Genomic DNA, 72,089 nt, shown 5'->3' with positions numbered 1-72,089 from the left:
GCCTCTAGCTCAGCCCTAACTTATCCGAAGATGAGTCAAAAGGATGAGGACAGAAGGAAATAAAAGCTGAGTTACCTCCTTTGGGCTTGGCATAATCAGAAATCAGAAAAAGAGGAGTCACAATCCTGTATTTGGATCAACATTTCCAAGGACTGCCATGCCCGCAAGGAGGTGATATGGTAAGATGAGGCGCAGAGGAAACAGAACGTGCACTGAGAGGTGAGGAAAGCATGAACGTGAATGGGGAAAGAGGGTAAGTGTAAGGATGGGACAGAACTGTGCAACGGGGAAGGTATTATGCCCCTAGAGGAAAATGCCAGAAGCTGGCAATGCCCAGGGGTTGGGGAGGGCTGTGGGATAGAAGGAAGACTATCAGAGCCATCCCATACATTCCATTAGGAACAATGAGAAGAAATAAATCCAAAGATGTAATGATTTAATTTTTGGAGAACTGAAATTCCTTTGTTCAAAACAAGGATACCTTAGGAACAATCCACTTTGGGAACAATCCACTTCACAGAAATGATATATATATTTAGAATCATAGAGATCTCAGGAAAATTTGAGAGAAAGATGTGAAGACTTTTGTAGGTTTTTAAAAATTAACTTTAGGGGAGAAAATCTCTAAAGAAAATGTTTTTACTCTTGAATTTTTCTGAGATATTGCATCTCAGTTCCAAAGGAGTCTACAGCAGTTGACTAAACCCATGGGAGTGTCCAAAGTGGAATATGTTTTTAGTTTTATGTTGAATTACACTATCGTGGCTGGTAAAATAAAAGTTGGCCTGGAAAATTCACTTGAACATGAAAAACCTGGGGAGGCAACCAAACTACCCAGTGGAGTTTTGCTGCAAGAGGTGGCCATAAAGCCTAGCTAAGTAGGGTTTCTAAGATAGGTTTATGGTCCCTGGCTTCTAGCCCTGATTTGTCAGTGATATGTCCCTGCCTCTTTTCTATGTCTCTGTATCCCTTTCATAAAATTAGGGTAAATTAACCTTGCTCTCTATACAAATATTGACCCCTTCTTGCTTTTCAACAGGAAGTTTGTGAACCCAACTTCTAAAGTACTCAGAGTAACTCCAAAGAAAGACTACATATAAACATTTACTAAGGCCCTTCTTACCTCATCATTATCAATCCTTGTTCCTTTCTCAAGTTTAACTGAGCTGGTTCTTGGAGCCATTGATATACCATGGTGAAACCTGAAAAAGAAGTAGAATATCTGATTATATTTTCTTACTCAGACACCTGGTCCTTGGCATATTTACAAACTCCCTCAACAAAGTTTGTGAGCCTGACTTAGAAGAGCCCAATTTGGGTGGTCACTAATTAAATACACACGTATAGTAAAGAAATAGGATTTGTTATTATCCAACCTGCATGCTGGGGGGAAAAAGCAAAACTTCAGTTCAAAGAGCTCAGCAACGGGGACCTCTTGGAGATATGATACCTGATAAGTTGAATTCTTCAAAAATAGGGGTTTTAGATAGCTTAAGGGAGTGCTCTTGTAGATTGCTTCAGGACATTCTTTTGGGCACCTGGACATTTATAATATCCGTAAAGATGCCCTACTGTTTTGAATACCTACCTGCCTACTCTTCTCCACAGGGAAATGGCTCTACCTTTGCCAATAATTAACTAATGATTCCATGGAAAGGGACATTATTAGTGGAACTTCACAACTAAATTTCTAATTCTTAATGACTATACTTGGATTACTGCTCCCTCTTATACCTAACCATATCCAAGTTTCTCTATCTAGAACTAAGGTGGTAAAAATCATGAGTGGCAAATATTCTCATACTCGTTCTTTCTCTTACTTTCTGATCCCCTACCCAGATACCAGTTCCTTTTGGAGAAAATAGGGAGGGAGGCAGAAGTTGCAATATTTAATAATAAAGTGTTTCAGATTCCATGACTAATTCTACTAAACCCATTTACTGCCTGAACACAGGGAAAGGTGCTCATCAATAAGATTGGCTTAATGCTTAAAATAAATGGCCTGCTTCCTCCTTGAAGAGTGTTCCTATTTGGATATAAACTAGCTTTCATTAAGTAGTAGCCTGGCACTGCCTGAAGTAGACCTCTCTCCTCTAAAAATGAGGGTGGCCATGTAAGGACCAAGCTAAGAAAAATAGAAATAGCCAAGCTATGTAGTTGGCAGGTCAACTCCTATAGGATGGTACAAATCATCCCAAATCCAGGATCAAGTCCCATCCAAGCATAGCTCACTTCCACCTGTTGCTGGCTACCAACTTCCTTAACTCAGGCCAGAGGTCTTAAAAATAGTTTCAAGGGGAGCAGATGACACATTGTGGACAGACCAAAATAAATTCATCTCCACTTGACATCTTAAAGGTGGTACCATTTTTATGTGCCCTACTACCTTAAGTCATCTAATAATAATATACAGTAATCTTTATTTTCACACTTTTAAAAATGATTCTTTATTATCTCAAAGGCAGCACAGGATCCCAGATACTATTCTTTAAGGCCAATTTAAGGCATAGAGCTGTGGGGGAAATTCTCCTTCAGCCCAGCACTGTCCACCAAGGACAGTCTGGTGCTTTACTTTTAACAACTCTATTCTAATTGCTGCATGAAACACAGACTAAGATCTGGTTTTTGATCTGAGGACACCCAATTAAAATATTTTAATGCTTATTTATTTATTTTGAGAGAGAGAGAGAGAGAGGGAGAGAGCAGGGGAGGGACAGAGAGAGATGTAGACAGAAATTCCCAAGCAGACTCTGCACTTTCAGTGCAGAGCCTGACGTAGGGCTTGATCTCACAAACCATGAGGTCATGACCTGAGCCTAAACCAAGAGTTGGATGCTGAACCAACTGACCCACCCAGGTACACCTAAAACATTTTTTAGTGAGTCTACTCTGGGACTGTTCAAAGCGATAAGGACTACGACCAATGTTTGCATAAAATGGTATGTGTTTATCAATTAGTTGGACAAACAAAAGTACACACTTGGTTTGTTTCTTTTGGCCCATTGCTGTTCACTGCTAAGTGGGTCAATCCAAGGCAAGTATTCACTCAGAGGCCAAATTCAGGCCTTCAAAGAGTCCAGGTTCTGCGGGGGCTCAATTCAATCCATTCTTTCCTTAGCACACACCATGTGCCCAGCCCCGTTCTTGGTCCTGTTCAGAAACAAGAAAAGACCAGTAGGTGCTGTTGTGAATGCAGAAAATGCACAAGACATGATGACATTTGTCCTCACGAACTTAGGTGGTAGATGGTGGAGTGGAAGGGGCAGGGGAAGACAAAGTGACTGGTACATGTGAAATAGTAAGGACAAATACCTGCTAGTATATTAGGTAAGTGATTTCATTTCTCAGGGCCTTGATTTCCTCATTTGTAAAAAATGGAGAGAGTTAACCAAATGATTTAAAGGTGATATTCTAATTCCTTTGGACAGCGCTAAGATTTTCCTACGTAAAGACCTGAAATAAAATTCATTCATGGGTCAGTCGTGGGAGAAAGTCGGAGAGCAGCCATGCTTTAATTTACATCCCCTTTCAATACAACCACACTCCCATAAGTTAGGTCTATAAAACTGGGCAAAGTGTGTGTATATGTTGGTGTGGGGAGGGGGGTGGCAGGAAGTCTAAAAGCTGATGGTGTGCAAGCCACCATTTAGAGAAGGGAGGTCAGCAAGGCCCATGGGGATGCTTCCTAAAGGATGTAGAGCTTGAGCTGGGCCTTGTAAGATGGTGCATGAAGTTGCATAACTGGAAGATATTTGTTGTTTAAGTAGCAAGACCTAAAAGTGGATAGGTGGGAGGGATCAAATCATGGGGGTCTTGGCAATGAAGGAGGAACTTTGATAAGGCCTTTCAGCCCAAGCTCCTATAGAGCCTGTGGGTTTGGAGGAAAGTGTTAGTGTCTGTGTTAGTGTTGATAGTGTCAATAAGTGATTGTTTAAGGTTTATATCTAGTTTGATTGTCTAGACATAAACCCTAAAGACAATTGTCTAGAGTTTATGACTAGACTGAGCTAAACTCTGAAATTTTCCTCAAGGGTAATAGACTAATGAGCTTTTCACCCTTTTCTCACCCTTTAATTTACCGGAATCATGAGTCCAATTCATGTGGATACTGAAACTAAAATAAATAGAAGCCACCAAACTGGGAGGTACAAATCTTTGACTGTCTTTCTGTAACCCAGGGTGGAAAAAAACAAAATCACACAAACACAAAAACAACACCCGGACTAAGAATGGAAAGATCTGAAGTACAATACCTTGAAGGACATCAGGAAACCTTAGTTCAGTGAGGAAGGAGAGAGTCCTTGGCAATGAAAACTTCCATTTTGAAAGCATCTTATTCTTTTCTTGATTCTGGAGGAGACACAGGAATTTGTGATGAACAGGCAATCTAGAATGCTTGGGTGTTCTATGTTGGAGTGAGCACAGAGACATCGACAAAATCTACTCCAATCTGCTCCAATTTGTTTTTCCCACATATGACTTCCCTTATACACACAGTGACCTTGTCACCATATCCTAACTTCTACTTTATTTTTTTAATGCTTATTTTGAGAGAGAGAGAAAGAAAGGGAGAACATGGGAGGGGCAGAGAGAGAGAGGGAGAGAGAGAATCCCAAGCAAGCTCTGTGCTTTCAACACAGAGCCCAATGGAGGACTCAATCTCACAAACTGTGAGATCATGACCTGAGATAAAATCTAGAGTCTGACACTTAACTGACTGAGCCACCCAGGTGCCCCAATCAACCTCTACTTTTGCAAATGTTTTCACCCTATTTCTCAAATAGTGACCCTTTTCTCTTATTCCCCATACTTAAAACTCTCTCCCCACATCTTCAAACCATTTGGATCTTCTTCTTTCTTTATGTTACTACTGAGGTCTTTCCTCTTCAGAGAAGACTTCCCAGATCAATCCAATCCCAAACTCTAGCCTGCAGGCGCTGCTTTTTGTGCATGCAATTATATAGTGTCTTGTAGTTTTATCTTTACTTTTCTTCTGTGCAGGTACTGTTTGCCTCCTAGGCAGTAAGCTCCCTGAACGTATGTGAATTTTATATATATTTGTTCCCCCCACACCCCCCGCTACCACCGTGTTTTATATACTGGGCATTCAAAATCAGTATTTATTTCCATATGTTTACTGACAATTTATGACATGTTAAGCACCATCCTAGGCAATGAGAACAAACATAAATCCTAGTCCCTGACCTCAAGGAGCTCACAGTTTAGCCAGGAGGAGAGACAAAGAAAGAGCTCAATTTAACAGATTGCAATGTGTATATCAGAGATCTGTTCAGGATGCTGTTGAATCAAAGAGGAAGAACACTAAACCCTGGGAGACATTTGGAACTAACACTTAAACTGATCCTGGAAAGGTGAGTACAAATAGCTTATGCCTGGAACCTAAGATTTAACAGAAAAGCAGCACAAGATGAGACGAGAAAGGAAGCCAGGGTTCAAATCCTAGAGAGTAGTCCCCGGTAGAAGCTTGTAGGTTACTCTATGAGTAACAAAGAGCTATCGAGGGATTATAAGTTGGGAGATACATTAAATAATACATATTTTAGAAATATGAAAATGGTGGCAGTGTGACCTATGTATTGGAAGGGGACAGAGGCCTTTGAGAAGGCTATGGTACTAAGGAAGCAGTGAGAAATTAAAAGGGTCACAAATTTGTGCTACTCTCCTCTGTCTCCCAGCCCTGGATGACCTATTCAAAGATGGCCAATCATATTCTCTTGACCAGAGATTTTAGAGTTTGATAAAGACACAGAGAGATGAGAGATGATTGTAGCTGAATTGTCGTGTGCAGTGTCCCAGGCAGAAGGGCTAAGCCCCACCTACTGAGGACCCCAGAGCCGCTGCAGATCTAGCCCTCCTTGAAGCATGGTTATTCAGTTTTCCCTTCAACCTGGGAGCCTTCCCAATAGCTTTTCATATACCACCTTCCGCTCCCCCCCCCACCTTCTTTTTTCCCCTGAAACTAGCCAGAGTTCATTTCTGTTGTTTGCAATCAAAACAAAACAAAAACAACCACCTAAACTGATGGAGGCTCTAAAACTGGTGAGCAGCAGTGAAGAGGGATAAATGAAGGATCTTTGAAAGATGTTAGGAAGGTAGAATCAATAGGGCTTGTTAACCAATTGGATCCACAGGCTGATGGATATAGTCACATGTTTAGCTTGGTTACTTGAGTGGATAGAGGTGCAAGGTACTAAGAAAATAAGGAAGATAGAGTGAATTTGGAGGATAAAATGATGATTTTTGGTTTTGGTTGGTTAAATAGGAGGTGCAGGCAGGGACTTTGTCTCATAAATGGTTTAAAATAGGCTCTGGAGCAAGAGAGAGAGAGAGAGAGAGAGGTTTGGGATAGAGTTACCCATTTGGGAGCCAGCCTCAAGTATATGTGCCAGTGAAAGCCACTGGAGTAGATGCGATCAAGCAGGAGAAATGACGAAGTGAAGACCCGAAGGCACAAGACAGAGCCCCGGGCGATACAAACACCAAACGAAGAGCGTCCTCAGCAGATGTATAGAGAACACTGAAAAGGAGGGGCCAGAGGTTGGAGGATAACCAGGAACAGAAATCTTGGAAAGAGAGGACACCATGAAAAAAGGAGAGCCTGTACCTTACCCCGGCATTGAAATTGCAACTTTTGAAGGTGATGCAGAAAGCGATTTTTAAAGCTTACAAAAGTTGTCAAAGCTTAATAAACGATCCAGTGCTACTGACTGTAAGGGGGATACATCTAGACTGAAAGTACCTACTAAGCTTGAGTTCGTGGCAGAGCCAGGATTTGCTTGAGCAAAGGGAGACGAAAGAAGACAATGTGAGTGTGTCACATGTTCTCCACTCATGACCTTCTGTTTCAGACGCAGGGGCTCTATCAACCAAAACTTAGGTCAATCGTCCCTTTTTACTGCATCTTGGGTGTCAACCTATGATGGGACCTGAGAGTGGGTCCCTCATCCCTTCATCTCCATAGCTTTTCACATCCAGATGGAGGCCTCACAGACCAGGGAACATCTGGGTATTGAGGATGGCGTACTGGGGTGGCACAGGGCATCCTGGGAGATGGGACCTGAGGAGCAATGAGCAATGAGTGATGGCACAAGGCTGGAAGAACTCTTTGTGGAACCTTTTTCTTGCTCTCCTCCTATTTCGAACTGCTTATAAAATAGAAACATCTACCCCCATGAAAGTAAAAGTAGCGGCAGATAGTGCTGAGTAAGGGGAACTTATCTCATTCTTGGCTCTTCCTTTCATAAACAGCCTGCCGGCAACATGTGGTAAATGATCTGGGGAGGCTTTTCCTTGTCAGGAGGCACTTACAGTTTATCAGTGACTAGATATGTCTTTTTAGTTCAGAGGGAGGTGTTAGGAAGCCAAATTTCTATGTAGACTAGCTTCTAGCAAACAGACCAACAAACAAAAAGCATGAAAGTTTGAACTCATCAGATTCCTGCCTGTTTTCATTAACTGCTTCAGGATGTGTAGGAAGAGATATTTGGTACCTCAACTGTTTCAACACCCTGTGGCTGCAATAAACGCCATAGCTGTAGTCTTAGTGTCCTACATTGGTACAGATACCCGAGAACCAAGAACTAGGGGGTTCAGAAAGTTATCTCCTTAGCAAAGCAAAAATGAAAGCCTGTGAGAAACTGGAGACTGGGCAGGGAGTTTTGCCTGGCAACCTGTCTCCCATCCGTGGGCAGAGCGGGACTGGGATTTATAAATTCATTCATCCCTGCTTTGGCCAACACCAAATCTGAACAGAACTAGCATTATTCAGAGATGAATGAATGGAAAATGATTTTCAGAGCTAACGAATTTTATGAGGAGGAGAATGTAGCAGCAGTAATAGCCACATTGGCTCAAATAGGGAGCTAAGAAAGACTGCCAAAAATGGAGAAATGTAAAGAAGAGGAGGAAATTGGGAATCTGGGAAATACAAGGCCATGAAATTTGTTTGTAGATCTATTAAAAACATGGGAATGTCTATACTACCCAAAGCAAGCTACAGATTTAATGCAATCCCTATCAAAATACCAACAGCATTTTTTTTTTAACAGAACTGGAAAAAATTAAAAAATTTGCATGGAACCACAAAAGACCCCAAATAGCCAAAACAGTGTTGAAAAAGAAAAACAAAGGGGTGTCTGGGTGGCTCAGTTGGCTGAGTGTCTGACTCTTGATTTTAGCTCAGTCATGATCCCAGGGTAGTGGGATCTAGGCCTGTGTTGGGCTCCACACTCAGCATGTAGCCTGCTTAAGGTTGTCTCTCTCTTTCTCTCTCCCTCTGCCCCTCTCCCCCACTTATGTGCACCCTCTCTCTCTCTATAAAAGAAAAAGAAAAAGAAAACTGGAGGGATCACAATTCCAGATTTCCAGATACTACAAAGCTGTAGCAATCTAAATAGTGTGGTACTGGCACAAAAATAGACACATAGACTGATAGAACACGATAGACAGCGAGAAACAAACCCACGATCATATGGTCGATTACTCTTCTACAAAGCAGGTAAGAATTGTCTTTTTAATAACTGGTGCTGGAAAAACCAGACAGCTACATGCAAAAGGATGAACCTGGACCACTTTCTTACACCACACACAAAAATAAACTCAACATGGACTAAAAACCTAAATCTGAGACCTAAAAGCTTTAAAATCCTAGGAAAGAGCACAAGCAGTAATTTCTCTGACATCAGTCACAACAACATTTTTCTAGATATGTCTCCTGAGGCAAGGGAAATAAAAGCAAAAATAAACTATTGGGACTACATCAAAATAAAAGGCTTCTGCACAGCAAAGGAAACAATCAAGAAAACTAAAAGACAACCTCCTAAATGGGAGAAAATATTTGCAAATGACATACCCAATAAAGAGTTACTATCCAAAATATATGAAGAACTTCTAAAACTCAACACTCAAAAAACAAATAATCTAATTTAAAAATGGGCAGAAGACATTTCTCCAAAGAAGACATCCAGATGGCCAACAGACACATGAAAAGATGCTCAAAACCACTCATCACCAGGGAAATGCAAGTCAAAACTACAATAAGATATCACTTCACACCTGTCAGAATGGCTAAAATCAAAAACATAAGAAACAGTGTTGGCGAGGATACGGAGAAAAAGGAACCCTTGTGCACTGTTGATGGGAATGCAAACTGCTCCAGGTACTGCGGAAACCAGTATGGAATTTCCTCAAAAAATTAAAAACAAAAACCAATGTTACGCTATATATTAACTAACTATAAAAGAAAACATTCCTCAACCTGTTTATTTATTTTTGAAGTTTATTTATTTATTTTGAGAGGGACAGAAACAGCTTGAAGTAGGGGAGGGGCAGAGAGAGAGGGGGAGAGAGAGAATCCCAAGCAGGCTCTGCACTGTCAGTGCAGAGCTCAATGCAGGGCTCAAACCCACAAAGCCATGAGATCATGATCTGAGCCAAAACCAAGAGCTGGACATTTAACAGATTGAGCCACCGAGGTACCCCTCCTCAATCTGTTTCATTATAATTACAAAAATCTGTCTTTTATGCTATCACTTTCCTATTTTTAATAAATTGCACTTTAGATCTTAACTATTACATGAAATGCTAAAGTTTACTTTTTTTAAATGTTTTATTTATTTCTGAGAGAGAGACAGCATGAGCAGGGGAGGATCAGAGAGAGAGGGAGACACAGAATCTGAAACAGGCTCCAGGCTCTGAGCTGGCTGTCAGCACAGAGGCCGACGTGGGGCTCGAACCCACTAACCGTGAGATCACAACCGAGCCGAAGTCAGACGCTTAACCAACTGAGCCACCCAGGCATCCCTTGAAGTTTAAACAACATATATTGTACTTAAAATAAAATAAGAAATTAAAAATACAACTACCCTATGACTCAGCAATTACACTACTGGGTATTTACCCAAAGAGTACCAAACTCATTCAAAGGATGTATGCAGCTCTATGTTTATTGCAGCATTATTGACAATAGCCAAATTATGGGAGCAACCCAAGTGCCCATCAGCTGATGAAGGGATAAAGATGAGGTGGTATATACACAAAGAGGTGGAATATTACTCAGCCATTAAAAAATGAAATCTTGCCATTTGCAACAACATGGATGAAGCTACAGAAGTAATGCTAAGTGAAATACGTCAGTCAGAGAAAGACAAATGCTATATGATTTCACTCATATTTGGAATTAAAGAAATGAAAGAAATGAACAAAGGGGGGGGGGAAGACAGACAAACCAAGAAACAGACTCTTAACTATAAAGAACAAACTGATGGTTACCAGAGGGGAGGTAGGTGGGGGGAATGGGTGGAAAAGGTGAGCGGGATTAAGAGTACATTTATATGATGAGCACGGAATAATGTATAGAATTGGTGAATCACTATAGTGTATACCTGAAACTCATATAACACTCTATGTTAACTATACTGGAATTTATAACTCCAAAAAATATATAAGGGATATCTACTCACAAGAGAGAGTGGAAACTGTCTCCCTGTGCAAAACTTTAATACAGATTAGCTCTAGAGCGTCAGGGATACGAGGAACAAAGAAGAAACAAAAAGGGGGGAAATTGAGAGTTTGAAATAGACAAGATGCACAGTAAAGGATAGAAAGTCGTTTCAGGAAAAACCTTGTGACCAGAGATGCCCACCATGGCAAATCTCTAAGTGTTTCAAGGATGGGTGGAATGATCTATGAAGGAGCAGAGGATGTGCTGTCCCATTGAGGACACCTCCTCAACCTCACTGACACATTTTATTCTCTTTTTTCCCTAGAGCCTTTCTCTTGATCTAGCTTAANCTTCTTGATCCATTCATCTGTTGATGGACACTTAGGCTCTTTCCATGTTTTAGCTATTGTGGAGAGTGCTGCTATGACAAGGTTGCAGATTCTTAGCTTTTACGTCTCAGCATCAAAGACTCAGCTGAAAGACAAAATGATTTAGGAAGCAGATGTGATCAATTTGGGTGCCTCTCTTCAAGAAAGAATATTTGTTAATGTTACAGAATCCTACCCCAATATAGGAGACATATTGTCACAACTGAGACACAGAGGAGCATTATAAGTGAGTCCACCCACAAAGGTAGACTCTAGGCAACTAGCACTAAGGTATAGGCATCTCTGTGAGACTGACACAGAGAGGAGGCTGACTCTTATTCTCTTACTTTTAAATTTTACATGTTTCAGGACACCTGGGTGTCTCAGTCAGTTAAGCGTCCGACTTCGGCTCAGGTCATGATCTCACGGTTCGTGGGTTCGAGCCATGTGTCAGGCTCTGTGCTAACAGCTAGCTCAGAGACTGGAGGCTGTCTTCGGATTCTGTATCTCCCTCTCTCTCTGACCCTCCCCTGCTCACGCTGTCTCTCTCTGACTCTCAAAAATAAATAAAAAACATTTAAAAAATTAAAAAAATTTTTTTACTTGGTTCAGGGAGCCTGGGTGGCTCAGTCAGTTAAGCATTTGACTTCGGCTCAGGTCATGATCTCATGGTTTGAAACACCCAGGCACCCCCTCTCAGAAAGAATTCTAAGTGATCTTTGTCAGGCTGTTAGGAAGCATCCATAACTTATGGCCTCACTATGCCATTTCTCTGGGTTTGCAAGCTAGGCCTGCTTTCACTATGTCATCACAAACCCGTGGTTAATCCCAGAGAGAGTGTAACAGATACACAGGAGAAGAAGACAGAAAGAAGCAAATGTATTTCTGTAGATAGACCTTTTTTAGTGTAAAAAAAAAATCACAGAATTTTCCTGCTCAATAACTTCCTATTACACTTAGAATATAATCCAAACTTCTGGCCATATTCTACAAGACTCTGTGATTTTACCTGCCCTTCCCAAGCTTCATCTCCTGCTAGTCTCCCCATCGTGTTAGCAAGTCTTGCCATCTGGACTTATTGCTGTTCTTTGAACATGTTAAGTCATTCCTTTTCAGGGCTCTTGCTAATTCTATTCTCTGGAACACTTTTCACCAAGAACTTGCTATGGCTTCCTTCCTCACTTTGTTCATTTTTCTAATCAAATGTTACTTTATAAGAGAGACCTTCTGTAGCCACCCTGAATAGATACTCGCTCCCAGTCATATGCTATCTCTCTATTATTCTTCAAAATCCTTATGTTTACCTGAATACATACATTTGTTCGTTTATGATCTATCTCTCTCATGAGAATGTATGCTCCAATGTGGCAAGGATTTTGCATGCTTGGTTCACTACTGTGTCTCTGGTGCCCGGAACAACAGTACTTGGTACACAGTAGACCCCAGCAAATATTTGTTGACTGTGAAAGTAATGGACTCAACGGAAAAATTCCACATAGACTATGTGAAATTTGGGGGGGTTGATTTACAGGCATTGCTGATGGTACAGCCATCTCAAAATTTCTTCCTCTTTATCTTGTTTTGAAGAAGAAATGCTAGGTGCAAGGAAATATCAGGGTAGAACCTGAACCAAGGGATTTGGTTCAGGCAAAGGCATAGGCATAGCCACAGCCTTTTTGAGAGATTTCCTTACCTACTGATACTCTGCTCTGTGTGCTCAGTTTGGCCCTGATATATCCATTAGTTATGACCCAGTCGCACTATGAGTACCACGGTGGTATAGCAATGACTAGATAAGAGGAAGTGGCTTCTGCTTACAAGGAGAAACAATACCATCTCAAAGGCTGAACATTCACTACAGGAGCTTGCCTCTGGTTATGTTTCCACTTTGGAGTCAGGCTGGCCCAGAAACAATGGGAGAGTCCTGATCAACAGGTAGGGCCAAACTACTGGGTGTTTCGAATGAAGAGAGAATTATGACTTGACAATGTGAACTTTAGAAATGACAGAAGGCAACCTAGGGACACATCGGCAGATGAATGAAGAAAGATTGACACTCAGAGGAGGAGAGATCTGAAATGTCAAAACTAACCTTCTATTAAAGAGAAGACAAATGCTTCTTTGATTTTACAGCTAGACCCAACTGCTTTTTACATTTGGGGACTAGGCTAGGAAAGGGTTGGGAGATATATTGATGATTGTAGATCTGGGAAAATGACTGCGTCCCAGAGAGAGTCAACGTGAAAGGAAAGAAATGATATTAGAGAACAATTTGGAATTACACCCCAAGAGGGAGCATAGATACAGGAAATTATTGAAAGTCGCCCTCTGATGGTAACAGCCAGAAAGACCTTAATAAGAACATTTTGGGGTGGGGTGATAGTGAGGGAGGGACTTTTCTTTGATGATTCCTGGGAATAAACCTTTGGGTTTATTGAGAATAGTTCAGGGATCAATCAACAGATACAGAGGAATTTTGAGTTTTAGGGCCACTTTAAAGACAAGCCAAGATAATTGACTTGGAGTTGAGGGAACCAATACAGCTAAATAGGTATTGGAAAGCTGACCAAATTAATAGTTGTTGCATTGTTACATGTAGTTCGGGTGTTCAAATTCCTAACTTGGGATTTGAAAAAATAGCCTCTAACTAGTGACTACAATGTTTGAGCTTTATATAATCAGATCTTCAAAGAGTCCAGTCTATTTCCCCAGTGCCTGCCTTCTTTAGCCCCTATGTGTCCAGACATCTTTGAGCGGTTCCTAATATGCTGGAGGTTGGGGTAAGGAATAATCCTCCTTCTCTCTTACTGCATAGACTTAGGCAGCTACTTTGCCTGAGACTTTGTCCTGGGATGGTCCATTTGACAAGTTGCTAGAGTTAGCCCACAGACACCCTCCGGAAATCCAGGAGATTGTATGTTGGTCCACAAGCACTTTGGGAAATCTCCTGGGAAGTTTCATAACTCAATTTATTAAAGGGAAGAAAAACTATACACATACACTATATCAATTTAAAACCTTAATCAAAATCTCAAATTAATATAGGGGGAAATATCTGCACACAGAAGAGAAATGGATTGTTTCATCAAAACCCATGTGGTCAGGTACTTTAATTCACACAATTAATATATCTAGGGGTACCTGGCTGGCTCAGTCAGTGAAGCATGTGACTCTTGATCTCAGGGTTGTGAGTTCCAGCCCCACGTTGGGTGTAGAGATTAGTAATAAATAAAATTTAAAACAAAACACACAAAAATCTAATGACACTACTCATTTAATATTTGGAAAACTTTGTATGCCTTTTTATGACCTAATTTAGTGAGTCTAGCAAGTTTCATAGGAAAAACTACAGTATCTAATTTCACTGAAGGGCTTAATAGCAGACTGATACCAATGAAGAAAATATTAGTAAATCTGACAACATAATAAAAGAAACTATCCAAACAGAAGCATATAAAGAAAAATAGCTGAGAAAAGTGAATAAAGCCTCAGTGATCTGTTGGAGACTATCAAATAGTCTAACCAGTATGCAATTAGAAGTCCTGGTGAGGAAAGGGTATATGTATAGGAAAGGTATATGAAGAGATAAAGATAATGACCAAAAAGTTTTCAAATTTAGAGAAAAATAACAACAGCAGATTCAAGAGGCTATAAATGCAAAGCAGGATAAACAAAAACAAAACACCCCTGAGGCATATTATGCCCAAATTTCTGAAAACAGTGGTCTCAGGCTGAGTCGGGAGAGCATGCAACTCTTAATCTTGGGGTAATGTGCTTGAGCCCCACCATTGAGGGTGGAAATTACTGAAAAATGAAATCTTAAAAAAAAAAAAAAGATTAAACAATTTTCCGAAAACCAGTGATAAAGGAAATGGGGTTAAATGTACACAATTGTTTAGTCTGAGTTAAGGGCAGATACTGTTCTTGCAACTTTTCTCTAAGTTTTAAATTCTGTCAAAATGAATAGTTACCAAGAAAACAAGATGAACCCAAAATACTGGTCAATGGTAGGGAGAATGGGAGGGGAAGTTCAGAGGTCAATAGTCTTCCTTCTTAACTCCATCTGGTCAGGAGGATGACATATTTTTTCACTTTGCATGTAAATGTACAAATACAAAATGTAAAAATTACATGTCAAAGTTTTAAGATTACTAAAAGAATACAAAACTATAGCCTACAATAGATCTTGCTTGTTAATGCAGTGAATGCTTCCTTGCTTTTTTTCTAAAAAAATGTATATTTTATTTATTTTGGGGGGTAAGAGCAGAGAGAGAGGGAGAGAGAGAATCCCAAGCAGGCTCCCTGCTGTCAGTGCAGAGCCCTATGCGGGGCTCACTCCTATGAACCCTGAGATCATGACCTTGGCTGAAATCAAGAGTCAGACACTTAACCAACTGAGCCACTCAGGTGTCCCTGCTTCCTTGCTTTTAAATAGAATTTTTATAAAAGTATCTCTCTCAAGGGGAACTCTCTGCTCTATTGGTGGGAATGCAAACTCATGCAGTCACTCTGGAAAACAGTGTGGAGGTTCCTCAAAAGATTAAAAATCGAATTACCCTACAACCCAGATATAGCACTACTAGGAATTTACCCAAAGGATATTAGAGTGCTGATTCATAGGGGCACATGCACCCGAATGTTTATAGCATGCTATCAACAGTAGTTAAATTATGGAAAGAGTCCAAATGTCCATCAACTGATGAATGGACAAAGAAGATGTGGTACACACACACACACACACACACACACACACACACACACAATGGAATACTACTCAGCAATGAAAAAGAATAATATCTTGCCACTTGCAACAACGTGGATGGAACTGTAGAGCATTATGCTAAATGAAATAAGTCAGAAGAAGACAGATATCATATGTTTTCAATTATATGTGGAATTTGAGAAACTTAACAGAAGACCATAGGGGAAGGGAAGGAAAAATAAGTTACAGAGAGGGAGGCACACCTTAAGAGATACTTAAATACAGAGAAAAAATTGAGGATTGATGGGGGTGGGGTTTGGGGGGGCAGGGAAAATGGGACATGGGCATTGAGGAGGGCACTTTTTGGGATGAGTACTGGGTGTTGTATGTGAGTGATGAATCATGGGAATCTATTCCCAAAACCAAGACTACACTATACACAGTATGTTAGCTAATATGAAAATAAATTATGTAAAAAAAGATATCTCACAATACAAATGTCTTCCATTGTTTATCTAAGAAAAATTCATACTCATGTCCACAAAACTCAATACTACTTTGAAAATACGTATTTTAAAGATGTGCAAATGGGATATCTGGGTGGCGCAGTTGGCTAGGCATCTGACTCTTGATTTCAGCTCAGGTCATGATCTCAGGTTTGTGAATTCAAGCCCCACATTGGCTTTGCACTGATGGTATGGAACCTGCTTGGGATTCTGAGTTTCCTTCTCTCTGCCCCTCCCCAACTTGTGTGCATGCTTGCATGCGTACGGGCTCTCTCTCAAAATAAATACATACTTTTAAAAATTTAAATAAAAAAATAAAGATGTGCAAGCAACAATTTGATTTACATTCCAAATACAATTAGCAGTATGTTGAAATCATATGTAGTCATTTTAGAAAGCACAAGCATTGAGAAAGAAATATGTAACTCAGATGTTTCTGGTGCAGAGATACGAAATTATTGCATCAAATGAACTGTCTAGCAATTATATTGTTTCTGATCAGAAAAGGGTTGTAAAGCATTTTTCTTCCTAACATGATGATTTTTCTTCCTAAGTGATAGATAGGTGTTTTAGTCATGTTTAAGAACTTGATCAGTATATATTTGTTGACATAAAACTCATTATAATATTTTCATTTGAAATTATAGAAAATACACTCCTGCTTAGCATTTTTAATATATAACATCTGGTTTGCAGGAAATTGACTTAAGTAGGAGATGCCAGAAAAGAAACTTATAATGTTTAAAAAAATTTTTTTAATGTTTATTTATTTTTGAGAGAGACAGAGCACGAGCGGGAGAAGGCAGATAGAGAGGTAGACACAGACTCTGAAGCAGGCTCCAGGCTCTGAGCTGTCAGCACAGAGTCTGACACGGGGTTCAAACTCACCAACTGTGATATCATGACCTGAGCCAAAGTTGGATGCTTAGCTGACTAAGCCACCCGTGGGCCCCAAAACTTATGTTTAAATAAATAGAAGGGAATAAAGAAAAACTGATACAATATAAGCCAAGAAAGGAAAAAATAAAAAGCAGAGGCAAAAACATGGTAAATTAAAAACATAAAATTAGATAATAGAAATAAGTCCAATAAATTAACGTTCACAATAAAAATAAATGGATTAAGCTCACCTATAAAAGAGACATTTTCAGTTTGGATTTTAAAAATTCAGCCATGGAGCACCTGAAGTGTGTGACTTCAGCTCAGGTCATGATCTTACGGTTTGTGGGCTCGAGCCCCGCATTGGACCCTATGACCCTATGCTGACAGCTCAGAGCCTGGAGCCTGCGTTGGATTCTGTGTCTCCCTCTCTCTCTGCTCCTCCCCAGCTCTCTCTCTCTCTCTTCCTCCCTTCCTCTCCCTCTCTCAAAAACAAATAAGCATTAAAATTTTTTTAAATAAAATATGAAAACACAGAATGGCTGCAAACAAAGCAAGCAGTGCATGGATAGAGTATTCTGTTCACACTCTTTTTCCTATTTTAAAACCTCCTCCATCTCTACTTACTTTGCCTCCTCTACCACCATATCTCTATGTTATAGGAAATGTCCAAGAGTCTCCCCTGCAAAATATATCCAATACCAGAAACCTAGTGATGCCCAAGTGAATGTAGGCAGGTGTTGGGTTATCTTGGCTACAATAAAACAAAAACAAAACAAAAAAACCCTACTAGAAGCTTTCATCTGGCCGGCCAGCAAAACACCTTCACCATCTTACTGCAAGTGTATCAGACATTTATCTCTGGATTCTATCATCTTCATTTTCCAGATCCCCTTGCTACCTAGCTTCTGGTTAGGTTCTGCCGACGGACAGCACTTTCAGGAATTGGAAAGGGAGACAAGAAAGAGTCTCTTCCAGTTTCCAGTTTAAGTCTGCTGACCCTTTAGCTCCAGCCTTCATCTTTTCCAAGAATTCCCAACAACTGTCTCACCATGCTCCACCAAGATAGAAGTAGCAGCCAAGCCTGCCCTATCCTCACCTATTTGGCTGTATCCCCTTTCAGTGGTCTGAGCAGTCTATGCACTAGCAGTGAAGTATCTTCTCTAGGTTGTGGTAACATCACATCTTTCATTTCTTCTGAAAGATATTAATCTCTGAAATGCCTCAAACTCTCTTTTCTTGCTTGTTCAGTGTTCCAACAACTGTGCCACCAGTTCCTTTATTAAATACCCTTCATTTGAAATACCAAGCATGGTTTCTACTTGTCTGACCAGACCCAGACTGATACACGCATTTTGCTCCTTTCACCATCCAAAAGAAAATTATGTTTGTCCAGGAAGTATCCCAAAAGCCTAAAAGTGGGTAATACAATGGCTTTTACATCTATGTATCTTGTAAGGGGTCCAGTTTGGGGGTATGTGATGTTATTACCTTTCAAGTAAAGAACTGACCTGCCTTACACTAAGAGAAAGCCATAGTACAACTCAGGCAACAATGGATGTTGGTGAGGATGTGGAGAAAGAGGAACTCTTCTGCACTGCTGGTGGGAATGCAAACTGGTGCAGCCACTCTGGAAAACAGTATGGAGGTTCCTCAAAAAATTAAAAATAGAACTACCCTGCGACCCAGTAATTGCACTACTAGGTATTTATCTAAGGGATACAGGTATGCTGTTTCAAAGGGACACATGCACCCCAATGTTTATAGCATCACTATCAACAGTAGTTAAATTATGGAAAGAGCTTAAATGTCCATAGACTGATGAATGGATAAAGAAGATGTGGTGTGTGTGTGTGTGTGTGTGTATGTAATGGAGCATTGCTTGGTGATCAAAAAGAATGAAATCTTGCCATTTGCAACAATATGGATGGAACTGGAGGGTATTATGCGAAGTGAAATAAGTCAGAGAAAGATAAGTATCATTTGATTTCACTCATATGTGGAATTTAAGAAACAAGACAGATGAACATAGAGGAAAATAAAAACTAAGATAAAAAGAGAGAGGGAGGCAAACATAAGAGACTCTTAAATACAAAGGGCAAACTGAGGGTTGCTGGAGGGGTATTGAGTGTTATATGTAAGTAATAAATCTCTAAATTCTACTCCTGAAACCATTACTACACTGTATGTTAACTAACTTGGATTTAAATGAAAGCAAGTAAGCAAGCAAGCAAGCAAGCAAGAAAGAAAGAAAGAAGGAAAGAAAGAAAGAATAAAGAGAAAGAAAAGAATAAAGAAAGAGAAAGAAAAGAAAGAAAGAAAAAGGTATAGTGCTTGGAGGCAACAAATGACATATTTGGGTGTATTTATTGTATTGACAAATTCATTAGGTGACTTTTGGAAAACTGTCAGATTTGAGTGTAGCCCAAAGCAAGAAAAGTTTCTTCAGCTGGTTCAGACTGCAAACAGGCAGTTCTGACTCTTGGCTCTTATGATTCAGTGATCCAATGATGCTAAAAGGTCAGGATGATGAAAGGAGCTTGTGTGAGGCCTTGGTAATAGGATCACATTAGTGACTTCCAGGGAAAAAAGCCATGTCCTTGCAAACACGTTCAAGTAACTGTTCTTCTTGGGAACCCACGTTGTAATTTCTTTGGGATATATAGCCAGAAATAAAAATGTTGGATCATATGATATGCATATTTTTGTCTAATATAATTTGTCAAAGAAACACTAGACTGCTCTCCACAATTGCTTACTCGGTCTATTTTCTCACCAGTAGTCCTGGAGTTTCCTGTAATCGGGTATCTTGTTGCAGACGCTATTCTTGCTATGCCCCAAAACTTACAGATCCCTTTTTCTGCCTCCATGGGCTCACTTCTCAGTTTCTGTGTGATTTGCTTCTAGCCGGTCCTCAAGCCTTCTTTAGAGGATTGCCCTTGGGCTGTCAGAACAACAGACCAGAGAATAGGAAATGCCAAGGGCTTTAGGTCACCCTGGGGCATCCTGTAGGCAATGGGTCGCTGCAGTATTAAGTAGTAAAGCCTGGCTCCTTTACCTTCAAATGACTAAGGTTGAGGTGTCATTTCCTTTCCAGATTTAGTCCTTTCCAGAACTCCCCTCTCTGGGATCAGGTTGAATCTAGGACTCTCTCTGAAATACAGATAGTGTCTGACTTGTGATGGTTTGATTGATGATTTTTTAATTTTAAGATGGTGTCAAAACAATACACATTCATTGGAAACCCCACTTCAAATGCTGAATTTTGATCATTTCCTAGGCTAGCGATATACGTTAAGATGCCCTCTGACAGTACTAGACGGCAACAACCAGCTCTTCCAGTCAGCTGCAAGATCATGAGAATAAACCATAAATTCATTTACAGTTCTATACCTATACAACCATTCTGTTATTCACTTTCGTTACAGTACTCAATAAATTGTATGAGCTATTCAACACTATTATAAAATAGGCTTTAGGTTAGATTATTTTGCCCAACCATAGACTGACATAAGTGTTCTGAACATGTTTAAAGTAGGCTAGGCTAGTCTCTGATGTTTGGTAGATTAGGTGTATAAATGAATTTTTGACTTATCAATATTTTCAGCTTACAATGGGTTTAACTCCATCATAATTCAAGGAAGACCTGTCCATCCCTGTTTGGTTTCTTCCATTTTTCTGTTCTCTGTCCCCAGCTTCTTTACCAGTGTATCCTAGGATGACTTCCTTAAGAAGTCACTTTCAAATGAATCCACATGTCAAGATCTACCTCTGCAGAACATGATCTAAGACACATTCTCCGACGCACACTTAGTATCATTCAACTTTCTAGTTTTTTTCTAATAGATGTAAATTAATATCTCACTGTTATTTTAAATTTGTTTTCCTGATTATTAGAAAGTGTGAGCATTTCTTCAACCTTGTCTTTATCAACTTTTCGTTTCTTCTGCAAATGCCGGTTTGTATCTCTGTCCATTGTTTTATTGAGGTCGCTGTCTTTTCCTTATAAACTTGCAAGATCTTCCGTATACTCTATGTATATTCTAGATATCAGTTCATTGTCAGTTTTAGAGTACAAATAGTCAAGGGGCACCTGGGTGGCTCAGTCGGTTAGGTGTCCAACTCTTGGTTTTGGCTCAGGTCCTGATCTCACAGTTTGTGAGTTGGAGCACCACATTGGGCTCTGCTCTGACAGCCTGCTTAGGATTCTCTTTCTCTCCCTCTCTCCTCCTTTGCTGGTTGTTCCCTCTAAGTAAATACATAAACTTTAAAAATTAAAAAAAAGGGGCGCCTGGGTGGCTTAGTCGGTTANTTTCTGAGAGAGAGAGAGAGAGAGAAAAAACAGAGTGTGAGCAGGGGAGGGACAGAGAGAGAGGGAGACACAGAATCTGAACAGGCTCCAGGCTCTGAGCTGTCAGCACAGAGTCCGACTCAGGCTTCGAACCCACAAACTGTGAGATCATGACCTGAGGCAAAGTTGGATGCTCAACTGACTGAGCACCCTGGGGCCCCTACCAAGACTTTTTAAATTAACCATTTTAGGGGCACCTGGGTGGTTTAGTAGGTGAAGTGTCTGACTTCGGCTCAGGTTATGATCTCACAGTCCGTGAGTTTGGGCTCCATGTCAGGCTGTGTGCTGACAGCTCAGAGCCTGGAGCCTGCTTTGAATTCTGTGTCTCCCTCTCTCTCTCTGCCCCTCCCCAACTTGTGCTCTGTCTCACTCTCTCTCTCATAAAAAAACATTAAAACAATTTTTAAATAAATTAACCATTTTATAATGAACAATTCGGTGACATGTAACTCATTAATAATGCTGTGCAACCACCATTTCTGTCTAGTTCCAAAAAACATGTCTGTCACTCTAAAGTAAAACCCCTTATGCATTAAGCAGTTTCTCTTTATCCATCCAACCCTCAAGCCCCTGGTAATCACCAATCTATTCTATCTATGGATCTTCTATTCTGGATATTTTGTATAAATGGAATCATACAATATGTGACTTTTTGTGTCTGGCTTCTTTCACTTAGCACAATGATGTTACCTTAACATGAAGTTCATTCACGTTACAGCATATATCACTACTTTATTCTTTTTATGGCTCAATAATATTCCATTTTATTGGTATACCACAATTTGTTTGCCTGCTCTTCCAATGATGGACATTTGTACTGTTTCTACCTCTTAGCTATTATAAATAGAGCTGCTATGAACATACATGTACATGCACTTGTTTGCGCACCTGTTTTTACTTCTTTGGGGTATATACTTAGGAGGGGAATTGTAGGGTCTTATAGCAATACTATGTTTAACTTTTTGAAGAACCACCGAACTGTTTTCCACAGTGGTTGGGCCATTTTACATTCCCACCAGCAATGTATGAGGGCTCCAGTTTCTCTACATCCTTGCCAACGCTTGTCATTTTTTCATTTTCATTTTTTTATTTTTTTTAAATGTTTTATTTATTTCTAGGAGAGAGAGAGAGAGAGACAGCATGAGCAGGGGAGGGTCAGAGAGAGAGGGAGACACAGACTCTGAAACAGGCTCCAGGCTCTGAGCTGGCAGTCAGCACAGAGCCCGACTCGGGGCTCGAACCCACGAACCGCGAGATCATGACCTAAGCGAAAGTCGGACGCTTAACCGACTAAGCCACCCAGGCACCCCCATTTTTTCATTTTTAAAAATTGTAGACATCTTAGTAGATTTAAGTGTTCCCTTGTGGTTTTGGAAAACTGTAACTAAATTCATCAATATTTTGTCTTATGGTTTGCGTTTTATGAGTTTTGTTTAAAAATATGTTCCTGTGAGACATCTGGTTGGCCCACTCAGAAGAGTGTGTGACTCGTGATCTCAGGGTCATAAGTTTGAGCCTCATGTTGGGTGTAGAGATTACTTAAGTAAATAAAACATAAAAAAAAGTATGTTCCTGCTCCTAGGATACAAAGATATTCTTTGAAGTTTTCTTCTATGACTTCCCTCCCACATTTATGTCATTAACCCACCTAGAAGCATCTTTTGTATTTGATGGTACGTATCAATCCAGTTTATATTTCTCAATAGAGTGATGATGTTAGGTAATAATTCAGTGTATATTGCTCCATGGAGTGAGCCACTTTCTTCATCATCTACTAACAATACATACATTACACACATCTATACCTACATACATACATGGAAACATACATACATATATACACACATCCATCTTCATCTCTCAATGGGGTTTTGGTGCCTTGTCTAGTATACATTAAATTCTGGTGCATAAACGGGTGTCTGTAAATTCTCTGCTCTATTCTACTGGTCTATTTCTTTGTTCTAGAACCAAAACTTGTTCATATCAGGTATTAAGAGCCAACATTCTGTTAATATCAAGTAGGGAAAATTCCACCTCCATACTCTTAAACATTGTAACATAAAGCTGTACAATATGAAAGCATGAAATCTTATCTTTTTAAATCCTATTTATATCCCTTATTAGTTTTTTAAAAATAAGTTATTATGCTACAAAGTTGTACCATTTAAAAAAATAAAATTATTTAGGTTTTCTTTATATTTTATTTTAAAGTTTATTTTAAAGTTTTCTTTATAAAAGTCTTGTGTACTTTGGATTAAATTTAGTCATAGTTATTTCATAGTTTTGTTGCTACTGTGAATAGTATTTTATTTTTATTACCTTCTCTAGTTGGCTATTATTGGTTTAGAGAAATTAAGTTTTTTGGTTTTTGTTTTTTAATATAATTTATTGTCAAGTTGGCTAGTATGCAGTGTATATAGTGTGCTCTTGGTTTGAGGGGTAGATTCTTGTGGTTCATTGTTTATATACAACACTCAGTGTTCATCCCAGCAAATGCCCCTCTCAATGCCCATCACCCATTTCCCCCTCTCCTCCACCCCCCATCAACTCTCAGTTTGCTCTCTGTATTTAAGAGTCTCTTATGGATTGCCTCTCTCCCTCTTTGTTTGTAACTATGTTTTTCCCCTTGCCTTCCCCCCATAGTCTTCTGTTAAGTTTAGAGAAATTAGTTCTAATGGTTTGTTGATTTTGCGGCTTTTTTCTAGATCAATGATCATATCACCTGCAGATAATAGCAGTTTTATCTCTTTCCTTTTAGCCACTTGCATCTTTTCATTTCCTTATAATGTTGGCCAGGACTTTGAGTATAAACAATAGTAAAGATAGGGCATTTTAATCTTGCTCCTGAACTAAAGTCTCTCCATTAATTATGTTTGCTATTGAATTTTGACATACAAACTTTATCAAGATGAAGAATTTTCTTATATTTCTAGTTTTCAAAAGTTTTTCCCCATCATAAATAGGTGTATCAGAAACTACATGTTTTTGCTGCCGGGTAGTGTAATGTATTTTTCTGCAGCTTTTCCTTTAGTATATTGATGAGTTTTTTGATAGATACTCTTATTCAGACTCATATCTCCGTTTCTAAGGTCAATTTAATGGATCAAAATTGGAGGGTTGGTGATAATGTAGCTCAGGGAAAAGATCCATGTTTCCTCTTCCCTTTTTAGCAAAATTCCTTGAAAGTTTTGTATATATTGTCTCCAATTATTTCTCCTCCCATTTTCCTTGATCCCACTTCAAACTGCCGTACTTCCCAACACTTTACTAACACTGCTCTTAGCAAATGTCATCTGTATTGCTTGTTACAAGAGTAAATTTAGGTCAATTTTTTTTTAATTAAAGAGAATGTTTTAAGTTTATTTATTTATTTTGAAAGAGAGAGAGAGGGAGAGACAGAATCCCAAGCAGGCTCTGGGCTGTCAGCGCAGAGTCCGACGTGGGGCTCTATCCCACAAGCTGTGAGATCATGACCTGAGCCAAGATTAAGAGTCGGATGCTTAACCAACTAAGCCACCCAGGTGCCCCTAATTTTTAAAAATATTTATATATTTTGAGAGAGAGAGAAAGAGAAGAGCATAAATTGGGGAGGAGCAGAGAGAGAGGGAGATACAGAATCCAAAGAAGGCTCCAGGCTCTGAGCTATCAGCACAGAACCCAATGAGGGACTCTAACTCACAAACTGCCAGATCATGACCTGATCTGAAGTCAGATACTCAATGGCCTGAGCTACCCAGGGGCCCTTAGATCAAATCTTAGACTATCAGCAGCACTTGTCATAGCTAATCAAACTCTGCTTGGTTTCCAGGCATCCCACTGTCAAATGCATATTAAAATCTCCCCCTCTCTCCTAAAATCCAGACTCACATATCCATCTATCACCTTCTCATTTCCACTCAGATATCAAAGGACGTGTCCAAAACTGGGCTCCAATATCCACCCAGTGCAACACACACCATACTCAGACTTCTTGAAGTCCTTTCTAAGCTGGTAAATAGCAATTCCTTTTTTCTGGTAGTCCCAGAACTTTGGCATCAACCTCTTTCTCTTACATCTACATCCAGTCCTTCAGCAAATCCCGTCACCTTTAGCATTCACTATCTCTGCTACCATCATAGTCAAAGCCATCATTGTCCCTTGAATGGATTATTTGCAATACCCTCCTATCTGGTGTCCTCTTAACCTTGACCCTCCTTTCCATGTCAGTCCATATCAACACTGCAGCCAGCATGATGATGTAAGCACATGTCTACGTGCTTCGACCCCTCCAATGATTTCTTGTCTCGTGCAGAGTAAAAGCCAAATTTCTGTCAATGTCCAACAAAGCCTTACATGGTATGGCCTTCACCTTGTCTCTTCCACTTCTTTATCTCTGTGATATTATCTCCTAGTAGTGTTCTTCTTACTCAGTCCACCCCACCCACTGGCCTCTTTGTTCCTCAAATACTTCAAGTATACTCACATCTCAGAGCCTTTCCGTATGCTATTCGCCATGTCTGGCTTGCTTTTCCCAGCTATCTACTGGCCCCCTTCCTGACCTCCTTCAGGTTTTCCCTGCGGTCCTCTCTGGCAACTTATTTAAGATTGTGATCATCTTCCTCAGCCAATATCTTCTATATCCCTTCCCTGCTTTATTTTCTCATTACTTGTGAATATATATTATATATTTTATGTATGTACTTTATGAGTTCCATGAAGTTAAAAGATTTTGTCTCTTTTTTGACTGCTCTGTCCCCAGCATCTAGAATAGTAAGTGTATTTGATAAATAATTTTTGAAGAAATGTGTCCTGGATATCTCCTGTGTACCCTCTAGACTCATTCTTCACTTTTTTCCCCCACCTTTCTAGCCATTTCCTGCTGGCTTCTCTGGGAGGCTGACAAGTTTATTCTGCATCCTTTGTCCTCTGGATTCTGATTGTGTTTGGTAAATAGGAACCTCAGCAGGAGATGAGAGGGCAGAAGAAGATTAAAGTCAGATTGTATATTCCTTGACTCTCTCCCTGTTGGGTTATCTCAAATGAATGTCACAGCTTTCCTCTCGGTGGCCCTCCACATATGGTTTTATCCTTCTGGGTCTTCTTCATCACCATCCCCTACCCCTGCTTTTTGGGTCTACGTATGGTAACAGCACTAGGATACTATGCTATCCCTTTTGCTACATGCTGCCTACACATTTGTAAAGAACCCTCTTTACCTCCTTGAAATATCTTAATTTTCATGTACCATTAGTTTCTCCTGAGAACCTGAATTAATGTTAGAGAATAAATGAGTGAACCAGAGTGTAAGAATATCTGTGTTCCCTGTGGCTACTCCCTGAAAGGCTCCTACCGCAGAGAAGGCTGAGTTGTCAGGTAAATAAAATGATCTGTAGATGACCGGTCCTGACTCTCCCAAAACGGAGAGCTTGTTCCATTGGCTCATGAGCAAGGTGAAATAGTGGCAGATTTGGAGTTTATATATAGGCTCAACAGCATAGAATTTTTTCTGTCTCAAGTTACTAACCTGTGAGTAGCAATGACCCCTGAGCCCTCACAGTCAGGTGAATGGTTGCAGATGAGTTACACAAAATCCCTTCGATCATAAATGGAACTGCTTTTTCCCCATCCTGGGAATAAACACTCCAGATGCAAATTGGTTTTCCTTGCCTGCTCTTTCTGTCCCATAAGCTTCATTTTTGAACTTAGGGTTCATTAACTAACCCAATATTTCAAATAATTTTGTTTGGGACCAAAAAATCCACTCTTTCACAAAAGTAGAGCAAAAGGTTGATTATGTCCATGAGACCCACTGGTTTACCATGCGCTATATCATCTAGAAGTACTGGATAGAAAGACTTTTGAAGACTCAGCTTTGGTGTCAGCTGGGAGACAACACTTGAAGGATCAGGATGCTTGATGGGGCATGTGTTCTGAACCAGAACTATATATGGGGCTGATTCGTGTAAAGTCCGAATACACAGGTCAGGGTAAATACCAGAATGGGATTCTTCTATGACTTGCAAAGTTTCCCACCCCCCACCCCTCTTTCTCCAGTGTTTTGGGCTTTGCTTGCTTAAAGCTCCTAATATCAAAGGAAGAAATGCTTCCATCAGGAAAGCCACAATAGAAGCTGAGACTACCTCCTGACCACTTAGGGCCCCCTCATGCCACTTGAAAAATAGATTTAAAAGGAGATTATGAGGCTAGTTGGTGTGCATTTGATCCTTGATAAAGCTGCTGTGTACAAAGAGGGCAAAAAGAAACAGAGGAGTATGGATAGAATCTAGGGGTCTTTGGAGGGGGAGGACGTAAGTGTCTGGATGTCTAATGTAACTATCTTAAAGAAGAATCTCAATGAATGGTTATAAGATGGAGACTTTCCCCTAGTGACTACTAGTAATTGTTCTTTTGAAACTTCCTTTCCTGCAGATTCTTAGCAATTCATCCATTAGAATAGTCATTTTCTTACGAGTTCTTCTGACTCCTTGCTGTGCATTCTACAACTTAAATCTTCTATGTAATTTTAAGGTCTCCCCTAAACCTCTTATCCACCCTTGTTTCCAATGGCTTAGAGTGGAGGGAAGCACTCTGGCTTTCATCCCTCTCTTGGCACATACCCCTCTGATGATGGAGTGGGGCACAGGAATAGTAGAAGTAGAAACCTTATTTTGGGTTGCTCAGAAAGGGATCATCTATGTCTCTCATTGGCTATTGTCTATGGACACAGTGTCGACAAGATGGTAGCTTCAACAGGCTCCACTGAGAGCAGACTCACTCTCAAGCTCTCCACCTGGCTACCTTCCAGCTGAGGTCCTCAGATCACATTCTTTTTACGTGGTGCACCTTTGCCCTACTGTGGCAGTCCCAGCAAACTGTTACCCCCCAATCTCAACTACTCTCCACTGCTAACTTCTGGGCTCACAGACATTTGGAGGACCCTGTGCAGTTCCTTCCAAGAACTGAGAACTTGATGAAGGAGGAGTCCTGGCTTCCTCTCTTCCTTGTTAGCCCTCTAATACCATCTCTCCTCTATTTTTTCCTTCTGATCTCAGAGCACAGGGCAGGGCCCTTAGTGGTCCTTTGGCTGAGAAGACATTCACCTGGAGTATCAGCTGTGAGCTCCCTTACAGAATATTGCTAGGTGCTCCCTGTGAAGAATTACTATGTTAAAATGACTCTTTCTCTTTTCAGCCAAGAGACAGTCTCCTAAATTAATTGAAACCTGTAAGTGTTGGTTTATAAGGAAAATAATGCAATTTCCTCTTTTAAAACAGGGCCAAGTGTGGGATCAGATTGACATGTGCTGCTCCTTGATAAGCCCAAGTTGGACCATCTTGGCTCCTGTCTACTGATATCCAGTTCAATGCCATTCTGCAGGGGTTTGACCCTGTTGCTGAGCCTCTTGCCGTTTGGCTTTTAAAATCACAATCTGATATCCTCAACTGTACCCCTCAGGGGAATAGGCTCAACCCTGAAAAACAATTTAGGAAGGCATTTTAGCATCTGGCTCTGTTTTATGCCAATTCTCAAGGTGATGTTCTATGCCGGAAAAAAGATTTAACCCACTCCCAACACATTATTCTACTTAAATCAGCACCTGACAGGTAACAGAAGGCCTTAATTTCTCTTCTTTCCCTAGTGATTCCACTGTGAGGGAGGTTGTTTATATCCTAGCAGGAATGACTAATTTCTCTAACTCCTATACCAAGAATTTACAATTGGACACCTGCAATTGACTTCTCCGCAAGATGGAATGCCAAGCAACGATTTCTTCAGAATGGAACATCTCTTGTCTGGCTGTCCATGATCTGGCTCAATGTTTTCAGACATCCCCTCACAGGTGACTTTCTGAGGTCTTTCTCTGAGCCCTCTAATGACCACCTGATATCACTCAGGCTAGCCCAATTTTAAAGAGTCTCATCCCCTGAATAGAAGCATGGCTGGGCATTTGTTGCCCAGGACTCTTCACAGCCTGTCTCAAGACTGAAAAGAAACCCCCAGGTATTTACAAAGGTCTAAGGGTGCTTAATTTCTAGATAAGTCTGTCCTGATCTGATGAAGATTCTTTGATAAGGGCCCTATTATCATTATAATTCTCTTATTCTTAATTTTGAGGATTTCCCATTACACTTGGGGATCCTGATGGTTTAGAGGTTATTGGCATAACTTGCATCTGCTAAAATTTTAAAATTGATTACAATCAAATGATTCAACAAAAAGGAGCTATGTATGTGTGTATATAAATTGTGTGTGTGTGTGTGTGTATACAGAGAGAGAGATAAAAAGAGAGAAAGAGATGAATAAAGCAAATGTGGTGAAAAGGTTAACATTTGGATGATCCTTGTGAAGACTAGATAGCAATTTTGTGAAGTATTATTGCAACTTGTCTAAAATCATGTCAAAATAAAAAGTTAAAAAAGTATACAAATACATATCTCAGGTACGATCAAGAAACTTACAATATATATTTCATATGAGCAGTGATTATCACAATTAATTATTGTGGGATTATAAGACAGTTTTATTTTATTTTTTTGCTTTGTTTCTAAATATTCTACAATAGAAATATTGCTCCTGCTCTGTAATAAGGATAAAAGAAGAATTAAAATTGTAAATTGGTAAAAGGTGATGTTTCAAAAAGTTGATCTTATTGGCTATGCTAACCACATGAGAGTTACTGGTCTTCTTGGGGAATGTCACTGAGACACAGGTGTTCCATAACGTGTCATCTAGATCTATTTTGAGTGAATAGATGATATTTTGTTCTGTCATTTAAAGAGAAAAAAAGACCACTGGTATTCCTCTAGCCCTCCAAAGTTATTGAGATTTTGTTAGTTTCTGATAGATATCCCTCCATACATACACTCTACCTTTCTCCACTTTTTTTCCTCAGAAGTCTGGCCCAGTCAAAATACTCTCTTGTGCCCTGGCTTCAAGTTGAGTTTGACCAATAGTGAGCAAATCAGAAAAAATCTGTGGGAGGGAGGAGAGTGTGATCTGGGTAATTTTTTCTTGATTCCTACCTAGCGGCTTTCTACAAGCTGGCTTCATCCCTTAACTGAAGAATACTGCATCTGTCCGGTGACCTCTCCACACAGCTCTCTCTCTTTTCAGGTTCTGGAAAGCCCCTTTACTGCTCCTTCAAATCTAGAAATGAATGGCACCCCAAATTTCTAGCTTCAGATTACTGAATTATCCCTTTCTTCACCTCTACTCAGACCTTTGAAGATAGTACCTTATTAAATTCTCTTCTATCGACCCAATTTGAGTGTGCCATATTTTTTTGCTGGGACCTTAAAGGACATGGCAACATCTGGTGCCTTGTAGCTCTAAAGAAAAATTCATCAACTATGCCTGATATCCTTTATTAGAGGTCATTTTCCTACCTCTTATCTCTTAATTTTCCTATATGGCTTCTTAAAAAGATTGGCCACAGGTGACTCATATAAATTGTTGTGTGGGTGTTTAGTTTGGCTCAGATATATAACACCTACCACAACTATTTGCTGCTATTAATATGGTCAGTGCTGTCCTTTGGACCTCTGTCTATTCTAACAAACAGCATTCTATTTACTTGTAATGCTCAGCAGCACACTTAACTATAGGTGCCTGAATCCTCCTGACTTGTACCACTTTGGGGAATGGCAAGACCTTTTCTCTGCTGTTCTCCTTCTCCCTCAGAATTTTCTCACAGGGTCGTATCAATGATGCCCTGATCTAGTGCCCATTCAGAGGTATTTGCAGGTATCCAAGCTCCAGAATCTCAGTGCCTTTTCTCACTTCTGAGTATTAACTGTCTGTTGTCACATGGATTTTCCCCCGAAGGTAGCTTTTTCCAAGAAGACTCACTGCCTTGTAAGCTTGTCAAGTTATCAGTATCTTATTATAGCTTATCTATTTACTCACCCATCAGTCTTCTATCTTGGGGCTCCCTGACTGGCCTTTGTCCCTCGAGGCCTCCCTATAACTCTGGCAGAGCATGGAGTCTTAAACAAAAAAAAAGTGGTCTCTGAACTTCTAGATGTGCATGTCGCCACTGACAGATCCTAATTACAACCCTGGAAAAAAAGCAACTTTCAGTTTTTGTTGAACTGAACTTGGTCTTCTGAACAAAAACAGACTGTTTGACCTACCTCTCCCTAGTCAATAAAGTGCTTATGTCTCCATCAAAGTATAAAGAATGAATGCTGAGACCCTTTAATACTAGACCTAAAACACACACAGTGAGGAGTGAGGGAGAATTTCATAAATAATCCAGGGGACTATCTCTGTGACATTGTCTAGGACCCCAAACCCATTAAGCTGATGGCTGCCTGAGGAGGGCATTTTGCATTAGCTATACAAATACTTGGGAAGATGGGGTTCCTGGGTGTCTCAGTCAGTTAAGCATCCAACTTTGGCTCAGGTCATGATCTCACGGTTCGTGGGTTTGAGCCCCGCGTCGAGCTCTGCGCTGACAGCTAGCTCAGAGCCTGGAGCCTGCTTCAGATTCTGTATCTCCCTCTCTCTCTGACCCTCCCCTGCTCATGCTGCCTCTCTCTCAAGAAAGAAATAAAACATTAAAAATTTTTTAAAAAACAAAACAAATACTGAGGAAGATGGGAAAGTAAGTCTATTTTCCAGAACTCCAGAACAAAAACTACCTCTATACCACAGGAACTATATCAGGATGAATCAGACTCTCAACACAATCACAGTGGTCTTCTAACTAGGATTAAATATCTGTTCAGGGCCTCCTGGGCAACAAAGCAAGATTGCCTGTTACAAGGACATTACTATGGCTAATGGCCAACATGTCACCAAAATGGATTAAAAGACTCTGTCTCAGTCATTCTAGTTATAAAGAAGATCAAAATGCCCTGCTAATCCTTAAAAAATGGTGCTGGGAGAAATTATGAGATATTAACAATCTAAGGGAAAAGGTATATATGATTTGAAACTCAGAATTAATACCTCAAAACTCTGGATGGACCTTTTCTTTTTACTGTCCAACCTGGAAATTCATCAGGGAAGCAAATGCCCCATTATAGACTTTGTAGTAATAATTGAGTAACTAAGAGGCCATTATAATGGGGAGCAGGATTTAATGAGGAGGAAATCTGAATCTCCAACTGCTTCAAAGATGAAATATCCATGCTTCTAGTGAAAATTAATCTCTCCACTTATGCACTAGATTCCATTGCCCTTGCCTCCTCAAGAATATCACGCCTCCAATTCTTTTCATCTCTGTTTTGCATTGTAACTTTTAACTCCCTCGAGGATCACTTTCGTTAGCATAGAAATAAGCTGTTTTTCCTCTTTTTAAAAAAAATCGCTTCTTTTGACCTCATTTTTCCTAATAATTTTCACTCCATTTCTTTGCTTTTGTTTGCAGGAAAATGTCTCAAAATACTGCCCTATAATCATGGTCTCCAGGTTCTTTCTTCCTGTTTTTCCCTAAACCTACTGCAATCTGACATTTACTCCTACCACTGCGCCACAACTGCTCTTATCGATGTGGCCAGCTCCCCAGCTCTCACGCTACTTGAAAATAGCCTGAGCCTCTGACAAAGTGGACCACTCCCTTTTTGGATACTTTCTTTACTAGACTTCTAGGACATCATGCTCTTGGCTTTCTTCCTACGTCTCTGGTCACACCTTCTCAGTCTCCTTTGTTGCTTCCTCCTCAGCTCCCTCAGTTGTTCGTGTTGGAGTGTCCCAGAGCTTAGCCTAGCCCTTTTTCTCTTCTTCCTCTACACCCACTGTCTTGTTGTTCTGATACAGACTTAGAGCTTTAAATATGCTGTTAATTCCCAAGTTTTTATCTCTAGCCCAGACCTTTCTCTCAAACTCCAGATTTAGTTCTTTGCTTATTCAAAATTTCCACTGGGATGTTTAACATACTCAAATTCAACATGTCCAAAACTGAACACTTGTTCTTCCGCTACAAACTTGCCTGCACTTCTCGCCTTCCTCATCTCAGTTGATGGCGACCCCATCCACTCAACACCTCAGGTCAAAGAACTCTGTGTCACCCCGATCTTTCTCATTCTCTCACTCCCCAAAGCAAATCCCTTTAGAAAAATCTATTGGCTTTTCCTTTAAAAATGTCAGAATCCAGGGCACCTGGCTGGCTCAGTTGAAAGAGCATGTGACTCTTGATCTCAGGGTTGTGAGTTTGAGCCTGATGTTGAGTGTAGAGATTACTTAAAATAAAAAAAAAAATTTTATGTCAGAATCTGACCACTTTTCACCACTTTCTCTAAGCCACTATTATCTCTTACCTAGATTAATTCTTGTCTCCCAACATATTTCTTTGTTTAAAATCCCTCTAATATATCAGTTAGAAGGATCCCAAGGCAGATCATATACTTCTGCTCAAAATCCTCAGTGGTTCTCCATTTCTCCCAGAGAAAAAGCCACCATCATTACAAGAGCCTATAAGGTCCATATGATCTGGCAACCTCTCTTCCTTCTGATCATAAGTTGCTCCTGCAATGTTAGTCTCCCTTCCGTTGTTGTTAGGTTTTCTGTTTTTTGTTTTTTATTATCCCATGACTATAGTTATCTATTTCACTGTTCCCTCTGCCTGGGCACTTTTCCCCCTGAGATAACTCTTCTCTAACTTTCTCATCTTCTTCAAGTCTTTGCTCATATCTTATTTGCACAATGAAGCCTATCAAGATCACCCTATTTATTACCTCCGTTTAATCCCTACTCCCACCTAGAACTCCTGATCCCACTTAGCCTGTTCTACTTTTTATTAATTCCATATCCTTATGACATTTTTACCTAACATACTATATAATTATTTATTTTCTATATTCCTTCTGCTAGAATATAAAATCATATGGGCAGGGATCTTTTTTCCCCCCACATATATATCCTAAGTGCCTATAACAGTGCCTGACACATTGTAAATGCTCAATAAATATTTGTTGAAATGTAGTCCTGGCCCATGAGAGCCTGATTCTTTTAGGTAAAAGCCATGAGTACACACAGCCCCAGAAGGAAAGCTTCTAGCACCGCCTTTGGGGTTGCTAGAAGCACTCCAGTCCAATCCATTGCTGACCCCTGCTGGAACCCACTGACCAAGTTGCCTTCCCTCTCTTGACTGGATGAGTGGACCTAGACCTTGGGGACAAGCAGGGTGACAGGATAGTGCTGATACCCTCTCTGCCATTTACTTGAGCCATACATACTCCACTAAGAACAATAATAATCCTTCCTTTCCCTTGAGTTTTTACTGATTGTAGGGGTCTGCATAAGACTGGCTAAATTTACTTTTGTTTTACTTATACTGGGTAAATATGTTCTCTTGTTAGGACCCAATTAGTTGGTGGTAGTGGTGGGGAAGCCTGTTCTTAGCTCCACCTTCAGAAGTAATAGCGTAATTGCTGGCCAGACTAATAATTGGTATGAGGGAGAAGTTTTGAAAAATATTAATGTAATTTCCCCCCCCCCCATATTTTCTTCCATGTAACCTTTCCCTTTTTACCCAGAGGTATCCATTTGCCTCAGAGAACATCATGATTAGTATAGCAGGAATGCAAAGGTAAATAATGATTCTAGTTCAGCTTTTGAAACCTATAGCTAAATAATAGTCTTAAAAGCTTTGTTGGGAAAGTAAACGAAGTTCTGAATTTTAAAAACTCTTAACTATTAAGAGGAAACATGTAGTATGGACAAAACGCTTTAGTATAATCAATAGGTAAAGGTGGAATATGATGGTGGGAAGTTGCCATCTACTGAGGGTGGAAGTGAAGCGATCTTTCAGTTGGAAGAGCCTAGGATAGAGTCAGAGGAGTTGAGAGTAGGCTTACTTGGCGCTTAGATCCCTTAGAAAGAATCCATCAATCCTTTCGTTCCTTCAGCCTTGGTCCAGAATGGGAAGATGGACACAACATCAGGAAACCCAGAGAAGCTGAGTAGAATCTGAAACTTCTGGGCTGGTTCTTCACTTCCACTCCATGTTCAGCATGGCATTGGGGCAACATAGTGCCATTCAAGAAGTAATTCTGAAATGGCTGAGAGGTGTCTACGCAGGCTTGTGTCTGCATTCTGGTTCCCTATGGCCTTGGTATAGTATGGAGGGGAACCAGAATGCTTTCATGCCTTGGTAAGAGGGTCCAGAAATGTTGAGAGAACCCAAGGTCCAGATGATGTCTATATTTGGGATGAGAAAGTCTTACTGTACAGAGACCTCACAATAAGAGGCTATAGCAAGAATATAGGCTCCAGCAGGGAGAATGAGAAAGGCAGCCAAAAGAACCAGACAGGACCTGTTGCAACCTACAAGCACTATATGCCTAGGGATCCCAGAACAGCCACACAGCTTGGAAAATGAGTGAGGGCCAGAGAACAGCACAGCAGACAACCCCGAGACTGCTTTCCTTTCTGCCCTCATAGGAACACATAAGCTCCCAGCGTTCAGAAACCAGAAATCGGAAGGAGGGGTAAAGCCCTTGGAAGGAGGCAGCCCTGAGAGAGAGTCTGACACATTAAAAATTTTCCTCTATCATTAACAGGAGCGGGAGCTTGTTAATCAAGTGCAGTTAGCTACAGATACAGTTAGCTACCATCCGTAAATGTTTGCACATTTTTATATTGTTTTATTTTCTTCCCCTTTACGAAACTAGAATGTTTTGAAATGGGAACTGTGGAAAATAGAGAGACAAAGAGTATTCGGAAAGAGGAGAAAGGAAAGATGCGCTTCGGGGCTTGAGGGGGATTTTCTTGAGGGAATTTGGGGGCCTGGTTCCTGTGTGATTTAGCCTTTGTTGGCATTTCCTCCCTCTCCCAGCAATGAGCTTAGAAAATGGGAATGAGTCTCTGAATTCCTACTGAGGGATGGGGTGGGGGGAACCCCGTCCAGGTCCTGGAATAGGCACTAGACCTCCTGAGCTGGCACTCCCAATATATGGGCCAAATGGTTCTTGACTGCATTAGATTCTTAGTGTACTATACTTTCTCTCCATATAAAATAATCTATCTTTGCCCCACTAATGTTTTATACTTTGATTTTTGTTTTGATTCTGATATTTTGTCACACCTGCTTACTTTTATTAACATTTGCCTGGTATATCATTTCCTACCCTACCATCTGTGCTTCTTTTTTAACCAATAGTCTTTTCCCCTCCTAGAAAATATATTCTTTTAATGTTTTAACTTATGCAAGTAATATGTGAAGATAGTCTCATTTTAAAAGAGCAAAAGCAGGGCACCTGGGTGGCTCAGTTGGTTAAGCATCTGACTCTTCATTTTGGCTCAGATCATGATCTCACCGTTCGTGAGATGAAGCCAAGTGTCCGGCTCTGCGCTGACAGTGAGGAGCCTGCTTGGGATTCTTTCTCTCTCTCCCTCTTGCTCTGTCCCTCCTTGGTTGTGTTCTCTCTCTCAAAATAAATATATATAAACAAAAAAATGGCATTATATACATAAGGCTAAAGACACACAGACTATCTCTCAGTCCTGGTTCTTTCTTTAAATTTCTTGTTACTATCCTTTGACTACTTTTTGGGGGTCTTTGTCTCTCATTTTTGTTGTTCTTTGTATATATTCTGGATATTAATCTTGTGCTGGTAAATTTTTTTTCAGAGTGAAACTTGATATTTAACTTTGCGTAGCCTTTCAGATATAAAATGCTTGGAATTTTGATGCAGTTAAATTAAAAAAAATTTTTTTTTTTAAGTTTTGTGTCCTGAATAAGAAAGTCTTCCTTATCCAATATGATACTTTCAAGGTTTTTTTTTTCTTGCTAATAACTTTTTATTGCTTAAAAGTGTTTAGGTCTTTACCATTTGAATTTTTTTCTGAAAGATTTGAGATAGAAAATAATGTTGTGTTTTGTTATTTTATCACAAAGAACCAATTATCTCAATAGCATTTCCAGTCTAGTCTATCTTTTTTCTACTAATATGAAATGCCATCTCTCTTACATGCCAAATTCTTCTATATTCACAGATCAATTTCTGAGTTCTTCATGCAATTCCATTTGTCTATTCCTGCACTATACCGCACTGTTTAATGACCACAGCTTTGTAATATTTGGATATCTGTAAAGCAATTATTCTTCCTTTCCCTCCACAATCTATTGTAATATCTCTTTGTAAAAGCTTCTTTAAAATCTTTTTTGGGGGATTTAGATTGGAATTGCATCAAGTATATAAATTTGAGAAAAAGACTGACATCTTCATAGTATTGAGTTTCACCACCCACTGATTCATTATTTATCTCCACTTAGCCATATTTTCTTTTATGTCATTCAGTAAAAGTTTTATAGTCTTGTCTATAAAGTTTCTTTGTTATTAATTGCTACTGTATACAATATCATTTAGTCTATTACATTTTCTGATTGATGATTGCTAGCATATAAGAAAGGCATTGATTTTTCTCCTTTTTTCAATTAATGAAGTGAATTACATTGATAAATCTCTATTATTGAATTAATACTGCATTTTCTGATAAATTTCACATGATTGTAATGCATTATTTTTTCATTCACTACTGTGTTAGAATTTCTAATATTTAACTCGGGATTTCTGCACCCATCTTTATAGATATAAGTTTTTTGTTGTTTTGCTTTGTTGTCTTTTACTTGTCTTATTTTGGCATTACAGTTAGCTTAACTATATAATACGAAGTAAATTAGATAATTTTCTATTTTTTCTATGATTTGGAACAATTTATAAAAAATGGAAATTGTTTCTTGAAAATTTAAAGAATTTGCCTATATAACCACCTAGACCTAATGCCATTTTAGGGAATACAGCTTTGATTGCCATTTCAATTTCATATTTTCTACATTTTCTTAGACTATCTCAAAATTTTGTTTGCCTATAAAATTATCCATATTTTTCAACTCTATTGATATAAAGTTGTTTGTGTTATTCTGTTATAATTTTTAAAATCTCATATGTTACCATTATTTTATGTCTTTTTTAAAAAATTCCTGATAACTTTTTTGTGGCTTATCTCTTTTTTCTCAATCATATTTCTTAAAGAAAACTTTTATTAGGTTTTTTTTTAAGTACTCAATTTTTTCTTCTGTTTCACTAAGTTCTGCTTTTATGTACAGCAGTGTCTTTCAACCTTTTTTCATTATGAACCTTCTTGGAAGCTTTCAAACATTTTTTTTACCCTTAATCATCACCTCCTCCCCAAATCCTAAACCACCCCTATAATGTATACATGGCCTTTTGAAAGGCCACACTCATTGTAATAGCAATCATTTTTTGACCTTTCTAGAACAAATTTTTGCTACCTTGGGGGCAACATCTTCCCCATTGAGAATGCATGGTCTGTGGTAATGTCTTTTCTACTTTCTTTGGGTTTGTTTTCCTTTTCTTTTGGAGATGAAAGCTTAGTTCATTCACTTTCAATCCTTTTTTTGTTTTTGTTTTTAATAAACAGTTAAGGGCTCCTTGGTGCCTCAGTCGGTTGAGCATCCAACTTTGGCTCAGGTCATGATCTCATAGCTCATGAGTTTGAGTCCTGCGTTGGGCTCTGTGCTGACAGCTCAGAGCCTGGAGCCTGCTTTGGATTTTGTGTCTCCCCCTCTCTCTGACCCTCCCCTGCTAGCACACACTCTCTCTCTCTCAAAAATAAATAAACATTAAAAAAAACCTTAAAGAAACAACTTAAGGTTATAAATTGCATTTCTTCCCCCAGTTGTTTTCTTGCATCACAAAAGTTTTGCTATGTTGTGCTTTCGGTTTTCATTCAGATCTATATTTTGTAATTGCTCCTGCTGTCTTAGTCGTGTAGAAGTCTATGTTCACATTTTCCAAAGCATAAGTTTTTGGTTATACTTTTGTTGTATTTTTACGTGATTAGTTGCCTGGAGTTTTTAAGACTGTCTATGTCACCATATAGTCAATAAGAATGCCTGGAGTCTTTCAACATTAAGATTGATGTTTACTGTAGGCTTTTGATGTATACTCTTTATCAATTTAAGAAATTATCTTTTTTGTAACTAGTTTGCCAAGGTGTTTTTGAATTAAATCACAAATTAAAACTCAAATTGATAAGTTTTAACAAATACTTATTTTGGGATCAAATGAGATGATCATGCTTATTTCTTCCTGACTTCTATTAATTTAACTACTTTGATATATTACACGTGTTTCATCCACCCTGCGCTTTTCTTTGAGATGTAACTCTGTATATTCTCCAAGCCATATTTGTATTCCTATTCCATTCAATGATGAGATACCTGAGAATAAACAAAAATGTGGAAAACATTGTCTACATATTATGTGTCCAACCTATCTCTGTGTTAAAAGGGTTATTTTCTAAAGGTTTCCCTACAGATTCAGGTAGGTACCTCTAAATATTCTCTAGGATCTGAGATCCCTTGCAGAAATAGGGATTTGTGTTTTCTCTCTGAGAGCTTCCATTCTTCTGTTATATCTCATTGGGTTCCAATCACGTCCTCTAACCTAATAATGACTAAACTACCACCCTCTTTCATAGTCTCACCTTTAATATTGGTTGGCTTCTGATATTTTTTATTTTTCATTTGTATTGTCAATTCTACCCTCTAAGAACACAACCTTTCTTCTAAAGAAATCCTTTCCTTCCTCCAGTTCAATCGACCTGTCTTTATTCATTTTTCACCCTCCCACTGCTTCCATCTTGATTTCAAGACCTAAATATATTTTTGAAACAAACATGATTCCTACTTTATTTCCTCAAAAAACTTTATTCCTAGGGAAAGAAGAATCCACACAAAGTCTTTCAAAATACTCTTCTTATTCTTTGGGGTTATAATGGTGTTGCTTCTCTCTACCCCAAACCCATATATAACAAACATTTGGATCCTCTTTTTGTATTTATTATTAAAACCCACCATTACTCTGTGATTGAACACAGATTGAGTCCCTGAAATTTCACTGTCAGGGCTTACATAATCAACATATCTGGCACCAACTTGGGGCATAAATAGGTGAATATGGATACCCCCTTGTGAAAGAAAGAACTTGACCCCTCCCAGAGACCTCTCCCTGACCCAATAAAGGATGCAATTCAAATTAGGATAAAAGGGAACCAAATTGGGTGGAATTGATCTAATGCCACCTGCTAATCCTCAGGACAGTTTAAGCCCTACTTTAAGGGCTAGAATTGCCTAAACTTATGTTTTGAAGTTCACATAGAACTTAAAGTCCTCATCTACAATTCTGGCTGACAATAAAGGTGGCACAAGTTGTCCCACTCAATAGTGCTTTTTCCTTCTGTAGCAAGCCTGTCTCAGCTGTATCTATGTGAATCAAGATTAGCCACAGTGGCCTGTGCAGCCCTCTTTTGCAGAGTCCTATGTCCAGTACCTCTTAAAAAGGTAGCTTGGGTGTGGAAGCTAGTTACTATAAGCTGCTAGGACTCAAAAAGGCGAAAGAACTGAACAGTCCAAGATCACTAAACTGCTAAAGCCCTATGCCCTGGCGCATCAGATGTCCCATCTCCCCACATCTAATTTTGGTTCCCTGATTCCAGTTAGAGAGTTATTTCTCAAGATAATTCTTAATGTATATTTGCATGTGTTGGGGCTGAACGGAGAAAATTAATCATATCCCTTTCCTATCTAAGTTCTCAACTGAGTAATAGCTATAGGAATCAGACTAACAAGGGTGAACTTACTAGTATTTTGTTGATGAAGCCATACCTATGACCAGAATTGAGCTTTCTAACACCATATCCCTCTCCCATCCCTCCCAATTCCTGATATTGGGATTACCCACCCAAAGGAGAATATACAAAGGAAACACTTACCTGCAGAACTGCAAGGGAACACGGCTGCTCCAAAAGTGGAGACAGAGAGAGGTACTCTTCAGACCTGCCTCTGGAAGGCAGGCCTGGGCCTCAGCAGGTGTGCTTATTAGGTGAACGCTGGATCTGAATGGACTGCATACACATTGCAGGCAAAGAGGTACAAAAGAAAAAATGTGTGTGTGTGTGTGTGTGTGTGTGAGTGGTGTGTGTGTGAGAAATGACCCTTTTCCCTGTGTCTCCATCAGAGAACCCAACATTCTTTTGGGGTGAAGTGAGTAAGAGGTAGAAACAGGGGCCAAGAATGGTATCCCAGCATGGTTCCCTACTTGGAGAAAAACAGGAAAATAGGAACAAATGACAGATTCTGTCCCCATGAGTGGGGGCAAGGCCTATATTCTTCACACCCTCCCAGCAGGGGTTGGGGATCCATTTACCTCACACCCAAGATCTGACCTGGAATTCATTCCAGCTTCCAACCCAGAATTCAGAAAAAGTCCTATCAGTAGATTCTGTTACTATGTCATTCCTACATTAGAACCTAGGATGGAAGGGTGGGGAAGGGCCCAGAGGTTCAGACCAACCAATCCCCAGACTCATTCACTAACTGGGCTCCATCTTTAAAAAAAAAAAAAAAGGCAAAAGAAAGACCAATAAAACTAGGAAGCCCCCTCCAAGACATTTCACCAATTAACTGCTCCTTAAGAGCTGTTTGGTTGTTGGAGTGAAAAAGGGTACTAATACCCAAGACTAAGAAGGACTAGCCTATAAATCTTGGCTCCATTATCTAGCTACTCTAAGTGTTTTGAGTGTCTCCCTCCCCACCATCCCAAGTCCTAGGAGGAGTCATTGAAAGATATGCCACACTTAGATTGTCAGAGGCCATCCCCAGAGTCCCCAAGATCGAAGAACCCAAATAAGGACACTGCTTGGGAGACTGAGAATCAAAAGTTGTTTATCAAAGGGTGTTTGGAAAAAGCCAAGCGTTCTTGAGCCCAATTCCAGAACAATCAGTGGGAGTCTCTCTCCTATTAGCTTTGTTGTTCACCTACCCAATGGCAGATCTTCTACTGAAGGAGACAAAGGGGAAATGACAGTCTTCAAGGGGGCCCAGAGCACCCTTCCTATCCAGTTTCAGCTGAGGAGACAAACAGAGCAAAGGGAGGATTCTTCTCCCCAACCCAAACCCACCTCCACAACTGGGGGCTTCCTATTCCCATATGTAGCTCAAAGAGAGCCCCACCTTCCCTGCTTAGTCTGCATCAGGAAATACTGACCTCTTCAAAGTCACAGGGCATAACCTTTGGGTCCTTCGTATGGACCTTTCCCTCACTGAGTGCAGGAGCACTTAGTAGAGGCCCAATGTCAAGTTTTCATCACTCACTCTCTCAAGGAAAACAGAATGCCCAGGACCAGAGGAAGAATAGAATTGGCAGTGAAAATTAATCTACCAGGTCAAAAGAAAGTCTCTCCCCAAATGCCAACGAGATATTCCCACTCTAAATCCACATGGTGTGGAAGGAGGGAATGGACTCAACCTGCTAAGAAAAGGGCTTTTAAGCTAAGCACAACAGGCATAGTGTTCAGCAGGGACTGGACATTTGAAGGAACTTAGAAGTAACAGGGAATGGGGAAGGAGGGAATACCGGTAGCAGGAAGGGAGAGTGGTGTCCTTTGACTAAGGGCCCAGAGAGAGGTGAGGTGGGGTAACCAAGCCTGAGGGAAGGAGCCACCTAGAAGGCCAGATACCTAAGTTCTAGTCATGGCTTTCGCCAGCAACTCAGCATGAGACTTTGAACTTATCTAGGCTTCAGTGTCTTCATCTGCAAAACAGGGGAAAGCAGTTTGTTTAACTAGATGCCTGTTATGGTCCTTTGAGATTATGGCACCCTCCACAAGATATTCAGGAGGGGGCCACAGGGGCCTTACCAGAGCAGGAAATTCCTTTCAGCCCCATTTCTAGTAAAAAGGTCACATGTACACACATTCACACGTACATAAGCAGAGTGACCGACAACTTCGTTCATAGCAGCAGAGACACATATAGAAAAAATAAATACTGCTGATGCTTGATTCCTGCGTTGGGGCAGAAGGGTCCTGAGGGTATAACTTGGAGGGACTTCAAGGTCAAGGGAGAAGGGTCCTCCTATTTGATAAAAATTTTCACCTTGCTGTTCCTTTCCCAAGTCCAAGTCCAAGGCAGCCAGATCTTTGGAGAAAGCCACTCTCATCTTACCCTCCCCAAACCATCAACTCCTTCGCTTCAAAAAGAAAAAATGCACAGATCCCAAGGGAAATAAACCCCTTGTCAGCCACTAAGAAATGAACAGAATCTACCACACCTGAGATTACTTGGACTGGGCAGCTGGAACCACATGCCCCTATTTCCCTGAATATTAACAATGGACCTGAAAGGTCTTGTTTTGGACCTGTCTCACCCAAAGTCACTTGGGTGTGCCCTCTGGCTAAAAGGGAAACTAGCCTGGACCACTCTTATTTCTGGTTCTTTTATGGTTGTTTCCAAAATCTTAAACCAATCTCACTGTGAGAGTGAGCCAGGAAGTTGCCCTCCCCAGGTACGAACCCAAATGGGAAGAAAGGCTACGACGCAAGTGCAGGGCTCCAAACCACGCAACCGGACCTGCAAACAGACTTGCAACACTCCCCAGACACCAAGAAGCATCTCCCAGTCATACATTCACATGGACTCTTACGTGGCCTCTCCTACCAGAGGTAGCTGGGGCAATTGGGGAGTGGAGGACATCAACCTCCCATCAACCTGGGATCCCTGTTAAAAGATACTAAAAATAAATTAGTAAACATTGCTATTTACAGAAATAGAAATCATTTCTGTTTCCAAAGGCCTCTCACCATCCCAGTCCTGGACACTTCCAAGACTGCCACCCCTGAAACCCTCTCCGAGGTCCGCCCTGGCAAGTGGGTAAGACACTAGAGTCCTTTGAGACTGGGAGCTCCTCAGGCACCTGAGAATTCCAGTTTCACATCTCTGGTTCCAGGGAAGGGAGAATCTTCAGGACTCTGGAGAGTACCGGGGTTCATCCCTTTTTCACCAGTTCCTGGGGGTGTCTTGAGGCAACCCTCTCCCCTTTAGGTTGATACACGTTTCGTAAGAATTCCTGCTGTTTTCGGGCCCCCAGTCCCTCCCCAGGGTCCAACGTGCCTGCCTGGACCCATCCTCCGAGCAGAGGAACCAGTCTGTGCCTTGGTCTAATGACTCTGGGAAAAAGGGATGGGCAAGGAAAAGGCAGGGACAACGGTCTGGGCGATCGTCCTTGCGGGGATGACTAACAGCAATGACTGTCAGACAGGCAGGCGGTGAGGCTGGGCTCCTGGCCGGGGACGGAGGCAGAGCTGTCCACCAGGCTGGTGGTGGGTTGGGGGTCGACGCGGGGAGTGCGACGGCGCCCGCGGTACTCGATCATGTCGGGATGATAGGCTGGGTGGCGACGAGCGTGCTTGGTCAGATGGTCGCTCCGGGAGAACTGCTTGGGGCAGAGGGGGCAGGAGAAGCGCTTCTCGCCCGTGTGCGTCCTGTAGTGGCGGGCCAGCTCGTCGGAGCGCGTGAACTTCTTGTCGCAGTCGAGCCAGTCGCAGGAGAAAGGGCGCTCACCCGTGTGGGTGCGCTGGTGGGACTTCAGATGCGACGACTTGTAATAGGCTTTGTTGCAGCCCGGAAAGGGGCAGCGATGGCGCTTGGCAGCAGGTGTAACCGGCCTCCGACGAGGGACTGGACCTGTTGCGGGGGCGGGGCCGGCCCCAGGGGCCACGCCGGGGGCCACTCCGGGGGCTGCAGGCGCTCCGGAGACGGCAGGAGCGCCGGGGACCCCGAGCGCGCCGGAGGAGTGCGCGGGTCCGCAGACATCGGCCGCGCTGGAGCCCGGGGTCGGCTCTGAGCCCAGGGTCGAGCCGGAGCACCGGGTCGGGTCGCAGGAGCNCAGGGTTAAGTCATTTTTAACAGCCTAAGAAATTATCTTGTCTTCGCTTTCTTGCCTCTGCTGGTGAGCCAGGTAATTTTAATAAAGAGAAAACTCCCCGATCGTAACTTCTGGGCAGCCTGCCGGCTTCGCGCCCCCCCGCCCGCTGGTCCTCCGCCAGCTGGGTGTCCGGCGGAGTCCGCGAAACTTTTTTTTATAAGGAAAAAAAAATGCTAATACCTGATCTGTCTTTCGATTCATAATTACGATTGTTAGTTACGCGGGCTGGAATTGCATTGCATTTCTGTCCACCGCTCTCAGACCGAATTTAAAATATCCCCAAGTCTGCATCAAAAAAAGTTTTCTCATTTAACAGTTCCGCTGTGATTCGGAGTCGGTACCAGTTCCCTAAATAGATCCACTACGTAGCCATTAATTAATAGCATTTCGAACCAGAAACATTTCTAACCTTGAAACAGCAAAGAATCCTCTCATGGTTGAAATTGAAACTTAAAATCCTTTGAGTAACGATTTAACTATTCAAGCAACGAAAGAAAAATGCATGTTTAAACTGCATTAACCTGTCACTGGCATACAAACAAATTTCCACGCTGAAATATAAATTATAGACTAGCAGCGAGATAAACACATTAAAATGGACTCCCACAATTTTAATAATAGAAAGTCACGTTTCCAATTAGGCAACATCTTTTATTTTTCTTTTGACAAAAATTAAAAATAAGAAAATGCAGCCAATGATATAGAATTGCTCATTGTGATTGTGGAGGGGTTTCTTTTTATGTAATCAGGTATAGGTTTAATTTATTTTTGCATTTCTTCATTGCTTTCATTTTTTTCCTCCTTTGATTTTTGATCTTTAAAAACTTAAAAACGCATAGAAAGGCAAACAGGATGATTTTTAAAAATAGTCACAGCACGGTTTTTGATGTACACAAGCTTTACTATATAGTGTTGAATTATATGCATTTTATTTGTAATTCTTCAGTACTTTTTCTTTTGGAAATTAAAAATACATATATACCAAGAATAACATATCTTTGTGTATTTACCTCCTAGAATAATCAAATGTACATTATTTGCTGCAGGTTTTTTAAAATTTATATTAAAGATTCCAGATAGAGTTGAATGTCACTTTATCTCCCTCCCCAGTTCAACTTTCTCTCTCCTTACATCCTTAGGTTATCAGCATTATAAAGAATATATTCTTCCAGCATTTGCTTTTATACCTTTATTGCTTAATTACTTATATATATTTACATGTAAATATATATTGATGCTTATGTATTTTAAATTTTCTTTATAAATGGTACACTAGTGTGCATATCATTTTGCAACTTACTTTTTCTTCTCAGTAGGATTTGGACAGCTATCCATGTTGATACCTGTAGAATCTGCTTTATTCATTTCAGTAGTTTTATTAATGCTATCAGCTAGATTATTTTTATGGAGATGCCACTCTAAAACAGATGATTATTATAAAGCTCCTTGTCTCAACATTTTAGACAATTAACTCAATTTATCTACACAGGTTAAATTTCTGTCAGAGGCTTCTTTACTAGCTGCTTTTCTTTTAATTTTATAATTTGGGGAAAATGTAAAGCTATTTAATAATGCAGAGAGAATATCACAGGCATCCATGTACCTGTCATGTAATTAGTGAATGCTAACATGTTACCCTATCTGATGCAGGTCTTTTTTTTTTTAATTGAACTGTTCAAGATTTCTGATTAAATTGAAATCTCTTTGTACTCCTCCCTAAAGCCATCCTTTACCTTTTTCTCCAAAAGCAAACACCATCACGAATTTGGTATGTAACTTTCCAATCTAGGTTTTATACTTTTACTATACATGAACCTTAAGAATACAGAATATTGTTTCATTTGATTTTTTAAATGTACATGTGTGGTGTCAGACTGTACATATTCTGACGTGGGTTTTTTTTTCCCCCTTCATGGAATGTTTTTATTCTTTATCTCCATGTTGATAAATATAAATCAGTTCATTCATTTTAATTGCTATATTCTAGATCCATGCATATAAATGTGCCCGGTTTATTCATTCCCCTATTGATGAATATTTAAGCTGCTGCCAGTATTGGAAGCGATGCTAATACAAACATGCGTGTACATGTGTCCCTTGCACATATGTGAGAATTTCTCTCTGTATCTACCTTGATGGGGAATTGCTAGGCTACATGCACAATTTCAGTTTTATTAGAAACTGCCAAATGGTTCTTTGATTTACACATCCACAAGCAGCATGTGAGAGTTCTTGTTCCCCTCACATCACTTTCTTGATTCAGAATTTTCTAATTTCTGACAATTTGACTTTTTAAAAACCCAGCTTCTTGTTGTTTTATTTGCGTTTCCCTCACCGCTAGTGGGGTCGAGCACTTCTTCATATATTGATTGGCTATTAAGGTTTCCAGTCTGTGATTTGTTTTTTTACAGACCTCACCCATTTTTTCAATGGGCTGTATATATATTCGTTTTTTTTCCCTGTTTGATAGGAGTTTATACAGATAAACAGTACATTGTCTCAGTCTGTGGCTCCTCTTTTGACTGCTTTTGATGTCTTTTGTACTATAGAAAATGTAAAATGTGGTCATATTCCTTGATCTCTTTATAATTTGTGTCATTTGTGCCTTAAGAAAGAATTCTCTGCATACCTGATTCCATGAAAATAGCCTTTTTGTCTTAATATTTTAAAGTTTGGCTCTTCACATTTATAAAATTGATCGCGCTGGGACTTACTTTTTGAATGGTGTAAATTAGGAATTTAATTTTACTCTCCCTCTCCCCTCTCCTGTCCTCCTGACCTGATTTACGGGACAGTCTTTCATTCCCGCATTCATGTGTCATGCCACCATGACGAAAATTAAACTTTCATCTATTCATGGATATGTTCCTGCCTTGTCCTCTTCCACTGACCAAACCAATTCTGAGCTAATACCACACTGTTTTAATTATTATGGCTTTATAATAAGTCTTCACGTCTAGGAGGGCTTCTCCCATTCCTCCACCTGTGTTCATGTTTGAAACCGTACTGGCTGCTTTTGGACTTTTTTTCTTCCATATTAACTTTAGCATCAGTTTGTCAACTTTCATTGAAAAACCTTCTTGGTATTTTGCTGAGTTAAATTTATAGGTTAAATTTGGGAAAATATAATATCTTTATAAAATTGAGTCATCTAATACCTTAATATCACTCTGATTTCTTCATATCCTTCAATAACAGTTCAATAACAGTTATTATAAACAACATAGTTTATTTATAAAAACTCCTGTAGCTCTTTGTTAGGCTTATTCCTAGGTATCTTACAGCTTTTGTTGCTATTATAAGTGGGCTCATTTAAAAATGTTTTAATTGGTTTTTGATATTGTCTGGAAGTTATTGATTTTAGAACAATCTTGTTTTTAGCAAACACACTGAATTTCCTTATTAGTCAAACAGTTTATTTGCAGTTTCTCTTGTATTTTTATATAGATAATCATATTATTTGTAAATAACACTCTTGATACCTGTCCCCTTATCTCATTGGATGGGCGAGAACCTCCAACATATCATCAAATAGTAAGAGTGAGAGCAAGATTATTTTCCTGTTTCTATCTCATTGAGAATATTTCTTTCTAATGTATCATTATTATTCATGATATTTGTTTTAATTTTTTGGTAGAAGCCCTTTATCAGGTGAAGGACTTCCCTTCTGTCCCAGTTGAGTTTAAAGTAGGAATATTTTAAAACCATGCAATGAATACTGAATTTTATTAAATGCTTTTTCTAAAACTGTTGAGATGATTGTAGGTCTTTGTTATGTTAATGTAATGGGTCACTGACAGATTTTTAAAATATAGACCTATCCTTGAATTCTTTGAGATATACCTTGTTTTGCTATAATGTGCTATTGTTTTTTTAAATACACTCCACATAACTTATGCTTTTTGATTTTAGCACCTCTGCTCATAAGTAATTTGGGCTTATAATTTTCTTTTCTTGCACTGCCTTTGTCCATATTTGGTATCAGGGTTATATTACCCTCATAAAATGCATTTGGAAATATCCCTTTTTGTATTTTCTATAACAGCTTATATGAGATAGGTATTATTTATTCCTTGATTGTTTGGGAAATCTTATCTGTGAAACGATGGTATATGAAAGTTCAACTCAATTTGTCTAATGACTGTTAATTTATTTAGGCTGTCAATTTCTTCCTGAGTCAATCTTTAAAAATTAGATACTACTTTTCATTCCTGATAGATTTGTGAATTCTTTATTTTTTCTTTTTTGTCTGAACAGAGGTTTGTCTATATTTTTAGATAAACCTGTAAAGGTTTGTCTATAGTCTTTTCACATAGCTTAGCTTTTGTTGATCACGTCTGTTTCTTTTTAAATATAGATATTTGTTTAATTTCTGCATTTATTTTTATTAACCTTTCATACTTTTGTTGAGTTTAATATTTTATTCCTTTTTTAAAAAAGACTTTTTAATTCAAATACTTACCACATTAGGGGCGCCTGGGTGGCTCAGTCGGTTAAGCAACTGACTTTGGCTCAGGTCATGATCTCCTGGTTTGTGGGTCTGAGCCCCATATTGGGCTCTGTGCTGACAGCTCAGAGTCTGGAGCCTAGTTCAGATTCTGTGTCTCCCTCTCTCTCTGCCCCCTCCTCCTCTCGTGCTCTTTGTCTGTCTCTCAAAAATGAATAAACATTAAAAAAAATTTTTTAAATACTTACTAATTTCCAATCTTTCTTATTTTCTAAATAACTCTTTTTCAACAGTTATTATTTTTGAAAGACAGTGGGGGAGGGGGAGAGACAGAGAGAGAGGGAGACACAGAATCCGAAGCAGGCTCCAGGCTCTGAGCTTTCAGCACAGAGCCCGATGTGGGGCTTAAACCCACGAGCCGTGAGATGGTGACCTCAGTGGAAGTTGGTTGGTTAATCGACTGAGCCACCCAGGTGTCCCTCTTATTTTCTAAAATATAATTTGGGACTATAAAATCCCCTTGAAGAGAAATTTCCCTTGCCTTATCTGTATCCCACAAGTTTTCAAAATAGTGCTTTCATTGTCATTCAGTTCTAAATACTTTATAATTCCACTGTGATTTCTTAAAGACTAAATTTTCCAAAAGGAGCTTTTCCTGGATGACAGGAAGCTTCCTCTCAACAGTGTAGAAAAGGTAATATTTACTTTTGCATAGACAATCACCTAAAGGAAGTTTTTTCTGAAAAAAATGGAGGTGCCTCTGTGTTTAAGGTACGTATGGTACCAGGAAAAGAAGTGATTTTTTTTTTTTTAATTTCTAGGAGAGAGAGAGACAGCGTGAGCAGGGGAGGGTCAGAGAGAGAGGGAGATACAGACTCTGAAATAGGCTCCAGGCTCTGAGCTGGCAGTCAGCACAGAGCCCGATGCGGGGCTTGAACCCACGAACCGTGAGATCATGACCTAAGCGAAAGTCGGACGCTTAACTGACTAAGCCACCCAGGCGCCCCAGAAAAGAAGTGATTTTTAATGAATGTTATTAGGATCTGGAAACCTGTTGCTGGTGGAGTTCTGCTGTAGCATTGGCATATGATCTAGATATTTCATTCCTTGGTCAGTTCACACTGATGGCCTTCCATATACAAAGCATTCTTCTAGGAATCGGGAGTTTCATTAGTGAAAAACAACAACAAAAATTAAAATTTCCTGCCCTCGTGGAGTTTATATTGGAGTGCAGGCATTTGCTTATGTTTTTCTGAAAACATAAGCAAATTATGGCTGTGGTGCTGCTGTTGTAAATTGTCTAGGAGATCCACTTGAATTTTGGGAAAAGCAATGCAAATGAGGGGCTTGGGGTTGAAACATGAATACTGGTTTGGAAGTTGCTGAAGGAACTTGTCCAGTTCCAGGGCCAGACACCCAGTTTCTGAGGACCCCCTGGGCAGGGTGGTGGGGGGAGTGTTTCTCTGGCTGAGAAGCAGCAGAATGGGAGGAAATTGCAGAGGGGAGATGCCTTATACATAGCGAGTTGCTCTGCGAAGGGAGGGGAGTTTTCTTGTTGTTGATTGTGGCTTCTTGGGATTAAGGGATTCGCTGGATAATGAACAGGGCGTCAGTTGTTCACGTTGATGAGAGACTTTGGGGTCCCTATGCAGATGGTATTCTATCATGTGAGCTATTCTGTAACCAGGGCACATTAGTAACCTCTCAGGAATTGGCTCTGGAAGTAGAATGGGGGGTTATTTGAAATGGAAAGTAGAAAAAGGACAATTTCTCAGCATATTGTATACTGTGGTATTGAAATAAATGTTACAGCAAACAGTATCTTCCTAAGCCTACTCCAAAGGTTTTCAGGAGCAACATCAAAGAGATGTTCCTGAAGGCCTTGAGAGGCTGACCTGTCCCTCCCTTTGGTCACAAGTGGCTCAGAGGGGACACATAGTAGACATTCTATAAATAGGGCATAAATGAATAGGAATATATAAATGGACAGGTTAGTATCGCTGTTCATTCATGATTACCAGTCTCAAACAGATATTCTGCATTCCCAGAAATATCGCAAACCTGTTTGCATCTGCGCCGTTTCCTTCCCACCCTTTGGCAAAGGTCAGCTATTTGTCATGAGTTCTGGCCCCTCAGAGTCCACAATCCATAACATATGCCCTCTCTTCTCCAGCATTTTCTGTCTCTCCTTCTCTGCAGAATAATTTGAACCAACATTCAATAATGGACTAATATCTCCCCCCACAAAAAACAAGTGGGGCGCCTGGGTGGCTCACTTCATTAAGCGTCCGACTTCAGTTCAGTTCATGATCTTGGGGTTTGTGGGTTCAAGCCCGCATTGGGCTCTGTGCTAACAAGCTCAGAGCCTGGAGCCTGCTTTGGATTCTGTGTCTCCCTCTCTCTCTGCCCCTCCCCCATTCAAGCTCTGTCTCTCTCTCTCTCAAAAATAAATAAAAATATTTATCTCTCAACTCTCCATTCTCCTATAGCTATCGCCACATAGCCACATTCCCTTTCAAAGCCAGGTATCTCAAGAGCCAAATATGTTCTCTATTCTCACCAATTTCTTACCCCACATCTTACTAAAATTGCTCCAAAATGTAGCCCTCACTTTGCTACAGAAATTCTTGCTAAGAGCAACATTGGCACACAACAACGTGAATGTACTTAATGCCACTGAGCTCTAGACCTAAAAATGGTTAAACTGGTACATGTTGTGTATATTTTACCACAATTTTTTTAAAAAAGCCCTCTTTTCTAAAAAAGAAAAAAAAATCAACATTGATCCATGTTGCTAAATCCAATCCTCAAATTACTAGAAGGTCTCAAGAGCAGTTGAGTAATCCTTGAAACATTCTCTTTTGGCTTCTGTGAAACTGCATTCTTTTGGGCTTACTTCCATCCTTCTAACTGTTCCTTCTCAGTCTTAATTGCTCATTTCTCTTCCTTTACCTAATATTTAAAGTGTAAAGTTCTACAGAGTTCTATACAGTGCCCTCCTCTCTCTTTTATCTATTCTAGGTAATTTTGAACGTGTTTCATGACTTTAGGTACACCTGTATACCAACAACATAGGAAGTCATAATCTTGTCACCAGGTCTAGTTCCCAGAGATGCCAGGTCATCCTAAATCCCTCTGACTACTCGATAGTTGTGATGTCTCATAGTTAGCACAAGCTGAATATATTCAAAAGCTGAATTTGTGCTTGTGACCCCAAATCTACTCCTCCTGCATTCTTTCTTGTCTCGGGAAATAGCACTTTCATCCAGCCTGTCCCTCAAGCCAGGAAATGGGGGGTCATCCTTGACACCTCACTCTCGGCCCCTGCATTTAGTTCATCTTCACGTCAGGTTCATTTTACCTTTGGAATATATCTTGGCCATTCACTTTTCTTATCTTGCCAATGCCCTAATTCAAACCACCATCATATTTGATCAAACTACTATAATAATGTAACACATTCCTGGGTTCTGGGTTTTAGGATATCAGCATCTTTGGGGAGTCATTATTTTGCCAATTCACGGCTGAAGCAGGGTAGGTGAAGAGAAAGAGATAGGAAGAGCAGGGAGAGATGAATGAGTTCAGGGATATGGATAGGTGGGAGGCAGATGATATTTGACCTTATAAACCCATGTAAAGAGTCTTAAGGAGAATTCTGAGCAGTGGCATGATCTGAATTACTTTTTCAAGGTTCACCCTGTGGCTGTGTAGCAAATAGACTGGAGCGTGGGCAGGAGTGGAAACGGGAGCAATGAGTTACCCACTGCAGAAATCCAAGCAGAAGATGATGATGCCTTAGACCAGAGTGGTAGCGGGGAAGGTGGGGAGATGTGGTCAGAGTCTGGCTGTCTTTTGCAGTGAGCGTGTGGGATACCTGCCTGCCCCTATGTTAGGCGCAGGATACAAGAGAAGGGAAGGAGTCCAAGAAATTCAGCACAGCAACTTGAAGAATATGTATTTTTTTTTTTCTTTTGAGATGAAGACTTTCAAAGAAACAGGATATGGGAGGTGGAAAGTGGGAATGTGGTTTTGGAGACTTTGAGGTGCTGTGTGGACATCTCGGTGGAGATACTACACCAGCTGTCAGATCTCGGAGTCTGAAGGTTTTGCAGTCAGAGATGTATCCCTGGCTGAGCAACAGAATAAAAGAGTCTTTTAAAAAAGCGACATATTTGTGTAAGTAACTCCTGGAGGACAGGAATTCCAGCTCTTGGTAGAGTTTCTCAAAATGCTACATATAATTATCTCTATATAACACATTTTTAGTATAATGATAATAAGACACTACGTATTTTAAAGTACTTTAAAAATTTAGTATTAAACTATAAAAATCAAGTATTTTCTTTAAAAGACTTTTTTAATGTTTTATTTATTTCTGAGAGAGAGAGACAGTGTGAGCAGGGGAGGGTCAGAGAGGGAGGGAGACACAGAATCTGAAACAGGCTCCAGGCTCTGAGCACAGAGCCCGATGCGGGGCTCGAACCCACGAACCATGAGATCATGACCTGAGCCGAAGTCGGCTGCCCAACTGACTAAGCCACCCAGGTGCCCCAAGTATTTTCTTTTTTAAAAAAATTTTTAAGTGTACATTTGTTTTTTTGGGTTTATTTTTTTTAGGAAAAAAACAGAGCACAAGTGGGGGAGGAACAGAGAGAGTGAAGAAGACACAGAATCTAAACCAGGCTCCAGGCTCTGAGCTGTCAGCATAGAGCCTGATGCAGGGTCTGAACCCACAAACCATGAGATCATGACCTGAGCCAAAGTCGGACGCTTAACCAACTGAACCACCCAGGCGCCCCTTGAGTATTTTCTGTTTTACATAATCTAATAATTTAAGTCTATTGTTTTAGATTCAGTTTCAACGCTTGGTAGAAGTGCCTGTGTTTTTAGCTGTCAGATTTCTTTTAAACACAGCTAGCCTTCTTGCATGGTACGTTCAGGCTCGTGTTAACTTACAAGTCTAAGTGAAGTACACATGACCTTATGAAAAACAGGTGAGCCTTTATTAGACTCGTTTCAAATGCTTTTCAGTGCCTGCAGTGTTGTGTGCTTTAAAAAATAACCATTGACAGGAGGAATTAGCACATAGTAAATAATCAGTAAATATTTTTACATAATGAGACTGAGAGCAAAGTCCCAACTGAGGTATCTATATTAAGACAGGAAAAAAAAAAAAAAAGCAGGCAATAGAAGGTTCTAAGTATAATAGCCCAATAGTTCAGCAATATATGCAGAGTCAGATTCAAGCCAGATTCGAATCGTGGCACAAGACAGAAGCCTGGCTCCTTCCACTTGGAGAAATAGAAGTTAGTGCAGCAATTTGACAATAACCGGGAAGGATGACAAGGTGTATCCCCTGTGACTTGGAAATTTCATGCCTCGGTATATACCTTAGAGAAATTCTTGTCCTTGGCCCTTGTTGCAGAGCAGGGAGCCCGCAAATATGTTTGGAGTAGCGTTTGCTACAGGTTTTTCAAACAATCTAAAGATTCGTAAAAATGCAAGACAGTTTTCTGTGGTGGTAAAAAGAAATTATGAACCCATACTAGCTGGATCGTAGATAATGTTTTCTGCTCAGTAGTTAGGGCAGGAAAAAAGCCCGAAGATTTTAGAAGAGTGTGTCTAATATGATTAGCATTTACACAAAGGTTAAGTACATGGGAATTATTGCCAAATTAGCGTGTTACAGTTGTTAATGGCACAAACTCTGTGGCCAAGCTACCAGGTTTTGCTGCTGTCGCTTAGCTGGTCGGCTGCTGTGTGACTTTAATGAAGTAATTTCTCATTTATAAAAGGAGACAGCAATAGTACCTACTTCACTGAGTCATGGTGAGAATTTAACTAGTTAACATATGTAACGTAATTAGACTATCGGTAAGCATGTAGTAAGCACTTTATTAGTTACGATATATTGTTTGTCCCTAGATAGCCATAGTATATCCATATACTACAAGTATAATCCATTAGTGAGTATGATAGACACCAAATCTTGGACAGTTATCTCTGGTTTCAAAGGAAAAGAAATGGGATTTCAAGGTATTCTTTAGCATTTTATTTGTTTCTTTAAAAACCGAAAGCAAATAAAGCAAAATGATAAGATTTGTCAATATGGATGGTGGGTACATTCCCATTTGCTATATGACTCTCTGTACTTTCCTGTGTGCATGAAATATTTTAGTTAAAAACAAATCCCAGTACAGAGCCTGGAAGATGACATGCACAAAAATATTTGCTAAATGAATGAGTGATTGAGAAGTGGCATGAACTGGGGACCCAGCCCTAGGAGCACCCAGTTGAACGTTCCTTTTAGTCTGCTCTCTAGTCCCTGAAGAGGAGAGCAGTGATGGACGTGGCCATTAGGATGGAAAACTTCTCTTCAGCAACAATGGATTCAGGGAGACAATGGAGCAAAGCTTTCAAGGTTCTGAAGGAAAATTATTTTGAACTTAGAATTCTATACCCAGGTGAAATCATCATTCAAGTGTGAGAGCAAAATAAAAACACTTTCAGAAATGTAAGCGTTCAGAAAATATACCACTCAAGCATCCTCTCTGGACGAATAACTAAACAGTGTATTTCAGGAAAATGAAAAATGAATCAAAGAGGAAGGCATGAGGGACACAAAACACAGCAAAACTTGTAGCGAAGTTTAAAATCATTACTGACTGAGGAGAGTATGGGGATGGGGGTACAATCTGGAATTACAACCTCCAATGGGATTTTACTTGAGTGGTATCAGGGGCAAAGGAGAAAAGTAAAAGCATGAAAAGATTTTCGACTGCTTCAGAGAGAAGCTTAGTTGTATTTATTAATTGAAGGTATAGATTTTATAAAACAAGTGTAAGTATATGCTTAAACATTAGAGTGACCGCCAGGAAAATTGGAATTAGGATATACCACTTTCTAACCATATAAGAAAAAATATAGGAAAATGTCATCAATTTATCAGAAGGGTAAGGAGAGGGGCACCTGGGTGGCTTAGTCAGTTAAGCATCCGACTTTGGCTCAGGTCATGATCTCACAGTTTGTGGGTTCGAGCCCCGCGTCGGGCTCTGTGCTGACTGCCAGCTCAGAGCTTGGAGCCTGTTTCAGATTCTGTGTCTCCCTCTCTCTCTGACCCTCCCCTGCTCATGCTGTCTCCCTCTCTCTCTCAGAAATAAATTTTAAAAAATTAAAAAAAATTTTTTTAAAGGGTAAGGAGAAAAAGGAAATAACAAAATGTGGTGAACAGAATACAAAAATAAGATGCAAGAGTTAGGTCTGAGTGTCAGCAGTCACAGAACGAGCATCCCCAAGCCTAAAGCGCTGTGTGCTGTCTGCCTAAAACTCCTGAAACAACGTGACCCAGGGATTAAAAACTAACAGAAACAGATGTAACAAAGAAAACCAAATTAGTATTTTAAGTAGAGATTTTAAAAAGGCTATACAAGAGTCAATTAACATTGTTAAGAAACTTTTGTACTCAAGAAATAATGCAGATATGTATTTTTAACGGATATGGGATATTTTCAAAGAAAATTTAAATCCATTCTATAAAGTAGAAATTATACACCTACATCCACTGACCAGATGTGTAAAATTATTTAACAAAAAGAAAAAGTAAAAAGTGACAGGCACATGCACAAAAACTCTATCCTCTTGAAAATGAGAAAGCACACTTCTAATTAACTTGGATTAAAGAGGAATTAAAATTGAAATTACAAACTACTTAGGAATGAACAAATGAGCACACTACATTTCCAAGACTAGCGCATGCTGCCAAAATGGTGCAAATGGAAAGATTTACAGCCTTAAGTGCTTGTAGAAAACAGAAATTGTGAAAATAAACAAACTAAGCATTTTATTTGAGTGCTAGAAATAGGAAAAATAAGCCCAAAGAAATAAAAAAGAAAGAGAATAAGAACAAATGTTGAAATTAATGAAATAAGAAAGATTGGGCTTCATTACTAAAACCAATTACTACTTCTTTGTCAAGACCAATAAAATAGATGAATTCTTGGTGAATGAGGTTAAGAAAAAAAAAAGGAGATATAAATAATAAAGGAACAAGATATGTGGGAAAAGCTGAGTGACTGCTATGTGCAATTTTAAATAAATGCAATTAAAAATTAAAATGAAATGTTTGATCCATAAAAGTACAAATAAATCACCAAAGCTCGTTCAATAAGCAGGAGAAAACCTATGGACCATCACCCAAAAATAAATGGAAAATAATTTGAAATCTACTAAAAAAAACCTAAAATGCACCAGACCCAAGTAGTTTTGCAATCTAAAGCTACCAAAACAAAGAAAAAGATATTTCCCAAGTTATATAAATGGTTCTAGCCCATAAAACAGATTGAAAGCTTTTCAATCATCTAAGAGGTAGATATTACCCTAGTTCTAAAATCAGATGAACACCAGTTTTAAGAAAAAAAAGTTAATTTCACTGATGAACATAAATACATTTCTAAATAAACTGTTAGCATATCACATCTAGTAGATATTAAAAGAATATTGCATCATGCCCAAATTGAGCTTATCCCAGGAGACCAAGAGTAGTAAAAAAAATAGAAAATACATTGGTAGAATTAATTGTATTCTCTGAAGAGAAAAAAGATGATTATCTGAATAGGTACCCCCCAAAAGAGTTAATAAAATGCAATACATATTCCTACTTTAAAAAGGAAATCTTAGTAACTGGGTCATAGAATAAAGCATCCTACATTTGAAAAGGTGTCTCTACCAAAAATCTACGACAAACAATGCTTAATCATGAAATACTTGAAGCATTCCCATTAAAATGAGGAACAATAGCTCCTAGCACATTTAGCATTGAACTAGATACCCATTAAACTCAATAATGAAAAAAAAAAACAGGCAAAAAAAAAGTGGGATATAAATATTGGAAGAAAGATACAAAATTGTCACTTTGGGCAAATGATATTTCCATTTAAATGGAAAAATCCAAGAAAAGTCAGAAACTTTTGAACTAGTAAGATATTGGTAAGATGACTATATAAAGATACTCATGGGGGAAAGTATGCAATGGAATTGAAGTTCATACAAAGAGACCTGAATAAAATGGGGAAATACATATTGTTTCTTAACAGAAAAGCTCAGTGCCACGGAATAGTAATTTCCCCAAATTTATAATGTTAATACTGTCCTCAACAGTATATCGACAGGGTTCTGTATGCAATCTGGCAAGGTGATTCAAATTCACCTAGAAAAGAAAAATGGCAGGAATGACATTTTCCAGCAGGTAGTATTTGGTAATTGACTCGGTGTAGACTGGCAGAGGAACAGACCAATAAATTGATGGAACAAAAGAGATGGTCCAGAAACGTGTATTTATGAGAGTTCAATGTACAAGAAAAGTGACATTTCAAATGAGTGGGGAAATGATAGACAATGTGTTAAAGGGTTTCAACAATTATTTGCCAGAAAATAAAGTTCACTTCCACATACAATATAAAAATACATTCTAGGTGGATTAGAGATCTAAGCATACAGATTTTAAAGTACTGGGTAATAATTCCAATAGATATAGAATAAGTATTTGACAAAATTCAAAATCCCTTGATTAAAAACTCAGAAAACTAGTATCAACTATATTCCAATTTTTAAAAAATTGGGGGTGGGGTGCACCTGGATGGCTCAGTCAGTTAAGCATCTGACTTCAGCTCAGGTCATGATCTCACAGTTCATGGGTTTGAGCCCCATGTCCAGCTCTGTGCTGACAGCTCAGAGCCTGGAGCCTGCTTCAGATTCTGTGTCTCCCTCTCTCTCTCTCTGCCCCTCCTTTGCTCGTACTCTGTCTCTCAAAAATAAATAAACGTTAAAAAAATTTTTAACCTAGGAAACTAGCAATAGAAAAGAGTTTCCTTAATTTGAGAAAAAGTCATTTATCAAAAAAAAAAAAGTACATTGAACTTAATAATGAAGGACCAAGTTATTTTTCTGAGATTGGAAACAAGCCAAGGATATTTACTCTTCCACCTCTATTCAGCTTTCTGCTGGCAGTTTCAGCTAGGGCGATAACACAAGGAAAAGTGTACAGCTTGGCAAGGAAGAAATAAAACTGTCTATTTTCAGACACGATTATCTACTTAGAAAATCAGAAAGAATCTGTCAAAAAATTACTAGAACTAATGAGTAATTTTAGTAAGATTGCAGGATACAAGGCCAATAGACAAAAATCAATAGCATTTCTATATACTCACAATGAACAAATAAAAATCAAAATAAAATTAATATTATTTATCACCAAAAATAGCATCACTTTAGTTCCACCCCCCCAATGAAATATTTAGGATGCATTTAACAAAACATGCATTTTCTGTGTAATTAAAACTATAAAACTCTGATGAAAGATACTAAATACCTAAACAAAGACTGTGTCCAATTGGAAGATGTGATATTGTAAAGGTGCCAATCCTCCCAAAACTAACGTATGGATCAATGCAAGACTAATCAAAATCCCAGTAGGATTATTTTAATTTTTTTTGTCGTTAGATGGCATATCTAAAATTTATATGGAAAGACAGAAGAACTAAAATAACCAGTTTTGGAAAAGAAGACAAGGCTGTAGGACTCACGCTATCTGATTTCAAGAGCTATTATAAAACTACAGAGATCAGGACAGTGTGGTACTGTGATGTGGTAAAAAGATAGACACGGGATTCATGGAACAGAAGAGAGAGTCCAGAAATAGATCAAATTGGCCAGCTGGTTTTTGACAAAGGTGCAAACACAATTCAGTGGAGAAAGGAGAATATTTTCAATTGTTGGTGCTCGAACAACTGGATGTCCATATGCAAAAATTGGACCTCAGTTCAGACCCTCCACCTTATACAAAAGTAACTAATAATGGATCATAGACCTAAATGTAAAATCCCAAACTATAAAATTTCTAGAAAAAAAATCTTTGTGAACTTGGATTAGGCAAAGATTTCCTCGATACGATACAAAAAGCATGCTCCATAACAAACTAAATTTGACTTTGTCAAAGTTAAACATTTCTCTGCAAATGACACTGTTAAAAAAAAATTGAGAAAACAAGCCACAGACTGGGAGTAATGTTGCCATGTTATATATCTGACCGAGGACTTGTGCTGAAAAAATATAAAGGACTTTTAAAATTCAATACTAAAGGGGCGCCTGGGTGGCTTAGTCGGTTAAGCGACCGACTTTCGCTTAGGTCATGATCTCGCGGTTCATGGGTTCGAGCCCCGCGTCGGGCTCTGTGCTGACTGCCAGCTCAGAGCCTGGAGCCTGTTTCAGTCTGTGACTCCCTCTCTCTCTGACCCTCCCCTGCTCACGCTGTCTCTCTCTCTCTCTCCTAGAAATAAATAAAAACCATTAAAAAAATAAAATTCAATACTAAAAAATAAATAACCCCCTCTTAAAAATAGACAAAAGATGTGAACAGACACTTCAGCAAATAATACATATGGATGACAAATAAATACAACAAAAGATGTTCCGCATGATTAGTTGAGGGAACTGCGAGTTAAAACCACGATAAGTTGCCACTATACACTTTTTAGAATATTTTTTTGAAAGCTGACAATACTAACTGCTGAGCATCTGGAAGTCTCATGTTCTGCAGGTGGGAATGCAAAATAGTACAGTTACTTTGGAAGACAGTTTGGTGTTTATTAAATATACACACACTATATGATCCAGCTGTCCCTCTCTGAGTGATTTAAACAAGAGAGATGAACACTTACATTCACCCAAAACCTTTATGTGAATGTTCGTAAAGTCTTTATTCATAATAGCCCCAAACTGGAAATAACCCAAATGCCCTTTGGCTGGTGAATGGAGCAGCAAACTGTGGTACCCCCATACAATGGAATACTATTCAGCAATAAAAATACCAAGCTGCTAATACATGCAACAACATGTATGAATCTCATATGCATTATGCTAAGTGAAAGAAGTCAGAGGAAACATACTTTATGATTTCATTGACATGAGAAATCCTTGAAAACGGATCAGTGGTTGGGGGTGGGAAGAAAGACATGGATGAATTTGGGAATCTGTAGTAGGCTCTGCATTGAGTGTGGAGTGTGCTTAAGATTCTCTCTCTATCTCTTTCTGTCTCTCTCCCATTCCCTCTTCCCCACTTGCATGCGCGCTCTCTCTTCCTGTCTCTAAACTTTAAAAAAAAGGTTGAAAAATTCATAGAGTAGTACACTAAAGAGCGAATTTTACTGTATGTAAATTAAAAAAATTTTTTTAATGTTTATTCAGTTTTGAGAGACAGAGCATGAGCAGGGAAGCGGCAGAGAGAGACAGAATCTGAAGCAGGCTCCAGGCTCTGAGCTGTCAGCACAGAGCCCAATGCGGGGCTCTGAACCCACGACCGCGAGATCATGACCTGAGCCAAAGTCTGGTGCTTAACCGATTGAGCCACCCAGGCGCCCCATGTATGTAAAATTTAAAATATGAACTAAAAAGTAACTTTGAAAAAAAAATGTAAACTGTCCTTACTATTGTGTGATAGGGAAGGAAGACGTGAAACCTAGAAGCTTTGAAAGGAAAGACACACAGATGCATGATGACCACAAACTTTTCTAGGACAAACCTCACTATAAACAAATAAAAATCACTATAAACAAAAATAAATAAATAAAAACACAGACTCGGTGAATATGTAATTTCAGCATATGTAACAGACCAAGACTTAGGACACAGAATACAAAGAATGGCTACACATTAATCTGAAAAAAGGTGAATAAAACCCACAGAAATGGTGAAGTAATAAATCTAGGTTGTTTTAAACTGCTAAAAAATAAAGGTAATTAATAGAACAGGCAAAGGGGCAAAGTACATGCAGTACAGGGCAAAATAAAAGTACACAGAGTTCACAGAAAGAACCAAATGGTCAATAAACATGAAAAGATTCACAGTCTCGCTGTCACTCAGTGTGCTATGAATTACAGCAATACCATAATCTCATTTTCAGCCATCACATAGCAAAACCTTTAGATTGTTAAAAGCTAGCATTAGTGAGGATATGAGGCTACAGACATTCCCATCAAGTTTTGAAACTGTATAATGGTATGATATTTGGAAGGATAATTTGATCGTAGCTATCAAAAACTCAAGTGTACATTTTTTTTGGACTCAGTAATTTCACTTGTGTGTTAATACTATAGCAATATTGCATGGGTGCACAAAGATGGATATAAAAGAATATTTTTTTATTTTTATAAAATTTTTAAATTGTAGTGGTGAAAAATAGGAATCTATTTAAACATCTAGGAGCACAGGAATGGTTAAACAAATTAGGTAAATCTATTTCATAGACAGCTGTTACATGTGACAATATGTTAGGACTGATACAGTATTGTATCCATTTATTTACAAAGCAACATATTATGAAATAAAAAAGCAAATAGTAATCAGTGTATATTGATCCCATTTGTGTTTTTCAAAAATCTACAAATCTGTGCATGTGCACGCGTGCACACGCGTGCGTGCGCGCACACACACACACATATATATACAGAAAAAGGTCCAGATAAATACTCATCAGAGTTAGGTCAGTGGTTCTCTGCGGAGGGCAATGAGATTGGGGAAATCCTCTTTTCACTTTACATAAAGTCTTATTTGAACCTTAAAAATGCAAATATATTTATGTTTTTTTAATGAGTGCACAAATAGAATTCAAATATATCTGTACATCCTAAATTAAGTAAGCCCAAGTAAAAAACACAAAGGTATGTAATTTCCAAATTATAAATGGGGGACAAAAGTAAATTTTATTACTATAGTAAAAAAAGAGAGAAATAATCAGGAAGCAGTGAAAATAGAAACCATAAACAAATTTACAGAAAAACCAGGTATAATTTATGTCATGATAGATGTGAATGGCTTTAAAGTCTCTATCAAAAACCTTCAGATTAAGTGGGGGGGAAAAGAAATATAACCATGAGCTGTTTACAAAATGAATGTGTATGTGGTGTCCTCTCTCTCTCTGTCTCTGTCTCTCTGTCTCTCTCTCTCTCTCTCTCTCTCACACACACACACACACACACAAAGTGAAAATGACAGTGCAGGTTAATGGAATGGGCAAAAACATCATAGACAAATGCAACCAAAGGGAACCCATCCATGTGTGCTAATATTAAAGTCATATAAATAGGATTTGGGACCAGAACATTAAATGGAATAAATAGGGGTGCCTGGCTGGCTCACTAGGTGGAGTGTGTGACTCTATATCTCAGGGTTGTAAGTTCGAGCCCCCACACTGACTGTAGAGATCACTCAAAAATAAATTCTTAGGGGCTCCTGGGTGGCTCAGTCATTAAGCATCTGACTCCTGATTTCGGCTAGGGTCATGATCTCAGAGTTGTGGGATTGAGCCCCATATTGGGCTCTGTGCTGACAGCTCAACGCCTGCTTGAGATTCTGTCTCTCTCTCTCTCTCTCTTTCTGTGCCTGCCCAATACTCATGCACATGCCTGCATACACACACACTCTCTCTCAAATAAATAAACATTAAAAAAAATAAAATCTGAAAAATAAATGGAACACATGTAATTATTTTTATATTGATAGGGGATAGAATGTACTACAAAGGCAATGCAGTGAAGAATATAAATGCCTCCAAACAGAGAACTGGTTGGTTATATTATGTTACCTATTTTGTTTTAAAATTTTATAGAAAAGAAAAAAAAAACCTGGAAGACCACAGTGGCAGGGCTGTCCCTAGAGGGTATGATGTGCAGGAAGAACAAACATGCAGAAGCAACCCTAAAACAGGACACTCACCCACATGCAAGGACGTAATACTCAGCATTCGGGTGGGGGTCGGACAGCCCTACCTGTAACCCAACCCAGCTTTGGCATTTCCCTTCCTTTTGCGTCTCAGACCTCCAGCAGCCTAGATTTTGTGATTCCCTTAGTCACTGCCTGGTGATAGCTTATACTCACTTTTCCCGAGACTAGTGTCTATCACAGTAAGCCACCACTCTTTTCCTGTGATTTTCCTATGGTTTATGTGGTTTTGGAATTTGGCTCTATTATTGATGTTCCAGGATATTCCATGAGGGTGTCAAGATAGAAGGGCCTAGATTGATCTGGAAGCATGTAGGCGATCATAGGAAAGTGCTGTCGGTCACAAGGTGCCCTAACTCCATAAGAAGAACAAGATGGCCATGGATTCCTTTGAAGACAAAAATCCACATTGGTCATGAAGGTCCTACCAAAAGTCTCACTCTTTCGGTCCTTCCTAAAACATCTTCTGGGGGACTGACTTGTTAAGGTGCTGGGAAGGGAATGACTAGGAGAAATGGAGAAAATGTTGCAATGGAAGAAATGACTCCATTTATATAAGCTGATGTCAACATGTACTCCTTTGGATGAAGCTTGAGATGGTACACTGACTCTTCCATGATGCTAGGCAGCGCCATGAAGCGAGAAAGTGTCCCTAGGTCCTTCTCTGAATGACCTTGAAGCACTGGAGTTTAAGAGGCATCCTAGGGCCACCTGGGTGGCTCAATCGGTTAAGCATCCTACTCTTGATCTAAGCTCAGGTCAGGGTCATGAGTTTAAGACCCGAGCTGGGCTCCACACTAGGTGTGAAGCCTACTTAAAAAAAAAAAAAAAAAAGACATCCTAGAACTGGCACTAGTAGGAACAGAAGAATTGAAGTTACTGGCAAGAGGGTGGTTGAGGAAGAAATGGGACCCTGACTGATTCCCTCCTTTATGATTTCAAAGGAAATGAGTGGAGGAAGACTACCACCAAAACAACAGTCAGTATTGACTTTGTAGAAATGGGGAAAAAACAAATCTTTGCAACAGTGACCTAATTCTAGGGGCAGAGTGTAAAAGAATCTACCACTTGGGGCGCAGATGCAGAGGTAACTGGAATGAAGCAGTACTACTTAGTGCTTAAAGGACAGAAATGACCAGATTTCAGGAAAGAGATTTGAATGAGACATAAAAGACACATTGACTGGGAATCTTCTGGCTCTTTCATTAACCATCTGTGACTTTGGGCAAATCCCACAGAAGGGTTGTTCCTAAAGTTGAGCCTGTACCAGAAGCACTTGGTGGGATGATTAAAATGCAGATTCCCCCTGCCCTAAATTTCTGACTTTGTAGTTCAGGGGTGGGGCCTTAGAATTTGCATTTTTAGCAAGTTTCCCAGGCTGATCTGATGCTGCTGGTCTGGGGACCACCTCATTTAGCATCCCAGTGGGCAGGTAAATAAAATGAGTGAATGAGGATCTCAAAAAGTCCTTTCTTAATTCCAAAGTCCTAGCTCCAGGTTACTGAAGGTCTTTCTGATGGAAGGGTTGTTAGAGAATGGGCCCCCTCTTATATTTAAATGGGAGGCACCCACTGGCTGCTTAGGCAATGACCTCAGAGCTGCTGTCCCTGTCTTTGTCCCATATTTCAGGTCATCATTAATCTCACAGGCCCAGTAGAGTCACAGCTTAAGGGATGGGGTAAGGGAAATGATATAGAATCTAGATCTTTCATACAACTTGATTCAAGTCCCTTCCAACATGCTAGAGAAGCTCTAGTGAGCTCCCTAGAGGCTTCAAGTGCATTTCTCAGGGTCACCTTTGGTTCTGAGCTCCTGTGTCCACAGAGCTCTGTCTGTGGCTGTTCCCTTCTTTCTACTGCTCAGGACCAGAATACGCGTCTCTGCTCCCCTTTTTCCTCCGCCACATGCCACTCACAGGAGATGCTGGAGTGAGGCTGGTGTGGTGGACGTCTCTGGTTTTGTCTGTCCAACAGCCTCCTTGAGGAATGTTTGAGCATCCTGCCCAACAGGCTGAGTGGAAGCCGGCTTCCCGGGTTTTGGATGTGGGGACTGGTAAGCCAGCTGGGTCTCCAGGGAGCAGCCAGCTGTTCCTTAAATTCTTTGATCTGCTTCATATCTTACAGTACATTGAGCTGGTTTAAAGTTAGCCACGTTCTTGCTTGTGGAGAAAAAAAGAAAAACCCACAAACTGGAGGTTTGGGATCTGCAAGGGGTTTCCATTACAGCAATACAAATAAGTTAAGATGGAATAATAGATAGCCTTGCTGATTTAAAAATTAAAATTAAGAAAGGTTTTTGGCCACCGTGCCATACGACTGTATCTCTTGTCCACATTTCCTTATGGGCTCTAGTGTGGTCCCACCCCGCTTCCCCTCCACCCTACCTCTCATCTACTCTTGCCCCAAAGTTCACCTGCTCATTAATGTCTCCTGCAGAGCAACTCCACATCCAAAGTGATCTATCAAGGTCTACTCAAAGAAGTTCTCAAAGAAGTTCCCAAAGAGGAACTTTAGTGCCTGCTGTTCAAACAATATATATGTTTTTCACCCAGCAACAAAATGAATGTCTCTTAGGTATCAGATCTTACAGATGATGCAGCAGATAATTGTATCCTATTAATGCTAAGTGATCCATCCGAAATATATCAACAAAAGATTTATAAACCATGAGGACAATTTACTAATTTTAATGTAGGTAACCAACAAGTGGATTGGAACAGGGATTGCTAAACTATGACCCGTGGCTTCTTTTTGTACAGCCTGCAAGCGAGGCTGTGAGCAAGGAACTTTTTAGAAAGATTTTTAATGGGTTGTAAGACAAAAAGAAGAATATACAGCAGAAACCTATGTGGCTCACAAACCTAGAATATCTCCTACGTGGCTCTTTACAGATAAAGTTATAAAGACCCCTGAATCTGAACCCTCTTGTAAGACGATACCTGTGACTGAGACAGAAGAATCCGATCTATGTTGGATGATTGTATTTGGGGATTGGCTAGACCAGGTAGACTTTTCTGCCTGTCATTTGAGGAGGCGGCTAATTCTGTGGATGTTCTGTGATCGTTGGGCCTGACTCAGGAGTATGACGAGGCCAGGGAGGTTTGGGGCTGGGGATGAGCTGGTCACACAGGGCCTCCATTGTCTGTGTCAGAGCCACCAGTAGCAGGGGATGCGGGGCTCACGGACTTCCGGGATTAAGAGAATGCCTCTGCACGTGGGGGAGGTGGGCCTGGCAGTGGTGGGCCACCCCTGATGGCTGTGAGCACCCACAGGACAGATGGGCTGGGGTGAGCAGTTGTGGAGATGGACCTGGACTGGGGACCAGTTGAATCCCTGCTTACCTAAAAGTCGCAGCGGATGAGTCACAGACCAACGGTTACTCCTAGACCAGTGGATGCCCCCTTCATCTCCTTCCTTACATCACCTCCACCCCCACCTCTCACTTGCTTTTTCTCCTTAGTATTTATCACTATTCAGCTATGATGTTGGTTAACTCACTCCTTAATTATTGGTTGTCTCTTCCACTGGAATGTAAGCCCCATGAAGGTGGGAATTTGGGGGGCTGTTTTTGTTTACTGCTTTAACTGCAATGTTTTCAATAGTGCCTGGTACATAGCAGGTGAGTAATAAATCCTTGTTGATTGAATTGAATGAACCCTATTTCCTTAAGAATATTTACGAGGAGAAAGCCTTAATTCCAATTAATTTGGTCTGGGAAGGGTTCTAAGTCCCTCCAAATTCAACAGTAAAGGAAACGTGACCTTGTTTTGTATCCTAAATTAATAAAATGTGGGGCACCTGGGTGGCTCAGTTGGTTAAGCATCCGACTTTTGATCTCAGCTCAGGTGTTGATCTCAGGGATGTGAGTTTGAGCCCTGTGTTGGGCTCCACACTGGGCATGAAGCCTACTTTTAAAAATACAAGAATAAAAAATAAAGCATGACATATTAGTCATATTAGCACCAGCTTGCCGGAACATTTTCTCCACAGCAAAATGCTTCCATAGGGATGCTAACTTACTATTAGAAAGTTACTTATAGACATGAATTAGAATAGTGGAGTCATCATAATCATAGTCAGCATTACCAAGCTATAGGGTAATCTCATAACTACATGTACGTGATGGGAACACATCTTCCCATGGGAATCAAAAAATGTAAAGATTGTCTGGGGCCCTTCTCTTGTATAATAACAGCCTATACTCTATAGTACCGACTCTGCACCGGGCACAATTTGTTGAAAATTTTCTGTGTAATGTGTTGAATGGGCTTCAACAAAGAGTAATAGTGAGTGAGCAACAGTAATGAGTAATAGTGACTGAGTAACCGTAATGAGTATGGGTACTCATTCCCTAATGAGTAACAGTAAATATTTGCACATTTATTCTGCATAGGTACTGCTTCAAGCCCTTTTATATGCTGTCTCCTTTAAGCTTCACAAGAATCCTATGCAGTAGGATCTAATTATCATCTGCATTTTGCATCTGGAGCAACAGAAGTACTGAGAGGTCAAGTACCTTATTCAACGTCACACAGCCTAGCGGGGCATAGAGGTGGGGTTTGAGCTCTGCTGTCCACCCTGCCTCTCGTGGATGCTGCAGGGAGACGAGGGGCTAGTATAGTCACTGCTCTCGCCTTTTCCTTCTTCTTTCTTGTATCCCAGTCTGTATAAGGCAGCAGCTCTGAGATTAGGTTAATACCCATCTCTGTCCACCTTGAATGGACTTGCCTGCTCTTCAGGTCTTATCAGCAACATCACTATTTAAATCATAATTGTCGCTTGTAAAAGTGACTGTCACTTTAATTCTGAAAACAGGGTATTAAATGTATCAGGAGAAGCTTTCTATTGTAACTATGTTGAAACCTTCTGTACATCTGAGAATGTTCTTGTAATCATCCCGTAATTGTTGTGTTTTGTACATTTGGAATTTTGCATATTAGGTATTCTTACAGGGACTCAAGGGAGACTGTTAACCTTTTAATTCAATTAAATATTGTCGCACACCTTTCTTTACTGATCAGAACTGGCTAATGAGATAGACATGAGCTTAAACATGAACTTACTCTCCTGTTGTGGAAGCAAGACACAGGCACAGCATAAAATTTGATGATCAATAAAATAGCTTTCGATCAGTGCCAGACTGAACTGAACAGATATTAAGTGCTGCGAGTTTGGATAAGATAGGAGATCTTGGGGCTATCTAATCATAGAAGAGACATCTCACTGTTAGGAATGGTTTAAATTCAGTCCCCCTCAGGTGGGTTCGATAATACCTTCTGGAAGGTTTCTCAGATTTGAACAGCCTTGTATAATACCGAGAAAAAAAAAAAATCGATGTACTCCAAGAACTATCTTGGTGGGAGTGTGGCTCCCTCTAGTGATGATGTAAGGAGTTGCACATTCTCATTTGTATATTTTTCCTTATTCATTCAGTCAACAAAGACTTACTGAGAAACTACTCTATATTAGGCTCTGTATTAGAGATGCAGAGATAAAACATACAGTTTCATTTATAAAAAGGTCACAAACCTAGAAAATAGAAAGCCAAAGACTTCTGATATATTGTATCTGCAGTAATAAAAATAACAAATATAGCCACCCAGCCCAGATCAGAAAGGATGGGGTTAAGTAAGGGAAGACTTTCTGAAGAAGTAAAGATGTGATCTGGGTTCTTATAAGGGAAAGAACTTGTAAGCTCTTTTTTCCCCCTCTCTATATCAATATATGTTTATTGTAGAAAACTTAGGAAATAGAGATGAACTAAAAAGAATTACCCATTATTCCATCATCCAGAGATAGCCACATAACAATATTTTGCTAATATTTATCCCAAGGCCCCTTTTATGCATTATTTCCTTTTCAACAGAGATCATATTTGTAATTTTTGTAACCTTCCACATTGCAAATGTAATTGCAATTAATTTGGATTTGGATTCTACCATTAAACCAGTTAATAGATTTTGAATTTTTTCTTACTAACCATACTCATGCCACATTATCTCTCTTTTTCAAAATAGCATTGGCTATTTTCTCGCTTTAATTTTTTTCAGATGAACTTTAGAGTAATTTTGTTCAGTTTTTAAAAATCCCATTGGTATTTAGATTGTGGGAAATACAGAGATTTGTTTAGGAAGGGTTTATATCTTTATAAAGTAAAATCAAGTCTTCCCATCTAAAAATATTGTAGGTCTTTCTATTGTTCGTATCTTCTTTTATGGTCCCTCAATTAAATGTTATAATTTTCATTAGGGTCCAGTACTTCAATTTAAAGGTTTGTTTCTAGGTATTTTACATTTTGTTACATTGGCAATTGGATCTTTCTCCGCTTATTATTTGTTGAACAAATTATTATGAGTGTTGGCATAGGAACGCAACTGATCTGTAAATATTTCATGACCTTACTGATGTCTGAATTTTAATCTTCTTTGGTTGACTCCTTTGGGTTTCCATATGGACAATCACGACATCAGAAATCATGACCATTTACCACCACCTTTCCATTAACTAATCCTCTTTTATGTTTCTTATTGCATTGGGAATAATGCAATAAGAAACGGTTTAATCACCGTTTTCAATAATATAGGGCCCTTTGTCTTGCTTTATTACTTTAGTCTTGTTTCATCCTTAAGTGTAGTATTGTCTGTTTTTGCTCTTTGTTTTTTTGCAGAGTAGCTGATAGCGCACTATACTTCTTGGGACCACATTAGTTAGACTACCCTAACCTGAAGGCCTGCTTATTGAATGATCTGGTTTTCTGTTTTCAACTCTTTTATTGTGGTAAAATGCACATAACATAAATTTACCATCTTAATCATTAGAAAAATGTTTTTAACGTTCATGCATTTTTGAGAGACAGAGTGCGAGTGGGGGAGGGGCAGAGAGAGAAGGAGGCACAAGAAACCCAAGCAGGCTCCAAGCTCCCATCTGTCAGCACAGAGCCCAAAGCGGGCCTTGAACTCACAAGCCATGAGATCATGACGCCAGCCAAAGTCGGACGCTTAACCAACTGAGCCACCCAGGCGACCCCCATCTTAATCATTGTTTAAGTGCATGGTTTAGTGACCTTAAGTACATACATAATGTGCAACCACCACTATCATCCATCTCTAAAACTCTTTATTCATCTTGTAAAACTGAAACTACACCCATTAAACAGTAACTCCCCATTCCCTCCACCTGCCCTCCCCTGGCAATCACCCTCCTACTTCCCGTCTCTGATTTTGCCTAATTGAAGTCAGAAGGTAGAAGCACCTCTTATAAGTGGAATCATACTTTTTGTGACTTCCTTATTTCACTTGACATAATGTCCTCAGGTGCATCTATGATGTAGCATATTGCAGAATTTCCTTCCTTTGTAAGGCTAAATAATACTCTATTTATGTGTATACTGAATACCATACATGGATACATTCATCCATCGATGGGCACTCAGGCTGCTTCCACATTTTAGCCAGTGTAAATTATTCTACTATGAATATGGGTGTATGAGAATCTCTCTGAGATGTTGCTTTCGATTATTTTGGGTATCCATCTAGAAGTGGAATTGCTAGGGGGCGCCTGGGTGGCTTAGTCGGTTAAGCGTCCGACTTTCGCTTAGGTCATGATCTCGCGGTTCGTGGGTTCAAGCCCCGCGTCAGGCTCTGTGCTGACTGCCAGCTCAGAGCCTGGAGCCTGTTTCAGTCTGTGACTCCCTCTCTCTCTGAACCTCCCCTGCTCACGCTGTCTCTCTCTCTCTCTCTCCTAGAAATAAATAAAACATTAAAAAAAATTAAAAAAAAATAGAAGTGGAATTGCTAGGCTATCTGGTAATTCTAATTTTCGTGTGTGTGTTTTTTTTTTTTGAGAGGCCACCAAACTGTTTTCCACAGCGGTGTACCATTTTATAC

The 72,089-nt window shown here is 39.7% G+C and overlaps 2 protein-coding genes across 3 annotated transcripts in view; both read right to left on the bottom strand.

Moving 5' to 3' along the window:
* The window catches only part of TSGA13 (testis specific 13), a 13,793-nt gene extending 9,466 nt beyond the window's left edge, over positions 1-4,327 (bottom strand). Inside the window, exons 1-4 of one of the 2 annotated variants that reach the window (XM_077770724.1) lie at positions 4,254-4,327; positions 3,313-3,453; positions 2,981-3,150; positions 1,124-1,202 (exon numbers count right to left, since the gene is read on the bottom strand). In XM_077770724.1, the coding sequence (XP_077626850.1) occupies positions 1,124-1,202; positions 2,981-3,003 (102 nt within the window). In that variant the 5' untranslated portion in view covers positions 3,004-3,150; positions 3,313-3,453; positions 4,254-4,327. The remainder of the gene's footprint in view (positions 1-1,123; positions 1,203-2,980; positions 3,151-3,312; positions 3,454-4,253) is intronic. The other variant, XM_077770723.1, reaches the window with a different exon arrangement.
* Positions 4,328-44,295: 39,968 nt separating this feature from the next.
* Positions 44,296-66,318, bottom strand: KLF14 (KLF transcription factor 14). The gene is made up of 2 exons (XM_077770733.1): positions 66,079-66,318; positions 44,296-44,970 (listed from the first exon to the last, which is right to left on the bottom strand). Exons 1-2 carry the CDS (start codon positions 66,316-66,318, stop codon positions 44,296-44,298), a joined length of 915 nt encoding a protein of 304 aa, XP_077626859.1.
* Between the last annotated feature and the right edge of the window lie 5,771 nt (positions 66,319-72,089).

This window comes from Crocuta crocuta, unplaced genomic scaffold (genome assembly GCF_008692635.1).
Source record: "Crocuta crocuta isolate KB4526 unplaced genomic scaffold, BGI_CrCroc_1.0 scaffold266, whole genome shotgun sequence".
In the NCBI taxonomy this organism is placed as follows: domain Eukaryota; kingdom Metazoa; phylum Chordata; class Mammalia; order Carnivora; family Hyaenidae; genus Crocuta; species Crocuta crocuta.
Note: the sequence above shows the minus strand (reverse complement) of the source record. Positions and strands in the feature narration are given on the sequence as shown.